A 72,089-nucleotide genomic window follows, 5' to 3' on the forward strand; every position below is an offset into this window, starting at 1 on the left:
TTGATAAATATTGTTTTTCTAGCTCACTAATTGAAATCCTTTTACTTGCTATAGAATGTTATTTAACCAAACAATCCATATTTATCTTTCCTTTCTTCGGGAACATGAGAGATTATTTCAAATACCTTGTAAGAAGAAGAAGCATATGTACTATGCTTACAACATTCTCCTCTGTGACATCCCTGGCCGTAGTTGTTAGAGTAATAGTATTGTTTCTTAGTATAGCCAGGCTGGTTTCTATTTATCCCCATTTTGTTTTCTATAAATTTACAAACCACCTATTCTGTAACATATTCCATAATTTTTACAGAGACCACTATTAAATTTAAATAGTTTATTAAATTTAATAAATCACGATTTCTAGAATTCAGCCCCTTTTCCCATTTAAAATAAAGCCAGTATTTATCACTTACTACTATTTCTTTCCTGTGCCCACCTATTTTCCAAGATTTTTCAAATGTAGTTGGAAATATTTTAATAAGACCACTTATACTTTCTTTAAGTATACCGTGATGTAATTTTTCTAGACCAGGACATTTGAAAAAATGATAACATACCTAAGGATTCTTTCATTTTCTTGATTTCTCGGGTATTATTTTACTTTTAAACATTGTTGGTCCATGCTTTCAAAGTGAAAAATAATTCTTTTTTGATTGAAGATGTAATCAAAGCAGGAACTGTTTCCTTCTGTCTTCTTATATCATTAAACATTCTGTGCCATGAAGGCAGAACTTTTTTCACACTTCCTGTTATTTTTACACATTTGAAATTTTTTACTTGTTTTATCCTTCTTTATGTGGGCTTCTTTCTCTTGTTCTAATAACCTTTTCTTTAAAAAAATCTTAGAATAATGGTTTCTACTGATACAAATGACTGACTTGTACTACTTTCATCATAATTAACAAGATTTATAATATATTATCCATTTTCAGCAATTTATTTTAATATTTAAACAAAATTTCTCGATTTTTTTTTTTTTTTTTGAAACAGAGTCTCACTCTGTGGGCCAGGCTGGAGTGCAGTGGAGTGATCTTGGCTCACTGCAACCTCTGCCTCCCAGGTTCAAGCAATTATCTGCCTCAGCCTCCTGAGTAGCTGGGATTACAGGTGCCCACCATCATGCCTGGCTAATTTTTGTGTTTTTAGTAGAGATGGGGTTTCACCATCTTGGCCATCTTGGTCTTGAACTCCTGACCTCATGATCCACCTGCCTTGGCCTTCCAAAGTGCTGGGAATACAGGCATGAGCCACTATGCCTGGCCTAAGATAAAAATTTTTATCAAAAATTTCAAGCCTTTTGGGGGAAAATTTGTTTACCAAAGTCCTTTTTATATATGCTGAATTTTTAATACTATGGAGAATTTGACACTCAATTATAGAGAAGACAATTTTATAGTACGTTTTTCTTTGATTTTACTATTGAAGATTAAATCTCAAGGAGATTCACCATTTCTATATTAACACTGTCTTTCTATGATCTTAATTGCTTTTACTAAGGGGAAAATTGGTAAATAGCTTCTCAAAAAGTTCTTTATTTTAAAGCCAACTGACCTACTTAATTGGCTCTTTCAATGTCAATATCTGAAATAATTTCTTTATGTCCTGGAGCCCATTAAGTATTATTGTGAAGTTGATGCTGCCCGGATTGCAGGCATAACACTCAGGTGACATCTTAATCCTTGGGACATTAACTATAAAGCAATTACTCAGTGACTTAAAAAGAAAAACAAACTGGTAATTTGATATCAATTATCTGAATGCGTCTTCACATCTTTATTATAGGAAAGGGAAAGGGATTCAACATGCATTTTATTAATCCTTTTCCCTTTGTGCCTCTCTTGAATCAAACTGAATTAGAAATAATAAAACCTTCACTTTAATCTGTCATTAAGATAAGAAAATGCAGCTCCAGATCAGTTTATTCAGTTTCCCCATAGGCTACGAATGAAGTATCCTCACTGAACAAATTCTACCTTCTGAATAACTGGAGGCATAAAACAGGAAGAATTTCATGTTTCACACATGCAATTGTATTTTAATTTGACTCAGAATTTCATTTCCCATGCTGTCCTCATTTCAGGGCCCTTGGTAACAATGAAATATATACCAAGCCAATTTTTTCAAAACTAACTTATAAATTAGGAAAAATAATCTAAATTAAGCCCAAATATTGGCAATGATGAATCATTCCATTTATCCACTCTCCATTATTCTATGGCAACAATTTACTGCTGTGTTTCTTGAACTTGTTCCATCATCAGTGTAAATTGGTGTGTTTACTAAAATATGCACACCCTGACTTCCTTCCACGAAGATTCTGATTCTTTAGACATTTTAGGCTTATATTTTTAACTATAACCACATGTGATTCCTATGATCAGACAAGTTTGGGAAATGATATGCTTTCAGATCCTTGGTTTATAGATAAGGAAACTGAGACACAGTCACCAAGAGTGAACAGCCCAGGATTGCCCAGCGATGTAATGACCAAGTTGAAATGAGAATCCAGGTTTTGATGGTCTGTTACTTGTTCACATTTTCGAAACCATTTATATTTTGATATATTTTTCTTTAAATTCCTAAGTGAGATAATTATTTTTTTCTCTGGAGTACTTTTTTTAATCATTATATTAGATTACTTGAACAAATTTATGCTGTATTATCTTTTCTTATTTGTTAAGATACAGGCATTATTTCCTGGGACTTGCATTAGAACTGCTTATAGTAGGTACCCTTCAATTGATGTGAAGGCACTCTGATTACCTTGTCTTATCTTGGCCCAGATAGAGAGTTGATCAAACATCTTATAACCACTGAGAGTGGTGATGAGTACAATTGAATACTCAGGGAGGCAATCTAATTCCTTTGAAATTAATTAATTAAAATTATAAATGAACTTCATGGAAGTGAAAGAGAGCTATTCATAGAACTAATAAAATGTTATTAATGCATCCATTTAAGAAGAATATTTGTGACGCTTTTGTTCCAGCAGCACATATGCCATATGTGAAATCTCAAAGGAAGTTATCCTGGCCCACAGTGCAAAGATAACCAAAACACAGTAGTGAAGCAGTATCGCTTTTGAGACAGACCAAAGTTTGAATTCTGACCCAGCCTCCTAATGACTTTGTAGACTTGGACAAATCATTTTACACCAAATTTTAGTAGTTTTTAAAAAAGAATTATTGAGATAATACTGCTTATTTTATATTATTAATATAAAGATTAAGAATAACATGGGAAATGCCAAATACAGTGGCAGAAGTCAAAGGAACTTTAAGAAATGGTAACTATTAGTGCTGTTGACAAGCATATTGTATGACTCTGGGTTAAACACAGAGGAAGTCAAGATAAATACAAAAAGCTCCTGTTCTTAAGGCAAAGGAAAGTTTTGATCTGAAATATTGGAGATAGCACAGAGCGGAGTGAAAGAAAATGGTTCTATATTTCACATCGTAACAATGGTCTACTTACATTTTATTTAGCCTAGAGCCTACTTGCTTTATCAAATATATCAAGTACTCAGCAAAGTTAAAAGGAGCATATATATATATATAATATATATATTTCTAAGCAATAGTTTACCAATTAAAATATAATTATTTAAGCTTATCTGCCTCTATGTATTTTTTAATGCAAAGCAAAATAAAATCTAGATATAGAGAAATTATTTGCATTAAGCAGTTGTCTTGAGGTACTAACTTTTATGAGAAATTTTCAGAACTTACAGATAACCGGTCAGATAACCAGGAGTCTGACTGGTTATCTGTAAGTTCTGAACATGTTTGAATTCATTTCAAAGATATTATGTATATGATAGGGTTGATTTATGATTTTACAAGTAATATTTAAAACATAAATCTGTCCTTATTTCTGAATATAATGCCTAGTTATTAGTGACATATAAAACCAGCATTCAGATATATCCCTAATTATGTTGAAGAATTTTATTTAATCAAACTTGGGTAACAGAAAATTAGCCCATAATTCAGGAAAAATGTTAGAATTCTACATTCAAAATTTGATTTCTTTCTGTGAAAATAGAAATAATAAACTCAAAATATCTATTAAATATCAAAGTACTCACACAAATGAGAAAGTAGTACTGGAATCTGTAAACCTACTTTTCATTCTTGATTATTTAATAGTAATCACCTTAATTCTCAAGAGTGACAAAATAATGGAGTCAAGACTTGTTAACTATAACAATTTTCATGTTTATTTCAATCTACATGATTAAAAGTTTGCTGAAAGAGGCATTGAATGTAAAGTTTTATTCTGAGGTGAACATTTCTAGCTAGTGTCAGACTACTTTTAACCTGAAAAACACTTACAGCATATGACTTTGGCAGTATAATTGAGTGCTTCTGTAATAAGTCTCAAGTAATTGGAAAATCAGATTTCTATCATATGCTTACAGTAAAGAGCAGATTGTAATAATCATTAAAAACTTAGATCATAAAAATTAAAATTTAAGGTTAAACTTTATAGGTGTTATTAGGTACTGAACTTTCAAAATGTGTTAAGTGGTGTTCTAGGATCATTACTATGTGTTACTAAATTGCAACTTTCTTTCTAAGCAGTTATTATGTGTAAGAGTTAATTTGTTACAACTACCAGTATTTTCATTTCCTAAAAATTGTTGATTCTGTCAATTACTTTAATGCAAAAAGAAAACAGGACTGGAAACTTTGGGAGAGAATATTATACATGTTGTGGGACAAATTCATCTTATTCTTCTGGAGTCTCCATAAATAATCACTATGTAGCAAAGACATCAGATTCTCACATCTAAGCCCAAGGAGTTCATAAAAAATTGTGAAATTCCATTAGAATTCAATAGAAATTTTAGAATCAGATCAGCTCTCCTGTTAGATAAAGAAAATTGATGTTGATAGCTGAACAGCATATAAGATCTAGAATAATATATCAAAAGAGGTTTCTTTCCAGTTTGTGTATTTTCCTCATGTCTGTTGGAATGTAGAATGGAACCAGATTCTAGGTTTAACAAACCTAAATTTTGATCAAATTCCTATATCATCTATTTGACAACTTTGACACTTTAATTTACTCTTTCTTTTTAACACAAGCATTCCATTTCTATCTTTTCTCAATGTCTACAATTAGAAATTTGTATCAGAGATGGAATTATTGGGTAAGATTAAAATAGCATTCAATACTAGAGAATGAGAAATAAATACTTAAATGAAATCTCTAGTAATGAGAATGAGGACTTACCACCTAGTTAAGGTAATCTGGTAAGTAAATTAGTTGGAATCTTGTTACTATAGTCCTATGAAGTAAATAGATAGATGATGATAGATAGATAGATAGATAGATAGATAGATAGATAGATAGATAGATAGATAGAGATGAGATTAATAGGAGTACTCTATGTCTCCTGAGGTCTTAATAAGAATGCTTTAAAAACCCAATTTCATACTTGTGGAAATTACAAACCCCTCCACACACAATTTGACATTGCACATTAGACATTCATGTTCCTAAAATTTTCTTTAATTATAGCCCTTTTTCCTTTCCATATTCTTTTCTCCAATTTCTTCTCATTTTCTCCAGGAAAAATGAGCAAAAATTTATTTTATCTTCTCTTGTAATCCTTGTACCTCTGCCATCAAATCACACTGCCAAGCAACCCACTAATGCAGTTTTCCAAAGATATTTATTTCCTCCCTGAGAAACGTTATGGTGTCGGCTATAATTAATTTAAATATTGTATAAATAAATCAATATCAACATTGGTACTGATATTGCTGATTATATTTTGCATATCATCTTGGCTAAGAGGGTTAATTCTAAAATTAGAATCCTGGGTTTAATTTGTAGTATTACCACTTACTCATTTAAGGTTTTTAACTTTTATTGAAACTTGATTTCTTCAACAGTAAGGTGGAGTGGAATAAATAGTCCTCACATTGCACAGTTGTTGTGGAAATAATCATAAGGAGTGTTAGTACTGATTACCATCCCAGCCAATCATAGTCAGTTTCCTTAAATATAAAGTGGAAATAATAATAGCACCTATTTCCTAAACTTATTATGATGTATAAGTGAAAAAAATGCAACTAAAATGCTAACACAATTCATGGTTCACATTAGTGAGTAATATATTTTATTGCTACTACAATTAGCAATAAACGGTGCTAACACCATTTTTCTATACACAGTGTCTCTTTAATATATCTAGCAATTAATTCTAACAAATAATTAATTATTTTAATAATATTTTTACAAATAATATGAAACCAGATAGTTTATTATTAACCACCCTAGAAACAAGCATTTCTACTGGGTCCACATGTTCAAACTCTAGCATTAGCATTTATTTAATAGATAAACTAAAAATATCTAGTAAGAAACACACACTCTCCATTTCATGGTTTTAGATGTCCAAACCATTATTTAGTAGTAAATTTCACATAAAAAAAGATAATTTGTATTTCTTGCTACTCATGCATCTAAATGTTTATAATAGGAGGACAGTCTTCTGGGGATAGTCTTCATAGATTACTGTTTCTTATACAATTGGACCCCTAAACAATGTGCAGGTTAGGGGCACTGACCCAAGAGCAGTGAAAAATCCATACATTACTTTTGATACCCCAAATCTTAACTACTAATATAACCTGCTGTTGACCAGAATCTTTACAGATTATATAAACACTTGATTAACATATAGACTAGTATTTACATATATTTTATGCATTAATGACATACATTTTTCTTACTGTTTTTGATATTTCTAGACTGCACGGTTCATCTGAGTTTTTTTCGAATTGTCATAAATCTCCAAAAATTCTTTCAATATATTTATTGAAAAAACATCTGCATATAAATGGGTCTGCACAGTTCAAACCCATGTTGTTCAAAGGCCAGCTGCATATTTATACTATGTGTATCTTGACAAGGCTAATACAAAGAGCAGTTAGACAAGGAAAACATATTAATTATGGTATTAAACTGAATCAAAGTAATTAACTTAGAAAACTATAGGTGGTTTTCTATGTATTATATAGAAAGATTAAGGCATATCTAGCATCTGTTAAAGAAATTGTAATCAGAAAGAGAGAATAACTTAAATGGTGCAAAAGCCATTTCCAAAACTAAATACTTTGGCTACGTTCATACTCATCTCCTTAGTTCAGCTCTTGAAGCAGTGACCTGGAAATTATTCCTAAAGGTCTTTGCTTATTAAAATGATCTCATTGTAGATAGCATCTGAAAGAATCAGTGCAATTCTCTACATCTTGCCTCCAAGTCTAGGGTTTTTCATTTTTTTTAATACATCACTCTATTCTCCTGGCTAAGTTCATATCCTCTTGGTTTAAAGCCAATTTTTAATTGAATTCGGTTAGTTTAATTGCTCCTCAGAGATGTCCATAAAATGTTCTCTCTCAGATTTTCTAGCAGAAATGCCACTGTCTCTGCTCAGCATTCCCAAGCAGACAGCAAAACTGCCATCAAGCTCCGTCTTGCTCAACGATGACTCTTTAATGTGGTCATCTCGTGTGCTTTGTATTTTGATTATAATTTAGAATGAATTAAAATCTATTTAAATGGATAGCATCATCTCTTAGTACTCGATGGAAATTCATTTCAGAACATTCTATCTCCTTAAGGTAGCACAGTAAAAAAGTGTGTCATCCTTTACATCATTAATTTTATGTCATCAATTTTATTTCCCTTATAATTTAATCCTACATTTTTATTGATTTTCATTAACCAAATAAAATACAGTGATGTGTTTGTGTCATATACTCTTCATAACTGAAGCATCAAAGTTTTACTCAAAGACAGATTTAGAAGTCCAGATTTCTGTATTCTGATATTATAGAACAGATTTTAGAAACAGGGATTTCATGAAAGCAAGTCAAGTCATTTTCTATGGTACTGAAGCATAATATTGTTTCAACATAAAAATAGCTCATGGAATGAAGTCTAAGGTTACAACATCATCTATACTAATGAACATCATGTTAGAGTTTCACAATTTATAGTTTATGAAGTAGTCCTTTCACATGTATTTGATCACTTATATCAACTCTGTGAAACACAAACAAACAAACAAACAAGAACAGTATTATTATTCCCAGTTTATAGATTAGGAATTGGCAAACTTGGGCCAAATCTGACCAGCAACATATTTGTGTAAATAACTGTATCAGACCACAGCCATTTCCAGTCACTTATATGTCATTTATGGCTGTTTTGGAGCTACAAACCAGAGTTGAGTAGTTGTGACAGAAGCTATAGGGTCCATAAAGCCTTACATGGAATATTTTGGAGGCAGAGTAGGCTGGAAACCAGCACACTGAATCCAACACTTTTGGGAATTTGAAGCCTAATTTCATCACCAAGCAAGTGTTCCACATATGCCTAAGCTACTCTGTCTTGTAGCCAAATGTCTGAGATGGACGTGATAGAGATAGTACATAGAGATTTTATTTTCTTTTCCTTCTCTCCTGACAACTTATGTTTATTTGACCCCTCAGACAGTAAATTCCATTAGGTATATTTTCATTGTAATCTGAAGAAAACTCATTATTCCTGTTCCTGCCGACAAGTCCTTTAGACTGATTTGCAAAATATACCATAATAAAGTCTTTTATAAGACAATTTGATATAGCATTTACTTTTGATGAAGGTAAACCAGGTCATTCATCTTTTTCTGTTACTACAGTTCATTCACTAGTTTTTGTCCACACTCTAATTCTTGTAAACACTGACTCTGCATTATTCTTAATTTAATATTTTCATAAATTTGTAGTTTAACACTAGAAAAAATGTGTCCTATTTATAAATCCTCTTGAAAATATAAAATGCAAAATGCATTTTTATAGTTTGCAGATCATTGGAAGACATACAAAATTTTAAATGTTTTAAATTGTTTTATTTTACTAGATAATTAAAAATTCCAAATACAATGTTTTAATAGGAAAGAATACACCTGTTTTTGGAAAAGAGCCACTTTAGCATGGGATCTATGGATAGGCTCCAAATAGATTGAAATCTAACTTAGAATTCCATTCCCTTTATCATACCCTGTACATTCACCACTGATTTGATAATATTTGTTCAGCATCCGTTATGTTCCAAGCATTATTTTAGGTCCTGTGATACAGCAATGAACAGAATATAAAAGTTCTCAGATCTCTAGGTGCATATGCCACGTGGTGCTAAGTGCTATGATTATGAATAGACCCATGTAGAGGAGTAGAGAGTGACGGAGAAGCTGGGGTCAGCTGTTTTGTACAAGTGGTCAAGGAAGGCCTCTGTGGTCTTTGAGATCCAAAGTAGTGAGTGCAGGACTGTTTCTGTGTGACCTTGCTGACCTGGCTCCTCACCCTTTTGCTTCCTTGAAGTTGGCAGAATAACTGTAGAATACGCTGTGAATGCAACATCCTGAGATAAGGGGAAGAGGCTGGAAGAGCCCAAGCTCTGTTCCTGTACCCCCAGAACAATTTAGCCCAATGCATAAGGTACTCTGGGGTGTAAAACCCAGCGAGAAATGTTTTCAGGGTCTCTCACCTGCAACACAATGTGAGACACATGCAGAAAAGACTCCATCTGCCCCGGACAGCCTTCCTGAACACCTGGCCATTAGTCTTAGGCTTCTACTGTCCCCTACTACTTCTCTGTGAGTGAGAAGTTGCTTCACTTAACTTGTTTGTATGAGTGCTTTTCCACTGAACTCACACAAATGGATTAAAACCAGTCCATGGTATTGGTGAGGTGTTTACAGTCCTCCTCTGGAACTGATACTGGGGCACAGTGAACCTGCTTCACCATGAGGAATTGAATCAGTCTTGTATCTGAAGCCAGAGGTATTTGAAATGGTAGAGATAATAAGTGCCAAGGCATGAGCTAGATATTTGCTTACTGTGTTTTTGGTACAAGAAAGTTTGAAGGAAAGGGGGAGTTGAGGATACAAAATCAATGTGCAAAAATCACAAGCATTCTTGTACACCAATCACAGACAAACAGAGAGCCAAATCATGAGTGAACTCCCATTCACAATTGCTTCAAAGAGAATAAAATACCTAGGAATCCAACTTACAAGGGACGTGAAGGACCTCTTCAAGGAGAACTACAAACCACTGCTCAACAAAATAAAAGAGGACACAAACAAATGGAAGAACATTCCATGCCCATGGGTAGGAGGAATCAATATCTTGAAAATGGCCATACTGCCCAAGGTAATTTATAGATTCAATGCCATCCCCATCAAGCTACCAATGACTTTCTTCACAGAATTAGAAAAAGCTACTTTAAAGTTCATATGGAACCAAAAAAGAGCCCACATCGCCAAGTCAATCCTAAGCCAAAAGAACAAAGCTGGAGGCATCAAGCTACCTGACTTCAAACTATACTACAAGACTACAGTAACCAAAACAGCATGGTACTGGTACCACAACAGAGACATAGATCAATGGATCAGAACAGAGCCCTCAGAAATAATGCCGCATATCTACAACTATCTGATCTTTGACAAACCTGACAAAAACAAGCAATGGGAAAAGAATTCCCTATTTAATAAGTGGTGCTGGGAAAACTGGCTAGCCATATGTAGAACGCTGAAACTGGATCCCTTCCTTACACCGGACTAATTAAATAAAACTTCTGCACACAAAAAAATACCATCAGATGAAAGGAAAACAAAAGGGAAAAATTGCAACTAAAAGAATCTACAATGAACTCAAACAAATCTACAAGAAAAAAACAAACAACCCCATCAAAAAGTGGGCGAAGGACATGAACAGACACTTCTCAAAAGAAGACATTTATGCAGCCAAAAAACACATGAAAAAATGCTCATCATCACTGGCCATCAGTGAAATGCAAATCAAAACCACAATGAGATACCATCTCACACCAGTTAGAATGGTGATCATTAAAAAGTCAGGAAACAACAGGTGCTGGAGAGGGTGTGGAGAAATAGGAACACTTTTACACTGTTGGTGGGACTGTAAACTAGTTCAACCATTGTGGAAGTCAGTGTGGCGATTCCTCAGGGATCTAGAACTAGAAATACCATTTGACCCAGCCATCCCATTACTGGGTATACACCCAAAGGACTATAAATCATGCTGCTATAAAGACACATGCACACGTATGTTTATTGCATCACTATTCACAATAGCAAAGACTTGGAACCAACCCAAATGTCCAGCAACGATAGACTGGATTAAGAAAATGTGGCACATATACACCATGGAATAGTATGCAGCCATAAAAAATGATGAGTTCATGTCCTTCGTAGGGATATGGATGAAACTGGAAACCATCATTTTCAGTAAACTATCGCAAGGACAAAAAACCAAACACCGCATGTTCTCACTCATAGGTGGGAATTGAACAATGAGAACTCATGGACACAGGAAGGGGAACATCACACTCTGGGGACTGTTGTGGGGTGGGGGGAGGGGGAGGGGCAGCATTAGGAGATATACCTAACGCTAAATGACGAGTTAATGGGTTCAGCACACCAACATGGCACATGGATACATATGTAACAAACCTGCACATTGTACACATGTACCCTAAAATTTAAAGTATAATAATAATAATAGTAAAAAAAAGAAAAGGGGAGTTGATGGAAGATACAGTCAGAGAGAAGTATGTGGCCCAACACCGAGCTTCCAAACAAACGAAAAAACTGTCCTTGTCCTCCAGGGCACCACTGTGCTCTGTGCCCTAAAAGCTGCCGTCTAGACTCCTTGAGCTGTTGCAGGCTCTTTTCAGGCCACTGTGTTACATTTTACCACACAAATGAGAGGTTTCTGGGATTTATCAGATAACTCACTATCTTATTTCAATAAACACCACGATAATTAAACTCATTTTATTTTCTTATTCCAAGTCTCTGTTCATGGGTTGACACTTTTGAAACATTTTACTATCTTATTAATAAAAGATGTTTAATGTCATTTTTTCTTAACTATACATTACATTTTAGGTTTGCCCATACCTTCCTTATATTTACTTAAACATTTTGTTTCTCTTTAAAACTATCTCTTTAGTGGACTAATGTGTCCCATTTTTAACTTATTTCCACAAATAAATTACGATGATATATGGTGATACAGGTTTCATATATGTTTAAATCACTTCAACTTATAAATTAAAGTTTATTTTGGAGACTAAAATTTAGGCATCACTTTCTTCTACAGAATAGTAATGGGTGAATAATTTCTCCATGTTGCGTATTTCTTGATTTATGAATCAGATTCTTAAGAGCTGTGAACAGAAATTACATATATATGTATATACATAATTTCACAAGGAATGTTTGTTTTTGAAAAATAAGAACAGTTTATAGATTGAAGAAGAAAATATTCACAACTAAACAAAATAAGATTTTTGTGTACAATTATTCATATTGTTGCCTATGCATAAATACATGAGACTATATGTACATAGTTATATCATCCTATATATATTTTGTAACATACTTTCTTAAATGGAAAAGAAAATTTAAATGCTTTATTAAAGTGATATATTTTGCTTTTCAACTTAAAAGCAATTGAATAGAAAAGCTGATACTAGAGTATGAAACCATTTATGTAATCCTGAAATTCAAAATTATTTTATATATACAACACAGAAAACAAACATAACAGTTTCAAGATAGGGTTTACCACTAGAAAAGGAGGACAGAGAAAAGGAGAGTGGTGTGAATGTTCTTAAACCTATCTGTTGAGTGTTATTTTTTGATATAATGATCTTTGAGACTAAATAATAAATAAATAATTGTCCTAAAACATTATTTTTAAAATCTTATTCCCCAATTTAGAAAATTTCAAACTGTAAAATTTAACATCTGTTAAATCTTACTATATATTTCTCACTTCTTTCATGAAAATTAAAACTTTCTACCAATAACATTTAAATATATATATATATTTGGTATTTCTTTAAAAACTTTTTTCTACATCTTCACTTTTAATGGCCATATAAAATTCCATCATATGAATGTGCTATAATCTGTTTAAACTTTCCCCTATGTGTGATCATTTTGAATGTTTTCAGTATTTTGGTACTAGTAACCATATTGCAGTGATAAACTTTTTACCCAGTTCTACTGATATTTAAAAATAAGTCCTTTCTGAGTGAAAATGATAAACATGTCTAAGGACTTTCATATATTTATATTGTCAACTTATCAAATGCCATAAATGAGTCTGTGTTAATTTATACTCTAAATAACAATGAGGGATAGTGATCAATTTAATAAACCATCTACCAAGCAGTAGTATTTAGTTTTCTATTGATATGAAATTAAGACAAATCATCATTTCTTAAAATACCATTTAGTGAGGATTAACTTATTTTCATGTGTTTATTAACTGTTTACACTTCTTCAGTGTAGTACAGTGGTTAAGGGCAAGGCCTTCACAATCAGAGATAAATGAGTTTGAGAACAAGTTCTGATATCATTGGATGTATTCCCCTGGATGAGTTAATTAATCTCTCTAGGTCATTATTTTCTTTTATGCACACAAATTGTATTTTATTGTTTGCTAGGGCTGCAGTAACAAACGAAAACAAACTAGATGGCTTACAGACAGAAATGTATCATCTCACAGTTCTGAAGGATACAAATTCAAATCAAGGTGTTGGCAAGGTTGGTTCCTTCTGAGGGTTGTTAGGGAAGGATCTGTATTTTCCTTTCCAAAGTTTCTAGACAATTTCCAATATTTTATTGGGTATGGATAAAAAGTGGATAAATTATTCTTAAAAACAATTTGGTTCATCAAAAGACAATGTTCAGAAAAGGAAAATGCAAACGTGGAGGGGAAGAAATTATTCACAATCTGCATGTGAATATTTACTAACAGGTTTAAATGTAACCCATGGATGATTTTAAATGTTTGTAACTAAAAGGCTAACCTCAATAATTGCCCCACTTGAATTTTTATCAACAATTCAGACAAGAAGTTGATTTTAAAAGATAGTTGTAAAAGGTTAAAAATGTATCAGCTATGCATATAAGAGCTTTGATATGGACAAAGAAAAAAGATGACCAAGGTCTCATCTTTACTAATGACCTAGTGTCCTGGAATTAGAAGACACTTAGTTTCCTCAATCGGTGATATAGACCAAAGAGAAAATGGCAAAGGAAATGACTGAAGCCAGAGACTGATAAATTAGAAGGAGAGCCAGGTGCTCTGGATTATGCAGCCGGTTCCCACTGGCTACTTTGCACCTCTCCAATCAAGACTGCTTTTTGTTGCCAGAATAAATGTCCTATAACATTATTTTTAGAATCTTATTTCGCAATTTAGAAAATTTCAACTACACAAAATGCACACTTCTCTGTTATTGTTTCAAGATGTCTCATAATCTTTTTTCACCCTCTCCTTCCAGGCACAGTTAAGCTTCTCTGGAGTTGGAACTATTTATTTTACCAACCCACAAATGCATCATGATAATTTCTCTCTCTAATTCCCTTTCCAGGTTATTCCCTAGCCATAAATTAAATTGGGTTCAATAAATATATTCACTGAACTCCTCTTTTATATGAAACACTGTGAGAGATAGTAAGATGAATCAAAACACTGCCCTCACTGCTGCACATAGTGTCTTTTATATGCCAGCTGCTGAGAAGATACACGAGGTAAAGAATGAAGAAATGAACACTGTTATTATAACTTTCTGTCTTACACTTTCCCCTTCATTTTTGAAAAAAGTAAAAATATCAAGATTCTTTTATTCTATGAAGCCTTTCTTGACTACTCCAATTCTTTATAATTTCTTTATGTTAGAGTTCTTTAAGTCTGTACTCCTTGCTATGAAACTGGTGATCCAAGGGCCCATAGTTTATTATGCTGACTCTCAGGCTCCACTGCTAACCCACCAAATCGGAATCTGCCTTTTAATAGAATCTCCAGTGAGATACACACACACACACACACACACACACTTATATCCAGTGAGATATACATAAACATATCGAGTGATATGCATATGTGTGTGTGTGTATATATATATATATATATATATATATAAAAGCACTTGTCATACCATAGAATTTGCCATTTTTTGGTACATAATTCTGAATTACTGAGATTTGTCATAAGCCCCAGAATCCCCTTGTGGCCCTATATAAATGCTTGCTTATTGATCACATGGAGAAAATGACAGAACTGTAATAATTCACAAGCACAACATAGAATACTTAGTAGTGGTGAGAAATGTAGTCCTATAACTCCACCACAATAACCAAAAGAAATTAATAATAATACAGTAACATATAGTTTATTTTGAGAAAAAATTAAATTTCCTAATAATGTTCTTCATAGCTTTTATAAAACATTCAGACTTCAGTGATATTTAAAGCATTGAATTTAGGTGTAGTCTCCTTTTATCTGGAAGAGCCACTCCCTTCCATTTATGCCTTTCATGATGTTGGTGTTGATATTTTTTGTATTAGGCTTCTCTAGAGGGACAGAACTAATAGGATATGAAGGAATTTATTAAGCATTATTAACTCAAATGATCACAAGTTCCCACAATAGGCTGTCTACAAGCTAAGGAGCAAGGAAGCCAGTTCGAGTCCCAAAGCTGAGGAACTTGGAGACTGATGTTCAAGGGCAGGAAGCATCCAGCACAGGAGAAAGATGTAGGCTGGGAGGCTAAGCCAGTCTAGCCTTTTTATGTTTTTGTTTATTTGTTTGTTTGTTTTTGCCTGCTTTATATCCTAGCCTCACTGGCAGCTGATTAGATGGTTCCCGTGCAGATTTAAGGATGGGTCAGCCTTCCCCAGCCCACTCACTAAAATGTTAATCACCTTTGACAATACCCTCACAGACACAGTCAAGATCAATACTTTGCATCCTTCAATCCAATCAAGTCGACACTCAGTATTAACCATCACAAGTCTGCCTCTTGTCAACTTGAACCCATGCACATCTCCAGAGATCATACGTCACCTTCAAATAAAGACAATAATGTCATAATTACATCTAACTTAATACAACTATCCTTTGTACAACCAGAAATGCACCAATCCCCAACTCAAATGCTATTCCATAAAGATAACAATACTTAAGTGCTGAAGTGACATCAATAAATCTTATGTCACATGATAAAGGAAGAAGAAAATAAAATGAAGTTGTTTTTAGTACAAGTGTATACATGCACAAACATGTTTTTAACAAAAAAAGGAGGAAATACTCATGACATTTATAATCCTCGTTTCTGCAACTGGTCACGTGGTCACAGCTGGTATTGATTACTACCTTCTACCACCCATTCTGTATTCCCTTTGCCTTTAGAAAGCAGGTTGTGTTTTTTTTTTTTTTTTTTTTTTTTTTTTTTTTTCCTGGTGGAGTGACTCAAATCTTCATTCCTGAAGGGTCTGGGTCATTTGTAGCCCTGCCTAGATTGGGCTGTTGTAGTTTCCCACTGACCTTAATCACAGGGCATGGTAATACTAAGAGACACCCTAAGGGATCTCCTGTATTTCATGAGCACTCTTCCTTACCTCCACTGTGGAGTAGTAGACTGATTTCATCTTGATAGCCTGGGTCAATCACTCCAGCCAACACTGTAATTCCTTTCTTAGCCTATTGACTTAAACATAGGAGGAGCCCAAAGTGTCCAGGTGGCAATCTTAACTTCCAGTTTAATGGAATTGCTGTGTCTCCTGGTAGCAGCCTTCCTCCATCTGATACTACAACCTCTAGGCCAGTAGAACAAAATTTCATGGAAACAGGAAGCAAAAATTTGCTAGTGGATCACTAGGGGTGGTCATGAATGGTGCCACTTCCACTTTCATCCCTTGATTCCTGGACCTGTGAATCCTGGCTATGGGAGATACAGTATCATATATTGGAGGTTGATTCAGAGCATACATGGCCTTCTGGAGAACTTTGCCCCAGTCCTGCAAAGTACTGTCACCTAGTTGGCATTGTAATTGTGACTTCGAAAGGCTATTCCACTGCTCTAACTATCCAGCTGCTTCAGAATGATGAGGAACATGGCAAGACCAGTGAATTCCATAAGCATGAGCCTACTGTTGTACTTCTTTAACCATAAAATGAGTGCCTTGGTCAGAGGCAATGCTGTGTGGAATACCGTGAGGGTGGATAAGGCATCCCATGAGTCCACAGATGGTAGTCTTAGCAGAAGCATTACGTGTAGGTTAGGCAAACCATATCCAGAGTAAGTGTCTATTCCAGTGAGGAAAAACCTCTGCCCTTTCCATGATGGAAGAGGTTCAATATAATCAACCTGCCACTAAGTAGCTGGCTGACCATCCCAAGGAATGGTGTCATATCGAGGGCTCAGTGTTGATCTCTGCTGCTGGCAAATTGAGCAAATTGGCAAACTCAGCAGTGGCCGTAGCCAGCTCAGCTTGGTGAGTAGAAGTCCATGTTGCTGAGCCCATGCATAACCTCCATACTTGCCACTATAGCCGCTTTGTTCATGGGCCCATTAGGCAATGACAGGGGTAGTTGGGGAAAGAGGCTGAGTGGTATCCACAGATCAGTTTTTCCTATCCACTTAATTATTAAAATCCTTCACTGCTGAGGTCACCCGTTGGTGAGCACTCACTTGGGATATGAATATCTTCATAGTTTTTGACCACTCAGAGAAGTTCATCCTCGTACCTTTTCCCCAAATTTCTTTGTTATCAATTTTCCAATCATGCTGCTTCCAAGTCCCTGACCATCCAGTCAAACCATTGGCTAAAGCCCATTAATCAGTGTATAATCACACATCTGGCCATTTCTCCTTCCATGCAAAGTGCCCTGCTCAACATTCTGCCCACTGGGAAGACTTCCCTTCACTGCTGTCCTTCAGGGATGTCCTAGAAAGAGACTGTAGTGCTGCAGCTGTCTACTTTCAGGTGGTGCCTGCATATTGTGCAGAACCATCTGTGAATCAGGCTCTAGCATTATCTTTCCCTGCCAACTGATCATAGGGAACTCCCTATGAGACCATCGGTGAAGGCTGGGGAAGAGAAGGCAGGGTAACAGGAGCAGAGACCATGGGCATTTGAGCCACTTCCTCATGTAACTTACTTGTGCCCTCAGGACCTGCTCGAGTCCAATCATGTATATACCACTTCCATTTGATGATGGAATGCTGCTGTGCATGACCCACTTTATGGCTACATTGGTCAGAAAGCACCCAGTTCATGATAGGCAGTTCAGGTGGCTTGATGACCCATAATCAAACATTCAGTTTCAACCAAAGCCCAGTAACAGGCTGGGAGCTGTCTTTCAAAAGCAGAGTAGTTATCTGCAGAAGACAGCAGGGCCATGCTTCAAAATCCTAGAGTCCGCCGCTGTGATTCACCTGTGGGGGGCTTGCCAAAGGCTCCAAACAGCATCCTTATCTGCCACTGACACCTCATGCACCATTGGATCTGCTGGTTCATATGACCCCAGTGACAGAGCAGCTTGCATAGCAGCCTGGACATGTGGGGGAGCCCTCTTCTGTTCTGGACCCCATTCAAAACTGGAAGCCTTTCAGTTCACTTGATAAACAGGCCAGAGTAACACAACCAAATGAGGAGTATGTTGCCTCCAAAAACCAAATAGGCCCACTAGGCATTGTACCATTTTCTTGGTTGTAGGAGGGACCAAATGCAGCAACTTATCCTTCACCTTAGAAGAAATCTCTTAACAGGCCCTACACCACTGGACCCCTAAAAATTTTACTGAGGTAGAGGCTCCCTGAATTTTAGTCAACTTTATTTCCTATCCTCTGGCATACAAATGTCTCACCAGTCAGTCCAGTGTGTTTGCTATTTCTTGCTCGTTGATCCAGTCAGCATAATGTCATCAATGTAATGGATCAGTGTGATATCTTGTGGAAGTGAAAAGCAATCAAGGCCTCTCTGAATAAGATTATGACACAAAGCTGGAGAGTTGATACACCCCTGAGGTAGGACAGTAAAGACACATTGCTGGTCTTGCTAGCAGAAGGCAAATTGCTTCTGGCAGGCCTTATGGTCAGGAATGGAGGAAAAGGCATTTGCTAAGTCAATGGCTGCATACCAGGTACCAGGAAATGTGTTAATTTGCTCAAGCAATGAAACCACATCTCATACAGCAGCTGCAGTTGGAGTCAAAACTTGGTTAAGCTTATGATAGTCCTCTGACATTCTCCAAGATCCATCTCTTTTCTGTACAGGCCAAATAGGAGAGTTGAATGGGGATGTGGTTGAGCTCACCACCCTTGTGTCTTTAAAGTCGTTGATGGTGGCACTAATCTCCACAATCCCTCCAGGGATGCAATCTTGTTTCTGATTTACTAGTTTTCCAGGTAGAGGCAGCGCTGATGGCTTCTATTTGGCCTTTCCCACTATAATAGCCCTCACTCTACCAGTCAAGGAGTCAATGTAGGGGTTCTGCCACCTGCTAAGTATTTCTATGCTAATTATGCATTCTGGCACTGAGGAAATGACCACAAGATGAGTCTGGGACCCACTGGACCCACTGTAAGTTGGACCTGAGCTAAAACTCCATTAATTACCTGACCTTCATAAGCCCAACTTTAACTGGAGGACCACAGTGATGTTTTGGGTCCCTTGAAATCAATGTCAGCTCATAGCCAGTGTAGTGGCAGTCCCCGAATGTCTGATCATTTCTCTTTTCCCATTGCACAGTTACCCTGGTAAAAGGCTGGAGGTGTTCTTGGGGAAGGAAGAAAGATTAACAGCATAAATTGTCGGTACTATACGGGGTCCTTCCTCAAGAGGACCCTGGCCTCCCCTTCATTCAAGAGGTTCTGGGTCTGTAAACTGGCTCAAGTCTGGAAATTGATTGAGAGGCCATTATTCTCTGTTTTATAATTCAAATTAGTCTTTTTTTCCATTCAACCTGGAAGTTTTCTGCTTATATAAATTAAGTAGAAACGCAATAGGCATCCTATCAATTTCACTTCTAGGAACACCATGATTAATTAGTCAATGCCAGAGCTCTACATGAGTGAAACCATTCTGATTGCTGCTTTGCCTGTGCTGTCCATTATGGTAGCTACACCCACCTTGCCATTGACTGTTGAGTGATGCCACTTGGCCCCTGCCACCTAGGAATCCAATTATTCCCATTGTATTTATTTATTATTATTATTATTTTTGAGACAAAGTCTCAATCCACCACCCAGGCTTGAGTGGAGTGGTGTGATCTCGGCTCACTGCAACTTGCACTCCACCTCCCAGGTTCAAGTGATTTTCCTGCCTCAGCCTCCCAAGTAGCTGGGATTATAGGCACCCGCCACCATGGCTGGCTAATTTTTGTATTTTTAGTAGAAATGAGGTTTCACCATATTGCCAGGCTGGTCTCAAACTCCTGATCTTAAATGATCCGCCCACCTCATCCTCCCAAACTGCTGAGATTACAGGCATAAGCCACCTTGACCAGCCCCATTGTATTTAAATTTTGTAGTTGAGTGACCATGGTCCCCACTGTTGGATCTGACACACAGAGAAAAGCAATTACAAGCCTCTTCAAAAATGCAGGTGCTGCCCTCACAAATCTATTTTGCAAAGCATTGTTCAAGGGTATATCATCTGGACTCTCCCAGTTGGGATGAGTAGATCTAAAGTGACTAATCCACTCCAATGTCCCAATATCCCTAAGCCTTTGGATCCCTTTCTCTACATTAAACCAAGGGAAATCAGGCATTTTCAGCTCACAGTGAGACACCTTTTAATCCATATTTCAGCTAGACAAGCAAATAAACTATTAGGACATTTTTTTAACTCCTCAAGCTGCAACATTAAATCTGGGACTTTAGTCTAGTTATAGGTCTAGAAGCAAACAGGGCTGTTGGGGGTGGGTCCTGTGGAGAATCAACATTGTCTTGCCTGGCAACTGCCTCAGGGGAGGCCAGCACTGTTGTCTCAGGCAGCACAGGGTTTATCTCCTCAGACAAAGGTGGAAAAGCTGATGGCAGCATAGGTTGGGGAGGGGTGGTTGCTACTACTAGGCATGGGAAAGCTGTTTCTTCTGGCAAAAAAAGTTTCATCAGAATTACAAGCTCAGTGTCCGCAGCTTCATCAGGGTCCTCCCACACATCCCCATTCCAAGTTGCAGGGTCCCATTCTTTTCCAATCAATGCCCTCACTTTAACAGCAGACAACTGATGAGGCTGAGCATGCACCTTTTCTTACAGGTTAGTCACTCACATGTTAAGAGGTTGTATCTGTTTTTTTTTTGCAATTTCAGCTCTTTCTCTACAGGTGATAAGACTCCCTCAGGGCACTCTTACCAGATTTGAGGCTCAGTATCTGCTTCTGAAGCCGGGAGATAGAATCCCTGAGTTCATAATTTTCTTTCCTCACTCTGTCCAGTGAACTTAGGAGAAACCAACCAACTTCATTATGTTCCTTGGTTTTCCATGTAAAGTCAAAGGTATTATGTAGAGAGTCACAAAACTCCTTGCCTCTCATGAGTGTGAATCAAGAGTGTGAAATGCATTTATTTTGCATAACTCTCTAAACAGTTCATGCCAAGGACTATCAGTGTTCTCCATGCTATTGGAAGTTGAGTCCTTAGCTGTTTTTGGGTCTAATCATATTAAGCAGCCAACTACAGAAACCCCAAAACCAATAAAAAAAAAACCTCCATCCTTAATGTTCTGTTCCTCTAGAACCACTCCTGCTACCAAAATCTGTATTAGTCAGGGTTCTCTAGAGGGAGAGAACTAATAGGATATATATATCATATTTATCCTTTATATATATTTCCTCTGTATATATGGTATATATACATATATATATATACACACACATATATAGTTTAAAGCGGAGTTTATTAAGTAGTATTAACTCACATGATTAAAAGGTGCCACAATAGGCTGTCTGCAAACTGAAGAGCAAGGAATCCAGTCTGAGTCCCAAAGCTGAAGAACTTGGAGTCTGATGCTTGAGGGCAGGAAGCATCCATCATGGGAGCAAGATGTAAGCTAGGAGGCTAAGCCAGTCTAGCCGTTTTACATAATTTTTTTCTGCCTGCTTTATATCCTGGCCTCACTAGCAGCTGATTAGATAGTGCCCACCCAAGTTAAGGATGGATCTGCCTTCCCAGCCCATTGACAGAAATGTTAATCACCTTTGAAAACACCCTCACAGACTCACTCAAGATCAATACTTAGCATCTTTCAATCCAACCAAGTTGACACTCAATATTAACCATCACAGTACCTCATTATTACATTTTATTATCATATCAAGTTAAATATTTTGGGGAATAAAATTAAACAGGCAATGTGTCTTTCTTAGTGTATCACTGGAGGCAGCACAAAATGTCAGTGTGTTCTAATATTGCAAGTTTTTAATTTCGAAGGCTTGAATGAGGCATCTGGCAGATTTCTTGATTGTTGACATATCTTTTTATATTTTTAATAAATAATATATTAATAAGAAATCATGGAGACTATGTGAATATCTTGTTTCCCAACAATTAGTTTTAGCATCAGCTGATGATTTCTTTCTACATCAATGATTACTTCTGTGATTTCCAAGAGATAATTTTTAATCCATCATTCCTTCTACATTTATTATACATGATTCTTTTTTAGAAAAATAGCTTTTCCTAAAACACACACACACAAAGTACCTGCACAAATGTGTGCATATAAGCATGTATGTACACACACATTCAGTTTGTAATATTTCATTGTTATTATTTTTGATGCTTTAGATTGCGCCATCAGAAGAAACTCCTTTAAGCTGTCTTCTGGTCCTGTGATATATCCTTTTCAGGTTTAGAGTATTTCCTTGCTACTACATGCCCAAAATGTATTGCAGGCTTACTTTAACTTGGATTTTTCACAAACCAGTCCGGGAATCTACCATTTCTCAAGTAATTTTCCTCTTGTCCCCCTGTTTAGTTATAGGTAACCAAAACATGGGCACTGAATGTTCATTGGTACGCTTCTAGGCCCTTTCAGTGATCAGACCTAAGAAAGTCTTGTATTCATGTTGATATTTCAAAGTCCAAAACCATTCACAGGTTTCTTTCTTTCCTGCATCCCTTATCTATGTCTTTCTCACGCATAGAGAACCTTGGTTCTGAACTATGCCACTATATGTATTCATTTCCTCTGGCTTCTCTCTCTTTTTTTTTTTTGAGATTCTGCCTCCAGGTTCAGCCTTCTCCTGCCTCAGCCTCCCAAGTATTGGGATACAGGAGCCTGCCATAGCCCACCTAATTTTTGATTTTTATGTTAGCCAGGATGGTCTCGATCTCCTGACCTCGTGATCCACCTACCTCTGCCTCCCAAAGTGCTGGGATTACAGGCATGAGCCACTGCGCCCGGCCCCTGGCTTCTTTTTTTAAAAAGAATTGCTTAATTTTATTTGACAAATAATAATTACATATATTTATGGGGTACAATGTGATATTTAGATAACACATACATTGTAGATTGATCAAGTTAGGTGAATTAACATATCTGTCACCTCAAATATCCATCATTTTTTGTGGTGAGAATATTTACAATCTACTCTTTTTACAAGTTTAAAATATGTAATATTTTATTATTAACTATAGTCACCAGCTATGCAATAGATCACTAGAAATTTTTTCTCCTAACTGAAACTTTGCACCTTTTCTCTCTCTGTGCCTTCCATTCACTCCCCATCACCACTTCTGTTAACTACTATTCTACTTTATACTTTCATGACTCAACATTTTAAGATTTCACAGACAAGTGAGATCATGCAGTACTTGTCTTTCTGTACACTGTATAATGTCCTTCAGGTTCATCCATGTTGTTGGAAATGATAGAATTTTACTCTTTCTAAAGGCTAATTTAATGTTCTTTACATTGCACATAAATGCCAGTTTTACGTTTATTCATCCATGATGGGAACCTTGGTTATTTCCATACCTTGGCTATTGTGAATAACGTTGCAATGAACATATAAAAGGAGACATTTCTTTGACATACTGATATCAGTTCCTTTTGGTATAGAGTTGGCCCTCTGTAACCATGGTTTCCTTATCTGTTGTTTCAACCAATTGCAGTTTGTGGTTTCCACATCTATGGTTTCAACCAATTGCAGATTGAAAATATTCAGAATTCTATTGCTTGGACAGTTTCCACTGCTCCTTCTTCTTCTTCAGTTTGGGAGGTCCAAATGGTTCTGCCACAGCCTCCATTTCCCTGTGCCCTGCAGTTCTTTGCAGAGGAAGCATGGGAGGGACTTGCCAAAATGGTTCCCAGGGATCCTAATTTCTGGAACTTCTGCATGGACATTGAGGACTCAGTGGACTTTGAAGTTGCGGCTGTGAACTTTGGTGAGGAGGACTGGTATTTGATTAATCTTTCTCAGAAGAATCTCTATAGAGATGTGATGCAGAAAACCTTCAGGAACATGATTTCCAAAAGAAATGAATGAGAAGACCAGAATGTTGAAGGTCATTTTAATAATCTTGGAAGAAATCTAAAGCAAAAAGTGGCAACACCTCCCTATTGGAATGTTGTTGCCAGTGGAACAGAAAAACACTAGCCACTACAGGGCAGTAGGTGTTTAACCACAAGGGTCCAGAGAACAAAGCCATGGGCATAGTACCAGCCCTGTAGGATTAGAATATGTAACCCAGGAGTGCTGAATCTTGAAGCCTTGGACTCCTGCACTCTTCCAGAAATGAAGGCTGTCATCTGAACCCACCTTATAACACAGTCCACCCATCAAGGTCATCAAAAAATATAAAATCAAAAACCCTATAGAAAGAACAGCAACTTCAAAGATTAAAGTAACATCAGCACCACTCCCCCACACCCCACGATAAGAAAGGAACAAGATAATAATGCTAACAACTCAAAAAGCCAGAGTGTCTTCTTACCTACAAGTGACCACACTATTTCCCCAGCAATGGTTTTTAACCAGACAGAAATGGCTGAAAAAACAAGTATAGAATTTAGAATATAAATAAGAAGGAAGATCATCGAGATTCAGGAGAATTTCAAAACTCAATCCAAGGGATTTAAGAAATCCAGTAAAACAATACAAAAGCTGGAAGATGAAATAGTAATTTTAAGAAAGAACCAGACTGAACTGATACGTTGAAAGCTCACTACAAGAATTTCGTAAGACAATCAGAAGGATTAACAACAGAATAGACCATGTTGAGGAAAGAATCTCAGAGCTCGAAGGCCAGTTCTTTTAATGAACTGAGTCAGAATAAAAAGCAAAGAATTAAAAAGAATGAACAAAGCCTCCAAGAAACGTGAGTTTATGTAAAGAGACCAAACTTAGGACTCACTGGCGTTCCTGAAATAGAGGAACAAAAAGCAAGAAACTTGTAATACATATTTGAGGATATTGTCCACAAAAATTTCCCCAACCTCAATAAAGAGGGTGGCTTTCAAATTCAGGAAATGCAGAGATACTATACAAGATGACCATCTTCAAGACACATGGTCATCTCCAAGGTCCATGTTATAGAAAAAAAGTATTAAAAGCAGTTAGAGAGAAGAGGCACATCACCTACAAAGAGAATTCTATTAGACTAACAGTGTACCTTTCACCAGAAACAGCACAAACTAGAAGAGATTGAGGGTCTATAGTCAGCATTCTTAAAAAAGAGAAATTTCAACCAAGAATTTCACATCCAGCCAAACTAATCTTCAAAAGTGTAGGAGAAATCAGATCTTTTTCAGACAAAGAAATGCTAAGGAAATTTGTTAGCACTGGACATGCCTTATAAGAGGTCTATAATGGAGTGCTAAACATGGAAATGAAAGACCACTGTTACCTACCACAAAAACACACTTAAGTACATAAGCCATTGACTCAATAAAGCAAATATACAATCAAGTCTGCATAATAACTAGCTAAAAAAAATAATGACAGGGCCAAATCCATACCAACTTTGAACATTAATGGGCTAAATGCCCCACTTAAAAGTCACAGAGTTGCAAGCTGGATAACGAACCAAGACCCAACTCTATGTTGTCTTCAAGAGACTCATGTCACATGCAATGAAGCCCATAGACTCAAACTAAAGGGATGGAGAAAAATCTACCTGGCAAATGGAAAACAAAAAAGAGCAGGTGATTCTATAATAATTTCAAACAAAACAGACTTTAAAACAACAATGATCAAAAAAGACAAAGAAGGGCATTACATAATGATAAAGGGTTCAATGTAAAAAGACTTAACATGTGAAATTTAAAGTAGTTTTTTCCAATTCTGTGAAGAAAGTCAGTGGTAGCTTGATGGGGATGAAGAGCCTACATATTCAAGACAATCTTAAGCAAAAAGAAAAAATCTGGAGACATCACACTAACTGACTTCAAACTATACTACAAGCCTACAGTAACCAAAACAGCATGGTACTAGTACCAAAACAGAGATATAGAGACCTCAGAAATACCACCACACACCTACAACCATCTGATCTTTGACAAACCTGACAAAAACAAGCACTGGGGAAAGGATTCCCTATTTAATAAATGGTGTTGGGAAAACTGGCTAGCCATAAGCAGCACCTTATACAAAATTTAACTCAAAGTGGATTAAAGACTTAAATGTAAGACCTACAACCATAAAAACCCTAGAAGAAAACCTAAGCAATACCATTCAGGACATAGGCATGGGCAAAGACTTCATGACTAAAACAGCAAAAGTAATGGCAACAAAAGCCAAAATAGACAAATGGGATCTAATTAAACTAAAGAGCTTCTGCACAGCAAAAGAAACTATCAGCAAAGTGAACAGAGAACCTACAGAATGGGAGAAAATTTTTGCAATCTATCCATCTGACAAAAGGCTAATATCCAGAATCTACAAAGAACCTTAAACAAATTCACAAGAAAAAACCAAACAACCCCATCAAAAAGTGGGCAAAGGATATGAACAGACACTTCTCAAAAGAAGACATTTATACAGCCAACAAACGTGTGAAAAAAAGCTCATCATCTCTGATCATTAGAGAAATGCAAATCAAAACCACAATGAGATACCATCTCACACCAGTTGGAATGGGCATCATTAGAAAGTCAGGAAAGGCCGGGCACAGTGGCTCATGCCTGTAATCTCAGCACTTTGGGAGGCCGAGGCAGGCAGATCACAAGGTCAGGAGATTGAGACCATGGTGAAACCCCGTCTCTACTAAAAATACAAAAAAAATTAGCTGGGCACGGTGGTGGGTGCCTGTAGTCCCAGCTACTCGGGAAGCTGAGGCAGGAGAATGGCATGAACCCAGGAGGCAGAGCTTGCAGTGAGCTGAGATTGCACCACTGCACTCCAGCCTGGGTGACAGAGCAAGACTCCATCTCAGAAAAAAAAAAAAAAAAGTCAGGAAACAACAGATGCTGGAGAAGATGTGGAGAAATAGGAACAGTTGTACACTGTTGGTGGGAGTGTAAATTAGTTCAACCATCGTGGAAGACAGTGCGGCGACTCCTCAAGGATCTAGAAATAGAAATACCATTTGACCCAGCAATCCCATTACTGGGTATATACCCAAAGGATTAAAAATCATTCTACTATAAAGACACGTGCACACGTATGTTTATTGCAGCACTGTTCACAGTAGCAAAGTCTTGGAATCAACCCAAATGCCCATCAGTGATAGACTGGATAAAGAAAATGGCACATATACACTATGAAATAATATGCATCCACAAAAAAGGATGAGTTCATGTCCTTTGTAGGGACATGGATGAAACTGGAAACCATCATTCTCAGCAAAGTAACACAAGAAGAGAAAACCAAACACCACATGTTCTCACTCATAAGTGGGAGTTGAACAATGAGAACACATGGACACAGGGAGGGGAACATCACACACCAGGGCCTGTAAGGGGGTGGAGGGCTGGGGGAGGGATAGCATCAATGACGAGTTGATGGGCACAGGAAACCAACATAGCACATGTATACCTATGTAACAAACCTGCACGTTGTGCACATGCACCCAAGAACTTAAAGTATAATAATAAGTAAAAAAAGACTTAACAATCCTAAATGTATATGCACCTGACACAGGAGCACCAGATTCATAAAGCAAGTTCTTAGAGACCTACAAAGGTACTTAGATAACCACACAATAATAGTAGAAGACTTCAACACCATACTGACAATACTAGACAGATTATCAAGGCAGAAAACTAACAAAGATATTTAGGACATGAACTTGACACTTGACCAAATGGTCCTAACAGATACCTACAGAACACTCCACCCAACAACAACAATATATATTCTTGTCATCTGCATGTGACACATAACCTAAAATCAACCACATGATCAGCCATAAAACAGTTCTCAACAAATTAAAAAAAAATAAAATTATACCAACTACAGTCTTGGACCACAGTGCAATAAAAATAAAAATCAATCCTAAGAAGATCACTCAAAACCATAGGATTACATGGAAATTAAAAAACCTGCTCCTGAATGATTTCTGTGTAAATAACAAAATTAAGTCTGAAATCAATAAATTCTTTGAAACTAACGAAAACAAAGATACAAGATATCAGAATCTCTGGGACCCAGTAAGGCAGTGTTAAGAGGGAAGTTTATAGTGTTAAATGCCCATATCGAAAAGTTAAGAAGTATCTCAAATTAAGAATCTAATATCTCACCTAGAGGAACTAGAAAAATAAGTCAAACCAAAGTGCTTCACAGCTATCAGAAAAAAATGAATAACTGAAATCAGAGCTGAGCTGAACTGAATCAAATTGAGAAAAAACATATAACGGATCAAGAAAACCAAAAGTTGTTTCTCCCAAAGAATAAATAAGTTTGATAAATTGCTAGCTAAATTGATAAAGAAAAAAAAGAAGATCCAAATAAACACAATTAGAATTGATAAAGGTGACATCATCACAAAAATACCAAAAACAAAAATAAAAACAAAAAAAATCCTCAGAGGCTATTACAAACACTTCTTTGAACAGAAACTAGAAAACCTAGAAGAAATGAATAAATTCCTGGAAACATGCAACCTCTCAAGACTGAATCAAGATTCGATCCCAAGACTAAACCTTCCAAGATTGAGAGGAAGTTAAACTATCTATCTTTGCCAAAGATATGATTTTATAGCTAGAAAACTCCATAATTTCTTCCTAAAAGCTCATAGATCTGATAAATAATTTCAGTAATCTTTCAGGATACAAAATCAATTTACAAAAATGAGAAATTAAAACCCTGTATGGACTAATAACTAGTTCTAAAATTGAATTAGTAATAAACCAGAAAATCCCTGGGACATATGGATTCAGAGCCAAACTCTACCAAGCATATAAAAAATAACTGGTACTAAGCCTGCTGAAATTATTCCAAAAATCAAGAAGGGGGAACTCCTCCCTAACTCATTCTATGTAAGCAGCATTATTCTGATACCAAAACCTGGCAAAGTCACAACCAAAAAGGAAAACTTCAGGCCAGTATTCCCGAGAAACATATATGCAAAATTTCTTAACAGAATACTAGCAAACTGAATCCAACAGCACATCAAAAAGCTAATTCAGTACAATCAAGTAGGCTTTATACCTGGAATGCATGGTTGGCTCAACATATGCAAATCAATAAATGTAATTCATCACATAAACAGAACTAAAAATAAAAACCACATAATTATCTCTACAGATCCATGAAAGAGTTTGATTAAATTCAACATCCCTTTACATTAAAAACCCTCAAGAAATTAGGCATTGAAGGAACATACCTCAAAATAATAAGAGCCATCTATGAGAAACCCACAGCCAACATTATACTGAATGGGGGAAAGCTGGAAACATTCCCCTTAAGAACTGGAATAAGACAAGGATGCTCACTTGTCTATTCTATTTAATATAGTACTGGAAGTCCTAGACAGAGCAATCAGGCAAGATAAAATATAAAAGGCATCCAAATAGGAAGAGAGGATGTCAACATATCTCTCTTTGCCAAGGACATAATTTTATGCCTATAAAATCCCAGTCTCTGCCCAAAAGCCCCTAGATTTGAAAAAAAAAAACTTCAGGAAAATTTCAGGATACAAAATCAGTGTACAAAAATCAGTAGCATTTCTATACACAAACAGCATCCAAGCTGAGAGCCATGTCAAGAACACAGTCCCACTTATGATAGCCACAAAAAAATAGAATAAAATACCTAGAGTACTAACAAGGGAGTTGAAAGACCACTACAACTAGATTTAAAAAACACTGATGAAAGAAATCAAATACACCACAAACAAATAGAAAAACATCCCATGCACATGGACAGGAAGAATCAATATTGTTACAATGGCCATACTGCCCCAAAGAATTTAAAGATTCAATGCTACTCCTATCAAACTCCCAATTTTTCACAGAATTAGAAAAAAAAACTAGTCTCGAATTCATGCTGAACCAAAAAAGAGCCTAAATGGCCAAAACACTTCTAAGCAAAAACAAAAACAAATATCAAAAGAAAAACAAAAAACAAAATCCAAAGCAAACAAACAAAAGACAAAGCTATTACATTATCTGACTTCAAACTACACTACAAGGCTACAGTAACCAAAAGAGTAGGGATTCATGCAAAATCAAACAGACTAATGAAACAGATTATAGAACACAGAAATAAAGCCACAAACCTACAGCCATTTAATCTTCAACCAAGTCAACAAAAACAAGCAATGGGGAATGGATTCTGATACAGTTTGGCCATGTTCCTACCCAAATCTCATACTGAGTAATAGTTCCCATGTGTCATGGGAAGGACTTTGTTGGAGGTAATTTAATCATGGGGGTGGTTACTCTCATGCTGTTCTCATGATAGTGAGTGAATTCTCACAAGATCTCATGGTTTTATAAGTGGCTTTCTCCCCTTTTACTCAACATTTTTCCTTGCTGTCACCATGCAAAGAAGAATGTGCTTGCTTCCCCTTCCACTATGATTGTTAAGTTTCCTGAGGCCTCCCCAGTACTGTGGAACTGTGAGTCAATTAAACCTCTTTCCTTTATAAATCACCCAGTCTCAGGTGTGTCTTCATAGTATGAGAACAAACTAATATAGTAAATTTGTACCACAGAGTGGGGCACAGCTGTAAAGATACTTGAAAATGTGGAAATAATTTGAGAACTGTGTAACAGGCAGAGGTTGGAACTATTTGGAGGGCTCAGAAGAAGACAGGCAAGTCTGGGAAAGTTTGGAACTTGGAAGGCTTAGAAGACAGGAAGATGTGGGAAAGTTTGGAAATTCCTAGAGACTTGTTGAATGGCTTTGGCCAAAATGCAGATAATGATGTGGACAAAGATGTCCAGGCTGAGGTGGTCTCAGATGAAGATGAGGAACTTTTCATGAACTGGAATAAAGGTCACTCTTGCTATGTGAAGAGACTGGCAGCATTTTGCCCCTGCCCTAGAGATCTAACTTTGAACTTCAGAGAGATGATTTGGGGTATCTGTCAGGAGAAATTTCTAAGTGGCAAATCATTTGAGAGGAGGCAGAGTATAAAGTTTGAAAAATTTGCAGTCTGACAATATGATAGAAAATAAATCCCCATTTTCTAGAAATTTAAGCTGGCTGCAGAAATTTGCATAAATAATGATGAGCTGAATGTTAATCACCAAGACAATGGGAAAAATGTCTCCAGGGAATGTCGGGGGTCTTCACAGAAGTCCCTCCCATCACAGGCCTGGAGGCCTATGGGGAAAAATGGTTTCATGGACAGGACCCAAGGCCCCATTTCTCTATGCAGCCTTGGGACATGGTGCCTTCTGTCTCAGCTGCTTCAGCTCCAGCCATGGCTAAAAGGGGCCAAGTACAGCTCAGGCTATTGTTTCAGAGGGTGCAACACCCAAGCCTTGGTGGTTTACATGTGTTGTTGGGCCTGTGTGTACACAGAAGTCAAGAATTGATGTTTGGGAACCTTCACCTAGATTTCAGAAGATGTGTGGAAATGCCCAGAGGTCCAAGCAGAAGTTTGCTGCAGGGGCAGAGCCCTCATTAAGAACCTCTGCTAGGGGACTGAAGAAGGGAAATGTGGGGTCTGAGCTCCCACACAGAGTCCCTACTGCAGCACTGCCTACTGGGGCACTGCCTACTGTAGCTGTGAGAAGAAAGCCACCATCTTCCAGACCCCAGAAGGGTAGATCCACCGACAGCTTGCACTGTGCACCTGGAAAAGCCACAGACACTCAACGCCAGGCTGTGAAAGCAGCCAGGAGGGGAGCTTTACCCTGCAAAGCCACAGGGACAGAGCTGCCCAAGGCTGTGGGATCCCACCTCATGCATCTGTGTGATCTGGATATGTGACATGGAATCAAAGGAAACAATTTTGGAACTTTAAGGTTTAGTGACTGCCCTATTGGATTTTGGAGTTGCATGGGTCCTGTATCCCCTTTGTTTTGGCCAATTTCTCACATTTGGAATGGGTGTATTTACCCAATGTCTGTACCCCCTTTGTATCTAGGAAGTAACTAACTTGCTTGTGATTTTACAGGCTCATAGGTGGAAGGGACTTGCCTTGTGTCAGATGAGACTTTGGACTTGGACATTTGAGTTAATGATTGAATGAGTTAAGACTTTGGGGGACTGTTGGAAGGGCATGATTATGTTTGAAATGTGAGTACATGAGATTTGGGAGGGGCCAAGGGTGAAATAGTTTGGTCTGGCTGTGTCTCCACCCAAATCTCATCTTGAATTGTGGTTACCACAATCTCCACGTCATAGGAGGGACTTGGTGGGAGGTAATTTAATCATGGGGGTGGTAACTCTCATGCTGTTCTTGTGATGGTGAGTCACCTCTCACAAGATATGATGGCTTTTCCCCCTTGTGTTCGGTACTTCTGCTGCTGCCATGTGAAAAATGATACGTTTGACTCCCCTCCCACCATGATTGTAAGTTTCCTGAGGCCTCTCCAGGCCTGTGGATTTGTAAGTCAATTAAACCCATTTCCTTCATAAATTACCCAGTCTCAGGTATTTCTTCACAGCAGCATGAGAATGGACTAACACAGATTCCTTATTAATTAAATGTTGGGAAAACTGGCTAAACATATGAAAATGATTGAAATCAGGCCCTTTCCTTTTACCATATACAAAAATCAACTCAAGATTGATTAAAGACTTAAATGTATAGTCTAAAACTGTAAGAATCCTAGAAGTAAACCTAGGGAATACCATTTTGGGCATAAGCCTTGGCAATAATTTCATGACAAAAACATCAAAAACAATTGTAACAAAAACAAACATTGACAAATGGGACTTTAATGACCAAAGAGCTTCTGCACAGCAAAAGAAACTATCAACAGAGTAAACAGTCAAGCTACAGAATGGAAAAATATTTTCAAACTATGCATCCAACAAAGATCTAATATCCAGAATCTATAAGAAACTTAAACAAATCAACAAGCAACAAACAATTCAATTAAAAAATGGGCAAAAGACATGGACAAATACTGCTTAAAAGAAGACATACATGTGGCCAAAAAGCATATAAAGTGATACTCAACATCACTAATCATTAAAAGGATGCAAATCAAGATCACAATGAGATACCACCTCATTCCAGTCAGAACGGCTACTATTAAAAAGTCAAAACAGAAAAAAAAAGTGCTGGTGAGGTTGTTGAGAAAAGGAAACATTTATATACTGCTGGTAGAATGTAAACTAGTTCAGCCACTGTGGAAAGCATATTGGACGGTTCTCAAAGAACTTAAAACAGAATTTCCATTTGACCCATAAATCCCATTACTGGGATTTATTTTCAATGGAATACAAATCATTCTACCATGAAGACACATGTACACAAATATTCATTGCAGTGCTATTCATTATAGCAAAGGCATGGAATCGACGTAATTGCCCATCAGTGGTGAACTGGATAAAGAAAACCTGATACATATACACCATGGATTACTACACATCCATAAAAAAAGAATGAGATGACGTCCTGTGCAGAAACATGAATGAAACTGGAGGCCATTATCCTAACCAAATTAACACAGGAACATAAAACCAAATACTACATGCTCTCACTTATTAGTGGGAGCTAAACATTGAGTACACATTCACACAAAGAAAGAAACAATAGACACTGAGGCCTAGTTGTGGGTGGAGGGTGGGATGAAGGTGAGGATCAAAAAGCTACCGATCAGGCACTATGCTTATTACCTGGGTGATGAAATTATCTGTACAACAGATCCCCATGACCTGCAACTTACCCATATAACAAACGTGCACTTCCACCCCGGAACTAAAATAAAAGTTGGAAAAAAAGAAAATATTCAGAAAAAAAGATAATTGTGTCTGCACTAAATTCACACAGACATTTCTATCTTGTCATTATTCCCTAAACAATAGAGTATAACAACTATTTACATAACATTTACATTGTGTTAGGTATTATAAGTAATCTAGAGATCATTAAAGTATGTGAAAATATGTGTTCAGGTTATATGCAAATATTATATCATGTTTATAAGGGACTTGAATATCTGTATATTTTAGTATCCATGGGGATCTCAGAATCAAATATCCACAGATACTGAGGGATGACCGTACATCTAGTAGTGGCATTGCTGGATCACATGGTAATCCTATTTTTGTTTTTTGAGAAAACCTTTATATTGCATTTCACAATGGCCATACTAATATTATTACCAACAATGCATTAAAAAAAGAACAGTGTTCTGTTTTCTCTACATTCTTACCAACACTTGTTATCTTTTGTTTTTTTGATAAAAACCATTTTCACAAATGTGAAGTGATATCTCATTATGGTTTTTGTTAGCATTTTCCTGATGATTAATGATGTTAAGCATTTTTTTCATATATCTGCTTGCTATTTGCATATATTTTTGACAAAAGTCTATTCAAGTCCTTTGCCCATTTCTTAATAGGGTTATTTCCTGGCTATTGAGCTATTTAAGTTCCTTATGTAATTTGGGTATTAGCCCTCATCAGATGTATAGTTTGTAAATTTTACTCTCATTCTGTAAGTTGTGTTTCCACTTTCTTGATCATTTTCTTTGTTATGCTAAAGCTTTTTAGATTGCTATAATCTCTTCTATATATTTTGGCTTTGAATGCCTGTGCTATTTGAGTCATATTCAAGATACCATTGCATAGACCAATTCCATGGAGATTTCCCCACATATTTTTTCTGGCAGTTTCATAGTATTGGGTCTTACATTATGTTTTTAATCTATTTTGAGTTGATTTTTGTATATGGTGTCAGATAAAGGTCTAATTTCATTCTTCTCCAGGTGGATATCCAGTTATCTCAACACCATTTATTGAAGAGACTGTTCTTTTCCAACTGGGTGCTCCAGGCACATGTGTCAAAAATCAGCTGATTTATTTCTGTTCTCTCTATTCTGTTCCATTGGTCTATATGTTTTACTCTATGCCAGTACTATGCTGTTTGGTTACTATAAATTTGTACTATATTTTGAAGTCAGGTAGTATGATGCCTCCAGACTTGCTCTTTTTGCTCAAGATTGCTTTCCCTATTCAGAGCTTTTTGTGGTTTCATACAAATTTTAGTATTGTTTTTCTATTTCTGTGAAAAATGTCATTGGTATTGTGGTAGGGTTTGTGTTAAATCTGTAGGGCAGTAAGGACATTTTTACAATATTAATTCTTTAAAACCATGAAAACAGGATATCTTTCCATTTATTTGTGTCTTCTCTTTCATCAATATTTCATAGTTTTTAGTATGCATATTTTTCACCTGATTAAATCTATTCATAATTATATTATTTTTTGAAGCCATTGTAAATGTAATTTTTAAATTTCTTTTTTAAATATAGTTCACTTTTAGGTATAGAAATGCTACTCATTTTTACATCCTGAAACTTTACTGAATTCATTTATTAGTTTTAATTGTTTTTTGGTGAATTCTGTGAACGGCAACAATTTAACTTCCTCGTGCCTTTTATTTTTTCTCCCACTTCATTGCTATAGCTAGGACCTACAATATTATGTTGATTAGACGTGGCAAGAGTGAGCAGCCTTGTCTTGATCTTAGAAGAAAATGGTTTCAACTTTTTACCACTGAGTGTGATGTTAGCTGTGGGTTTGTCATATATAACATTAAGTTGAGGTACATTCTTTCTATACACACCTTTCTGAGAGTTATTATCATAAAATATGTTGAATTTTGTTAAATGCTTAAATGTTTCATTGGTATCCATTTAAATTATCATACATTTTGTCCTTTGTTATGTTAATGTGGTATATCACATTTATATATTTGCACAGGTTGACCAATCATTGCATCCTTGGGATTAATCCCACTTTAATGTGGTGAATGATTCTTTTAATGTGTTGTTGAATTAAGTTTGTTAGTATCTTGTTAGGCTTTTGCATCTATATTCATCAGGGAATTTGGTCTGTAATTTTCTTTTTTTGTAGTATCCTTTTTCTGGCTCTGGTATCAGGGTGATGTTGGCCTCCTAAAATGAGTTTGGGAGCATTCTTTTCTCTTCACTTTTTTGGAAGGAGGTGAGAATAATTTTTATTAGATTGAGTATTCTCTAAGTTGATAAAATTCAGTAGTGAAGAAATCAGGTCTAGGCTTTTCTTTGATGGGAGATTTTTCTTACTAATTCAATCTCCTTTCTCATTATTGATCTGTTCAGGTTTTCCATTTCTTTATGATTCAGGCTTGGTACATTGTATGTGTCTGGGAATGTAGCCATTTCTTGTAGCTTATCGAATTTGTTTGCAAGTAATTTTTTATAATAGTCTCTTTGTATTTCTGTTGTCTTAGTTGTTATATTTTCTTTTTCATTTCTGATTTTATTTATTTGAGTCTTGTCTCTTTTTTTTTAGTAATCTAGATAAAAGTTTGTCAATATTGTTCATTTCATCATATATTAATTCGTTTGTTGGTTAATCCATGAAACACGAAAAAAACCTTGATAAAGGCACTGTGTGTGTGTATATATATATATAGTGAGTATATATTATACAGTGAGTATATATATATATATAGTGAGTATATATATATATAGTGAGTATATATATATATATATAGTGAGTATATATATATATTTTTGAGACAGAGTCTCACGCTGTCGCCCAGGCTGGAGTGCAGTGGCATGACCTCGGCTCACTGCCACCTCTGCCTCCTGGGTTCAAGTGATTCTCCTGCCTCAGCCTCTCAAGTAGCTGGGACTACAGGCACCCAACACCACACCCGGCTAATTTTTGTATATTTAGTAGAGACGGGGTTTCACCATATTGGCCAGGCTGGTCTCAAACTCCTGACTTTGTGATCCACCCGCCTCGGCCTCCCAGAGTGCTGGCATTACAGGCATGAGCCACTGCACCCGGCCAGCACTGTATATATATATATACACACACACACACACATACATATACATATATATATACACACACATATTTTTTACATTTTTATTGTGATGTATAAGGCCATTCTTGCATCGCTATAAATAAATACTTGAGATTGGGCTATTTATTTTAAAAAGAGATTTAATTAGCTCACAGTTCTGCAGGCTTTACAGAAAGCATGGTGCTGGTACCTGCTCAGCTTCTAAGGAGGCCTTAGGAAACTTTACAATTATGATGGAAGGTGAAGGGGCAATAGGAACAACACATGGGGAAAGCAGGAGAAAGTGAGAGAGAGTGGGAAGGAGGACCACACACTTTGAAATGACCAGATCTTGCAAAAACTCACTCACTAAGGACAGTTCCAAGGGAATAGTGCTAAACCATCTATAAGAAATCCACCCCATGCTCCAATCACCTCCCACTAGCCCACACCTCCAATACTGAGGATTACAATTTAACATGAGATTTCGGCAGGGACAAATATACAAACTATATCATATGGGTACATAATAGGTGTGTGTGTATATATATATATATGGAGTATATGTGATGTTTTGATATAGGCATACAATGTATAATAAGCGCATTAGGGTAATTGGGGTATACGTCCCCTCAAGCATTTATTATTATTTTGTGTTAGGGACAGTCCAATTCCACTCTTATAGTTGTTTTAAAATATAAAATAACTTATTGTTGACTATAGCCACCATGTTGTACTGTCAAATACTAGATTGTATTCGGTCTATCTAACTATATTCTTGTACCCATTAATCATCCCCACTTTATCCCCCCTCCCCACTTCCCTTCACTTTATATTTTGCAAATGTTATTTTATGAATAGAAACTTATGAGGTGAGTGCTATTATTATTCCTATTATATAAATAAGAACAAGTTAGCAATTGGGTTATCATTACAGAAATAGGTAGCGGCAGAACCATAACTAAAATTCAGATATTCTCACTCTCAAGCTGAGGCATCATGCTATATGCCATGTATTAATGACAGGTGCGGAAATACATACCAGAGTCAGACACAGTCTACTCCATAATCCTACAGATATGTTAGGACATATTTATAATTTAAATCAGAAAAATGATTCATTCTGCCGATCTTACATGCCATGCTAATTACTGTAATAAACAATGAGATGGGTATTTATCAACTTACAGATTCATTATAAGCTGTTTGCTTTCAGTGAATGGAAGTGTTTGAAAGAGAAACACCTTTATAAGCTTACCTTGAGAATATGCTATTAACACATGTTTCTTTCTCCATTGGGCTCTATTAGGGCAAGTTGAGAAATCCAGCAGTAAAAGGCAAATGTAAGAAAAAAAGGTGGCGTGATAGAATTTTCTTTTTAAGAAAATAATTTCACCAGCAGTGTGGAAGATAAGTTGGAATATGAGAGACAGTAGTGGTAGGCGGAAAGATACAAGGTCCTTGTAAAATTCTAGCAAAAGTTGATGAATACAGCATGAAATATTTTAATAGCATTTATCAGTTATAAACTTCATATCATTTTTCCAAAATTAAACATAAAGATACATAGCAATCATTTATAGAATTTCTTTTTGTTTTATTTTGTTTTGGTAGGAACTTGCTGTAGGCAGTAGATCTTAAGAGAGTGAGGAAATCACATGCTTACTTTTCTTTGTACTGCACATCGGTTACCCTCCAGTTAAGAGTCTAAAATAAAATTTGATTAATTAACAGGTAAATACAATAATTAAATATTGAAGACGACTAACTTTTTTTGAACAGGTATTATACATCTCCTGAAATACCAGTTTCTGCTACACAGCAGAGGCAGAATAATGGTGCCCTGAAGATATTCATGTCCTAATCCCCAGCTTTGAATATGTTAAGTGACACTGCATAGTGGAATTGAGGTTGCAAGTGAAATTACAGATGCCAATCAGCTAACCATGGGATAGGGAGATTAGTCTGGGTTATTAAGGTGGGCCCAATATATTACAGAGAGAAGATCTTAGGAGTGGAAGATGGAAAGGACACAGAAGAGGGCAGCAGAAGAGTTAGCAGAGATATGTCTATGGAAGAGTGCTTAAGCTAAACGACGTGGAAAGGGCTAGATTCCATTTTGTTAGCTTTGAAGATGCAGGAAGCGGGACTACAAGCCTAGGAATGCAGGCATCCTCTAGAAGCTGGGAAAGGCGAAGAAACAGATCTATCCAGTACTTCTACAGAGGAACAGAGCTCTGTTGCAGCACAATGATGACTTGATTTTAGCTCAGTGAGACCTGTGTCAGACTTCTGACCTCCAGAACTGTGATATAATAAGCTTGTGTTGTTTAACACACCAATGTTTGTAGTAACATGTTAAAACAGCAACAGGGAACAAAATAACAGGTTAATTGGTTAATTTTATTTTATTGGATTGCCAACACAGGCATATTTTTCATAAGTTTGCTTACAAATTCTGTCAGGGAATTATCACTGCTGTCAGTCCCTTACTGAAAAGCAAGTCTGTCTCCATCTGTGAAGGGCATTCTCTTTGATAATATGTTTAGTTTTAGAAAAAAGAAATCCATGTGAAGCTCTGTTGGCAGAAGGAGAAAATCTCTCACACATGTCACCAACCAACTAACCTTGCTACACAGTAGGAGTCACGTCCTGGACACACCGAGCTCACAGTGAGAGCTTTTACTTCCACAACAGCAGCTGTGTTTTGGGCTTGTAAAAAGGAACAGATTAGTATATAGTATACCTCTTCATTCATTTCAAAGCTAACCAGAAGTTCGATTTAAAGATTACATATAAACAAGGAGAAACACCACAGGTACATGTACATACACACACAACTATGGGATACCTGTGCTCACAGAAACCTGAAAACCAAACTTACTTAATTAGCACTTTTCTTGGTATACAAAATAAAATCCCCCCATATTAAAAATGTGTAAAATCACTAAAAATTCAAAATGTCTGGTATACAAGGATAAAGTTATGATTAAAGATAAACAACTAATAAATTAAAATATTTAGTTGGGAGCTAGAAATTTAAGGAAATGAAATGCAAGTTCAATTATTTTAAAGCAATATTTCATTCCTAAAGTAAATCTTTTATATTTCATGTGCCTCTAAAACTGTCTTAATCTTTCCTTCTACATTAAGAAACAAATATAACAGCAGAGAAAACCATATGCCCAGTTATTAGAATTTGCTCTGAAATGTTTTCACAATGTTCAAATTTAATTTAACTTTCTGTATTTAATTTACTTTTGAAATAGTTTCTGCTAAAATTATTTAAACTTTTTTGTAACTTTCAACAGTCATAGTTATTATCAATGTTCTCATTCTATATACATAAATGAAAGTAAGATAAAGGAAAAATTTGAGGGTATGTGAATATGTCAGGATATTAACACTTACAAATATTTAAAAATATTTTAATAAATTTATTTTAATATATTTAATAGGCATAGTTCTTATATTCCACATAATTCCTTTAATTAATTTTTATATATACAGCCAATCCAGCCAATAATTGTCTTATTTTTCACATAGAATTTTAAGTGCCATTATCAATTAAGTATCAATGCTGAAAGTTTGATCTGACAAAATATTTAATATTTTACTTTTCAAAAATAAAATACTCACACATTATTTCAAAGCTTAAATAATGACAGACTTGGTACTTAACATTCCTTTAAATATCTATCTTATTTTACTATTAGGAGTAAAGCTTAAAAGCAAATTGGCATGGAAAAATTGTGTAGTTCATTAATTTCTAATTTATACTAAATGTGTATGTCAGTTAAAAGGAGAGAGGAAAAGCATAGCGGAGTGGAGAAATATAAGGTTTGGGTTCATATGAAGAAATATAAATTTTGTTATAATAATAAGTCCACTTTCAATATAATATTGCCACCACAATACCTGCAGAAATCTGTTTGAATTCATATATAGTTATTTGCAAAATGCCTTTACCTTTGGGTTTCTTTTATAATATACAAGCACAAATCTGAAAATAGACTTATTGAAAAGGTGAATTTGTTAAAAATAATTATCACCAATTTGTTTTTCCTGACATAATATATTTTCTTGTCAGTGATTACAACTTACTCTTATACTTTCTTAATGCTACATTCCCACTTTTACACCTATCTGCTCTTCCGAGACTATTGTTCACAATATATGTGAAGTTATTCAGGCAAAGGAGGTATTTAGGTGGCGTAAAGATCCACATGTGCAATATAAAGCTGTAAAGCTAATAGAAGAAAAATCAGTAAAATAGCTCTGTGATCACGTTATGGGGAAATATTAAACAATTTTCAAAAGTGCATACCATAGGGCAAAAAATCTATCATTGTGATTAAGCAAAAATTGAGGACTTCCGTGCATTGAAAAAGACCACAGTCTCTTCACATAAAGAGATTTTCAAACTGCTTATAATTATATAAATGCAAATGAAAACAACCATTTGATTTCACTATACAAATCTTAGCTTGACTTAAAGTGCAAAGCACTGACAGCTGTATGGGATTTAGGAATGCTCAGGCCCCTCTGGTGGGATTGCAGCATTGTTCTGGAGAAAAGCATGCAACTTCTTAGACATCAATTATTCTACTGAATATAAGTCCTATAGTAAATTTTGTACAGATCCACAGGGGCTTATGTATGTGTATATTCCTTGTAGGGAATTATTTCTGGAGGTAAGAAGTTAGAAGCATTCTGGATGTTCATTACAGGGGAGTGAAGAAGTATACTCTCCATGTTGTATGGCAGTTAGATGCCACTGATTCAAGGTCCACATGGTGACACAGGCAAATCTTTAAAAAAACTGTGCTCAGTAAAAAAAAATCCAAGAAAGAGAATTAGCTATATAATGCACCAGTCTTTGTGAAAATTAAAAACACAAACATACAAAATAATGATATACATTTAATAAGATTACGTGCTTACAAAGGATTAAATGGTTGCCTATGCAGACAGATTGGAGGTGGGTAGAGAAGGAATAAATAAATAAAATAAGAAAGGTGAAAACAATAATGAAACCCCCCACTACAACTGTGTTGGCTCACATTGAACCCTAATGGTTGATCCAGAACCACCAAATAAGAGAGGGCTCCTCTGAAGTTTCAATAACAACATATGTCATAAATAATTTTCAAATTAAATGAGTGTGAATAGGTAACTATTTGATAGCTTTTATAAAATAGAATGAAATCAATAAAAGAGGAATTAAGAGTTATTCTTCATGGCAGAATTGTTAACCAAGACATGATCTGTCAGAAAACTTATAACCTATTTTTTTAAATAATTACCTGTCCCACATATGAAATAGAAATCTCCAAAATTTATATGCTGGAGAATGCACTGCCCAGAGGCCAACTGAGATACAATTGTAGGTTTTAAATTGGTCTCCCATGGAAAGATAAACCATGGATCTGTGATTAATATGAAAGTTTATTTCTCTAAAAGGAAGTCTGATCCAAGTGGGGAGGTACGTTCTTGCTGAGCGGCCTGTAGGCGAAATGTTTTTAAACCGTCATGTACCATATAATCAAGTGGTATTATTATTTCTTTACCAAGGGGACAACGCATGTCTATAACATTTCTACTAGTAGGTAAGAGTTTTTTTTTCCTTATTAAATGAACACCGACTTAAGGAGAATATTATAGGGGAATTATATTAATAATTTCTTGGGCAAAGATAAAATAATTGGTCTTTCATCACAGAGTCTCAAGCAGCTTATTTCTTCCTATCCAGGTGGTCCACCTCAGATGCTATCATATTCATTTAGCTTTTAATTTATAATAATTAAAAAATATTTCCTGACATCTGAAGGAGTTAATAGTTGTCACATTATTTGAAACTTTTTTACCCTCATTTATGGAAATAATCAAAACATATAATGATATTCATTTTAGAACTGAAAGCCCAGTAAAAATATTCACTAGAGATTTTCTAGGTTTGAAGTATGTCTTGGTGATGGAAACAACTACATCATCAAATAGTTTTTCTAGAATACTGGCCTTATTAAGTTTCAATTTGGACTTAAGTATAGTAAGACCAATATACACTCAACTGTGTGACTATGGTATGTTAGAAAAACAAAAATAAATAATTAATTAATTATCTATAAATAGGTTGATAGAGCCCGTTCTGAAAATAATTGGATAGAGGTGAAAATCCTCTGTTTGGCCTAATGCACTATTTTTCTATCCCACAGTTTGACATGAAACTTTAAAAAATGTACCACGACACAAGTATAAGCTCAATTTAACATAGAATTCCTGTTGTTTTGTGCTCACCGATTTTGAACTAAACCAAAGGACTTGGGTCAGGTTGTATGAGCAGTACTATTCTCCCCTAGAGCTAGAATGATCACTGGAGGTCTGAAAAACTAACAGCAGGAAAAGGAGGTTCTATGATCATCAAGACATCTTTGTGTTGTCTTTTAAGATTTAACAAACTGGTATAACTGAACTCTTTTTTTTTTTTTTTAAACAGAATCTTGCTCCGTCGCCCAGGCTAAAGTGCAGTGGCGCGATCTTGGCTCATTGCAACCTCTGCCGCCTGGGTTCAAGCGATTTTCTTGCCTCAGCCTCCAGAGTAGCTAAGATTACAGGTGTGCACCACCACACCCAGCTATTTAGAGATGGGGTTTCATCATGTTGGCCAGGCTGGTCTCAAACTCCTGACCTCAAGAGATCCACTGCCTCAGCCTCTCAAAGCACTGGGTTACAGGCATGAGCCACCACGCCAGGCTGATATAACTGAATTCTTAAAGCCTTTATTTTCTGCATAAATGTGGAAGGCAGAAAAAGGCTAATTTCTGAAGAGCTACAGTTAGTAAAACCAGTGCTTCCCATTTTAGATATATATTTGTTTATATTTAAGATTATATTAAAGCCTAAAGAAAATGCTTGATCTAGAAGAACCATTTCTTTGAAAAATACAGAAGGGCATCAACCTTTATATATATTTAAGTCATTGTAAAATTATTGTATTCTGCAGAATTAGTCAGTTTGCTGCAGTATTCGGCATTAGTCCAGTGGAATTTAAGTCACTAAAATGTGGCAAAATGATTATCTGATCTCACTGAAATCAACCAACCTTCCTTCCTTCCTCCCTCCCTCCGTCCCTCCCTTCCTTTTATTTCTCTTTTCTTCCTTCCCTCCCTTCCTTCCTTCCTTCTCCCCTCCTTCCCTTCCCTCCCCTTCCCCCCTTCCCTCCCCTCCCCTTTTCTTTCTTCTTTCTTTTTCTTTCTCTTTCTCCTTTTTCTTTCCTTTCTTTCTTTCTTCTTTCTCTCTCTCTTTCATCTTTCTTTTTTCTTTCTGAATCAAGCTATGTAAAGAACTAGCCTTTATGTAAACTAAAAATACAAGCACAAAACCAATTATACACTAAATATTTCTACACGTTAAAGAAATCACATGCTGACATAAAATTACATGGTTGCCAAAGCAACCTTTCCTCCTTTTTTCCTTCCTTTCTGTCTCTTTCTTTCAGCAGAGTTATGTGCTGTACTGCAATTTCAATCATTGATCTTAAAAATTAGATGGTAAATATTTAGGATATATTGAGTCATTTACATTATCACACAGTCACCTACTCCTGGGTACAATTCAGCCAGCTAGGAAAACGGAAGGAAAATTATGTTTTGAATGCTAATTGCTATGTGTATGCAAGAAAAATTTTTTCTTCTACTAACTATATTATATGCAGATATTTGACAGTTGTATTGGTATTTTCTTTAAGCCAAAAATCCATTTTATTTTGATAAAATAATTTGACATATGGTTGCTTTAAACTGCTTTTTAATACAATGCTCTGTTTGAATTCATATCTCATGAATGTGACAATTTGCCAAAAACATATTATTTTATTTTGAATATATTAACACACTTAAGAAACCTTAGGGTCCATATGGCTTGTGATAATAATTAGCATAGTTCAGAATGCTGGAGTAACTATTCAGTGATCTCCAGACCTTCTGATGGAAAGATTATAAGGCTGGAGATGTTGCTTCTTTTAATATAGTTCTTATAACAGCCTTTATCTCTCACTCACTGTCCAGGATGAAAAATAATTCATAGTAATTGTGCATTGTGATTATGGTAGTTTTATACATTTTTAAACCTCAGAATTTATTTTTAAAGAAAAATTCATATATATATATGTATATATCCATATTTTATGACCCAAAACTGTGGTTATAAATTCTATTTAAAATTTGAATTGAAGTGAAACAGTACAGTGTAAAGATTTCCTTAAAAAAAAGTAGATGAAAATGGCACTGCCAAACTATGTTACCTAGGCAGCAAATTATGTACCTATATGAAAAACGGAGGAAAATTCATCAGGAATGTCAACACATCCTTTGGGCCTCAACAGGCTGTCTGGCATCCATGTGGAATTGAGTCCCAGACAATAGAAGAAGAGTCAAGTTTTGCTGTCACTAGGATGGACAAGATACTATCTGGTGATAAAGCCAAGTCTATAGTCCTATTATCTTTGACTCTTAAAACCTTCTGGATAATAGAAGATTTAAAGGTGTGATGTAATGGTTATCTTGAAAAAACAAACAAACAAAAACTGCGCCTGATGCTATATTATCTGATCTTTCCCAAATGCTGTTGCTGCTGCTGCAGTTGATGATGATGATAATAATAATAATAATAATACATTAATGTATTTTATAATATGCAAATATTTTATCTCTTGTAAATATAGTCCAAATCACCTTGGTACAAAGGTATTATTTCCACTTGTCGTTTTTCAGTGGAGAAAACTAAAGTCTAGCATGAGTTGCCTATGGTCATGTAGATAATAAGTGATGAATGTAGTTCCTAAATGTTCACGCTATTCTAGGTGCTTTGCCTCTAGGTAGAATCTTTGAAATAAAGTCCTATCTAGAATGATGCAATTTTGAAATGTTAAATAAAAACATAGTTGGGGAAGTTTAAACATTATTTAAAATAGAGATTGTAGCAAAGTGAAAAGAACACTGAATTAGGTTTTCTGAAGTAGCACTTAAGAATTACGTGAATACCATTAGTCTATGGCATTTCTAGGTCTTGGTTTACTTATTTACAAAATGACAATAAATACTTGTTCCACTTACATCTCAGGATAATTAGGAGATTCAAGAAAAATATCTACATTGTTACAGATTTAATATCTGTATTTACATGAAAAGACCTGAAAAGCACTTTGCAGAGAAAAAGACCACACAGATCAGAAAGTTTGTAGGGGAAACTGTTTCTCTTTGTTTATTTAATGTGTAGCAAGCATTATTAAGTCAGATTTGTGAGAAATCATGTTTGGAAGCTGAAATAACCTCAGAGATACTGAAAAGACGTTGCTTCTGCCTCCCTCATGTCCTTCTCCCGTGCAAGCCACTCAAAAAAGATTTAATGTTTTAGAGATATAAACATTTTGATAAGGCTCTGGCAGACACTGTGGTGTCTCATATGAATTCCTGGGAATCCCTTTTATCTGCAGCTATGGACACCCTTTTTCAACCTCTCCTGGAGGACTGCCTTGGGCTGTGGAACTGCTGCGCTCATGAGGAGACCAGAAGATGACTGACTGGTGCTGGAGCACAAAAGCCCTTGCCTCCTGGGAGACAGACTGTTAACTTTGGCACCAGGAACTGGTTTTGTGGAAGACAATGTTTTTTTCAGGGGGGGCGGGGGGGGGGTGGGGAGCGCATGATCGCTCATGCGCAGTTCACAAATGGGCAGTTCACAATAGGGTTCACGCTGCTATGAGAATCGAACGTCCCGCTGATCCGACAGGAGGCGAAGCTCAGGCGGTAATGGCTGGCCTGTTGCTCACCGCCTGTTGCTCACCTCCTGCTGTGCGGCCAGGCTCGCCACAGACCTATAGGATCTGCAGCCCGGGGTTGTGGACTCCTGCTCTAGAGCACTAGGTATGATCGAGCTGAGGCTGGACCTCACCTGAAACTGCATTTTTACTTTGCCCTCCCCTTTTCTTCTGCCACTCCACTCACTCTCTTACAGGTTTCTCCAGAGAATATTCCCTTAATAAATCACAGTTGTTAAGAATCTCAGTCTCAGGCTCTTCTAGTGAACTTGACCTAAGACAGGATCTGATAGCTGTTACTTGATTCAAAGCTTTTAAGGAATTTTAGGTAACTTGTTTATTAATCATGAAACTGAACTTTGGTAAAGGAAGTAAAAATGAGAACTCAGATGAAGAGTGAAGATGAAGAATAAAAATGTGAGAAAAAGTCTTGTCTAGTTCGTAATTTTACATAATCCAGACACGGATAGAGTTCCTAGGTCATACTGCTAACTGTGATGAAAATTAATCTTTGTATTAAAAACTACAGAAATAATGGGTTACCCAGCCTTGCCTCACACACACACAAAATCGCATTAGTTTTAAAGCAGATTTTTAAGTGTTGGCTTCCTCTTTCTCCCTACAATTTATTTAAAATGAACTTTCCTGAGTCTGTTTTTCATTCTGCCCTTTCTTACCTTTTTAGTACTGAAGTAGCTGGTAACTATAGATATGGGTGACCTTGTTTTCAGGATATAAATAGTTTATTATGCACATATCTCAGTCTTTGGCTTGGAACCTGGAGTAACAAACTCAGAGATACTGGAAAGATGCTGCTTCTCCCCCCTTCCAAGCCACTCAAAAATTAATGAGTGTTTGTCCACCAACAAACTCTTTCCTAAGTCTACTCAGAAAACAAAATCTATTTTTGGGAAGATTTTTTAATTGTAGTATTGCTACATATTTTTATTACTACATAATAGAATCACATATTTTGGGGGTACTAGGATAATTTGATACATTTATATAATGTGTAAAGATGAAATCAGAGTAATTGGGACATCTATCATCTTAAATATTTATCTTTTTAAATATTAGGAACATTTGAAATATTCTTTTAGATATTTTGAAATATACACTAGATTAATGTTAACTCTAGCCACCCTACTAATCTATCAAATGCTAGGTCTTATTTCTTTATCCCCCCTCCCTACTACTATCCCCAGTCTCTGGTAACTATCAGTCTACTCTTCATCTTCATGAGATCCAAGTTTTTAGTTCCCACATGTAAGTGAGAACATGGAATATTTGTCTTTCTGTGCCCGGCTTACTTCAGCAAACACAGTGGCCTCTAGTTCTATCCATGGTGCTGCAAATGACAGGATTTCCTTCTTTTTCATGGCTGAATAATATACCATTTTGTTTATATACCACGTTTTCTTTAACCACTCAGGTTTTTTTTGGACACATAGGTTGATTCCATATCTTGGTTATTGTGACTAGTGCTGCAATAAACATGAGGGTGCAGATATCTTTAATATAATGATTTTCTTTCTTTCAGGTAAATTCCAAATAATGGAATTGTTGGATCATATGGTAGTTCTATTTTTGGTAGTTTTTGAGGAATCTCTATACTGTTCTCCATAGTGGATGGACTAATTTACATTCCCATGAACAGTGGATGAGGATTTCGCTTTTCCCATGAACAGTGGATGAGGATTTCGCTTTTCCCATGAACAGTGGATGAGGATTTCGCTTTTCCCATGAACAGTGGATGAGGATTTCGCTTTCCCTGCATCCACTCCAGCATTATTTATCACCTGTCTTTTGGATAAAAGCCATTTTACCTTGGCAAGATAGTATCTCTTTGTGATTTTGATTTGCATTTCTTTGACAGTTAGTGATGTTGAACATTTTTCATATACCTGCTGACCATTTCTATGTCTTCTTTTGAGAAATGTCTATTCAGATCTTTCGTTTAGTTTTAAATCAGATTAGTAGATACTTTGCTCATGAGTTGTTTGAGCTCCTATATTCTGGTTATCAATCCTTTATTAGATCAATAATTTGTAAATATTTTACCCTATTCTGTAGGTTGTCTCTTCGCTTTGTGGATTGTTTCCTTTTTTGGGCATAAGTTTTTTAGCTTGATGTAATCTCACTTTTCTATTTTTGCTTTGGTTCCCTGTGCTTTCAAAGTCATGCACAAAAAAATCTTCACCCAGAACAATGTGCTGCAGCATTTCACCAATGCCAATGTTTACTTATTTATTTTTTTGAACACTTTCAGGTCTTATATTTAAGTCTTTTATTCATTTTGATTAGATTTTTGTTTGTGGTAATAAATAGGGGTCTGCATTCATTTTTCTGCACATGGATATTCAGTTTTTCCCAGCAGCATTTATTGAAGAAACTGTCCTTTCCCCAGTGGAAAGAATAGGTGGGAGTGCTTCTCTGCTCTTCTCACTCATCTGACAACCTGCTTACTGCTAAACTGGTGGGGAGCCCCTCTATCTTCACAACCCAGGGCAACATTATTGCCCAGAAGAACTTCCTGGGAATAGAAAACTGGATGGCTTGCTCTTGTAGCCATACCCATACTCCCCTCAGAAGCATACTGGTTGTGCCATACTGGTTGTGTCCCTGTGGTGCCACTGCTCTGTCCAGGGATACTCTGCCCTTAAGAAAGTGCACCACCAGATCATTTGCAAAAATACCACACAACCTGTTCTGACTTTGGCAAGCATATGGAACCAGCAGGTCCCTGGGAAGTTGTGGGTCCTCTGGAGATCTAACCCTTGGTATGGATTGCCCCTAAGGGAGGGGGAAGCACAGCCTGACAAAGCTCCCCTTGGAACAATGGAAACATGGACATGGTGTCAGCTGCTGACGTAGTGAAAATGGCAAAGGGGTCATCTCCTGGCCCTTCTGCCCCATACATTATTGCTGACACAGCAGTTCCTCCAGCAAGACCTGGTGAGCATTCACTGAAATAAGGTGCATTTTGTGCTTTTCTGGCAGCTCCACCCCCACTGAAAGTCAACATGCACTGAATGAAACTGGCTTTTTATGCATTCCCAGTGTCTCTACCAAACTGACAGTGAACCTGCACCTGCTTGGGCTTTCACGAAGAGTGGGGTAAAGCACCCCTTCCTACACAGAGCAGCAGCACCCTGGCAACAGAGGACGGAACGTAGAGTTGCCTGCCGTGCACTGGGGATAGAGTGCCCCAACTCACATTCTAGCATTAGCTGTCAGAGAGACAGATCCATGTCCCACAGCTACAGTGCATCAGGGACCAAAGGATGAAGCCTTTGTCAACAGGTCATAAACCAGGTGAGTAAAGGGAAGCGGATTATGTTTCTGTTGGTGAAGGATGAGGAACTGGTATCCACAGTTAGCCCCTTTCCCCAGAGACTAAAGCTTAACACATTATAATCTCTTCCTGCAAGGCCTGTCAGGGTGGGTGTGTCCACTAGGCAGCAGTCTACCTGCAAGCTCTTACTCTTAAGTACCATCTACTGGACTTCAGCCTGAACTGCACCACCGACAAAAATTATATCACTACAACAAGCAGCATCTGAGAAAGCTACCACGTAGGATCTATCCACAACCAAAGAATCCATACAGAGCCTTTGTACCCTGAAAGCACCCAGAAACAAAGCCAAATGATCATCCACAACATAAACTACAGTAATACCCTCAAATAAGGATCTAGAAAAGCCTCGTCCCAACTTTAGCAATTTCAAAAATAAGACATGATAGCTCCCTAGGATGCGAAAGAACTAGTTTAATAACTCTGGCAGTGCAAAAAGCCGAGGTGTTTTGACACCTCACAAAAATTGCGCTAGCTCTCTAGCAATGGATCCTAACCAGAGTGAAACGTATGAAATAGCAGATTAAAAAAATTCAAAATATGGATTTTAAGAAAATTCAGTGAGATCCAAGAGAAAGTTGAAATTTATTACCAAGAAACCAAAAAAAGAATCCAGGACACAAAAGATAACGTAGTTACGTAAAGAAGGAGCCAAACAATACTCTTAGAATTGAAAAATTTACTATAGGAATGTCAAAATACCATTGGAATACTTAACAATAGACTAGGCCAAGCAAAAATAACAGATTCAGAGCTTGGGGATGAGTCTTTTGAATTAACCCAGTCAGAAAAAAATAAAGAAATAAGATTTTTAAGAAGTGAACAAACGTTTCAAGAAATATGATATTATGAAGAGTAACCAAATCTACAACTTATTGGCATTCCTGAGAGAGAAGACAAAGTAAGTAACTTGGAAAACATATTTCAGAGAATAATTCAGGAAAATTTTCCTCATCTTACTAGATAGGTTGACACCTAGATACAAAAAATTCAGAGATCTCCTGTAGAATATTATTCAAGATGATCATCACAAGACACATAGTCATTAGACTATTTAAGGTCAATGTGAAAGAAATATATTAAAGGCAGTTGGAAAAAAGGGCCAAGTCGTCCTTTCACGTTAGCTGATTTCTTAGCAAAAACCTCACAAGCCACGAGTGATTGGTAGCCTATTTTTAGTCTTCTTAAAAAAATGCCAACCAATAATTGCATATCCTGCCAAACTAAGCATCATAAGCCAAGGATAAATAAAGTCTTTTTCAGATAAACAAATTCTACGGGAATTTGACACCACCAGACAGTAACTATAAGAATTGCTTAATAGAGTTCTTAAAATGGAAACACAAGAATGACACTTGCTACCATAAAAACACACGTAAGTACAAAGCTCGCAGACCCGGTAACGCCAAAACACAATTGAGACTGCAAAGCAACTTGGTAACAACACTATGACAGGAACAAAACCTCACATATCAATATTGATATTGAAGATAAATGGCCTAAATACTCCGTAAAGGCAGAGAGGCAAGTTAGATAAAAATCAAAACAAACAAAAAACAAAAACAAAACAAACAGAATAAAAGAAGACTCAACCTTCTATTGTCTTCAAGAGACCCACGTCACATGTACTAGCACCCTCAGGCTTAAAATAAAGGGGTGGAGAAACATCTGTTACACAAATGGGAAACAATAAAGAGCAGTGGTTACTCTTCTTGTATAGGGTAACGCAGACTTTAAATCAACAATAGTAAAAAAGGACAAAGAACATTATACAAAGTTAAGGTGTTAAATTCAACAAGATTTAACTATTCTAAATCTGCACACCCAACACTGAAACACCCAGATTTATTAAAAAATATGATTAGACCTAAGAAAAAGGATAGACAGACATACTATAACGGTGAGTGACTTCAGCACCCCACTGACAGCGTTAGATGGATCACTGAGGCAGAAAACTAACATAAAAATTCTGGACTTAAGTTGGAGACTTGACCAAATAGATCTAATAAACATTTACAGAATATGCCACCCAGCAACCACAGAATATACATTCTTCTTCTCATCTATACATGGAACAGTCTCTAAGATTGGCCACACAATTGGCCATAAACCAAGTCTCAATACATAAAAAACATCAAAATCATATCAAGCAGCTCCTTGGACCACAGTGGAATAAAACTAGAAATCAATACCAAGAGAAACTCTCGAAATCACACAAACACATGGAAAGTCAACAACTTGATCCTGAATGACTTTAGGGTTAACAAGAAAATTAAGGCAGAAATAAAAAAAATTCTTTGGGAAAAAAATGAAAATAGACACACAAAATACCAAAACCTCTGGGATACAAAAAAAGCAGTGTTAAAAGGAAAGTTTATAGTGCTAAATTCCTACATCTATCTATCTATCTATCTATCTATCTATCTATCTATCTATCTATCTATCTATCTATCTATCTATCTATCTATCTATCTATCTATCTATCTATCTATCTGTCTCAAATTAACAATCTAATGTCACATCTAAACAAACTAGAAAAACAAGAACAAACTAAATCCTAGGGAAGTAGAAGAAAAGAAATAACAAAGATCAGAATAGAACTAAATTAAATTAAGACCAAAAAGCCATACAAAGGCTCAATGAAATGAAAAGTTGGTTTTCTGAAAGGATAAACAAGATCGATATACCATTAGCTTAATTTAAAATGAAAAAAAGAGAGAGGATTCAAATATGCGCAATCAGAAATAACAAAGATGACATCACAACTGATACCACAGAAATACAAAAGATCCTAGAGACTACTACGAAGACCTCTATGTGCACAAAGTAGAAAATCTGTAAGAAATGAATAAATTCTTAGAAACAACTTCCCAAAATTGAACCAGGAAGAAACGAAATCCCTGAACAGACCAATAACGAGTTCTAAAATTGAATTAGTAATGGAAAACCTATAACCAGAAAAAGCTCTGTACCAGATGGGTTCACAGCTGAATTCACCAGACTTACAAAGAAGAGCTGGTATCAATTTGACTAATATTTCAACAATCACAGAGAAGGGATTCCTCCTTAACTCATTCTACACAACCAATATCATCCTGATAGCAAAATCTGGCTAAGACATAATTAAAAAGAGAACTACAAATATCCCTGATGACACATAAATCCTCAACAAAATACTATCAAACTGAATCCAGCAGCATATCAAAAAGGTAATGCAGCATGATCAAGTAGGCTTTATTACTGGGATTCCATATGTAAAAGATGTTTTTACATATTCAAATCAATGTGGGATTCACCATGTAAACAGAATTAAAAACAAAAACCATAGAATCATCTCAATAGATGCAGAAAAAACATTCAGTAAAGTCTAACATTCCTTCATGATAAAACTCTCAACTAACTATCAAAGGAACATACCTTAAATGAATAGGAGCCATCTACAACAAACTCCCAGCCAACATCACACCTTATGGGCAAAAGCTGGAAGAATTTTTCCCAAAAACTGGAACAAGGCAAGGATGTCCAGTGTCACCACTCTTATTCAACATAATACTGGACGTCCTTACCAGAACAATCGGGCAAGATAAAGAAATAAAAGGCATTAAAACAGGAAAAGAGGAAGTCACATTATCTCCACTTGCTGATGATACGATTTTTTTTTGAGATGGAGTCTTGCTCTGTGGTCAGGCTGGAGTGCAGTGGCATGATCTCGGCTCACGGCAACCTCTGCCTCCCTGGTTCAAGCGATTCCCCTGCCTCAGCCTTCCAAGTAGCTGGGACTACAGGTGCGTGCCACCATGCCTGGCTAGTTTTTTGTATTTTAGTAGAGATGGGGTTTCACCATGTTGACAAGGATGGTCTCGATTGCCTGATCTTGTGATCCATCCACCTTGGCCTCTCAAAGTGCTAGGATTACAGGTGTGAGCCACCGCACCGGCCAATGATATAATTCTATACCTAGAACACAGTGAAGATTCCTCCAAAAGACTCCTAGACTTGACAACTTCAATAAAGTTTCAGGACAAAATCAACATAAAAAATCAGTAACTCTTCTATAAACCAATAACATTCAAACTAAGAACCAAAGCAAGAATGCAATCCCATTTACAATAAACACACACACACACATACACACACACCCTAGGAATACATCTAACCAAGAGATGAGAGACCTCTATGAGAAGAAGAGCTAAACACTGATCAAAGAAATATTAGATGAGACAAACAACTGGAAAAATATTCCATGCTCATGGATAGGAAGAATCAATATAATTAAAATGGTCATATTGCCCAAAGCAATCTACAGATTAAATACAGTTCCTATCAAATTTTCCATTATTTTTTCACAGAATTAGGAAAATTATTTCTAAAATTCATATTGATTAAAAAAGAGCCTGAATGGCCAAAGCAATCCTAAGCAAAAAAGAAGAAAGCTGGAGACACCACATTACCCAATTTTAAACTATACTACAAGGCTGTAGTAACCAAAACAGCATGGTACTGGTACATAATCATACACATTGGCCAATGGAATGAAATAGAGAACCCAGAAATAAAGCCACACACCTACAACCAACTGATAATTGGCAAAGTCAATAAAAATAAACAATGGGGAAAGAACACCTTATTCAATAAATGTTACTCAGAAAACTGGCTAACCATATGCAGAAGAATGAATCTGAACCCCTACCTCTCACAATATACAAAAATTAACTCAAGATAGATTAAAGACTTCAGTGTAAGTCCTCAGACTACAAAAATACTTAAAGAAAGCTTAGAGAACAACCCTTTTGGACATTGGCCTTGGCGAAAAATTTATGACTAGTGCTGCAGAAGCAAATGCAACAGAAATGAAAACTGACAATTGGGATTTAATTAAACTAAAGAGCTTCTGCACACACATACACACACCAAGAGTAAATAGACAACCTACAGAATGGGAGAAAATTTTTGCAACTGATGCATCTGACAAAGACCAAATATTCAGAATCTATGAGTAACTTAAATCAACAGGAAAAAAAAAAAAAACAACTAAAAATGGGCTAATAAGATGAATAGGCTCTTCTCAAAAGAAGACATACAAGTGGCTAACAAACATATTAAAAAATGCTCAACATCACAAATAATCAGATAAATGTAAATTAAAACCACTATGAGATGCAATCTCTCACTAGTCAGAATGGCTGTTATCAAAAAGTAAAAAGGATATGACAAATGTTGGCAAAGATGCAGAGAAATGGGAATGGCTATACACTGATGGTGGAAATGTAAATTAGATTAGCCCCTGCAAAAAGCAGTGTGGAGATTTCTCAGATTACTAAAAGTAGAACTACCATTCAACCCAACAATCCCACTATTGGATAGCTACCTGAAGGAAAAGAAATTGCTCCACTAAAAAGACACCTGCACTAAAATGTTTATTGCAGTACTATTCACAATAGTGAAGTCATAGAATCAACCTAGACACCTGTTAACTGGATTGGATAAAGAAAATGTAAATGTACGTCATAGAATACTATGTAGCCAAAAATAATGAAATCCTCAAATTTACAGCAACGTGGATGGAGCTGGAGGCCGTTATCCAAAGTGAATTATCACAGAAACAGAAAAACACATACTGCTTGTTCTCACTTATAAGCAGAAGCTAAACAATGGGTATACATAGACATAAAGATGGAAATAATAGACAATGAGGACTCCAAAAGGAAGGAGGGAGGGAGACAAGGGTTGAAAAATCACCTTTTGGGTACTATGCTCACTTTTTGAGTGATGGGTTCAACAGAAGTCCAAGCCTTAGCATTATACTATATATCCATGTAACAAACCTGCACATGTATCCCCTAGATCTAATAAAATAAAATAAAATAAAATAAAATGATCGATGGTTGCCAAGGGTTTGGCAGAAGGGAGGGATGAATAGGCAAAAAGAATAGGGCACTGGAAGTTATCTGCATGATACTATAATGAGGGATACATATCATACATTTGTCAAAACCCAAAGAATGTCCAACACTCTTAGTGGCCTCATATATAAACTATAGACTTTGGGTGATTACGATGTGTCAATGTAGCTTTCTCAATTGTAAGTAATGTACCACTCTGGTGGGGGATTTCAGTAATAGAGCAGGCTGTGCATGTATATGGGGAGGAAGTATATGGTAAATCTCTGTACTTTCTTCCCAATTTTGTTATGAAACTAAAACTTCTCTAAAAGTCTTTAAAAGTAAAAATACAAAGTAAAAATTTATTTCTGACTTTGTCTCCAAAGTTCTAGACTATTTCTTGCCATCTTTTCTAACTTCATTTCCACTGCTGCTCCTTAACTTTTCACTGCATTGTTCTCTCAGCTGCATCCGAATTGTTTTGCTTGGCATTGCTATTTGAATCTACCTGGTCATCCTCACTTGCTCGTACTTAGTTAGCTATAGATTTCCCTGGATTCTTAATATGAGCTGAGTATCTCTTATTCTAAATGCTTGAGACCAAAAGTGTTACAGATTTCAGATATTTTCGGATTCTAGATTTTGCATGTAAATAATGAGATATCTTGTACATGGGACCCAAATCTTAACACAATTTTTTTTTTGTTTCATGTACACCTTATGCACATAACTTGAAGCTCATTTTATACAATATTTTAGATAATTTTATGCATGAGACAAACTTTTGACTGCATTTTGACTGCAATCTATCACATGAGATCAAGTGTGAAATTTTCCACTTTTGGTGACATGTTGGCACTCAAAACATTGTGGATTTGGAGCACTTCAGATATCAAATTTTTGGGGTAGGGTTGCTTAACCTATAGTCACAAATGATTGAAGTCTGTCAGATAGACTTTTTAATTCACTCCAGCACTTTGTCCTACTCCGTTTTTATTTATTCTGTGCCGGTTCATGGATGGTGACTGCCCATGAAATCACCATGAGAGGACAGAGTGGGTCCGAGCTGATGTCCTGCCCAAGGAAAAGTTAACAAGGGAGAAAAATATTGAAAAAAAGGATGAATTGGCTGTAGAACAGAAAGTTAGATGGCAGTGCATGCCAGTTTTGCTTCATTATTCCTTTATGCTACAATCTTCTGAGCATTTTCTATTTAATCATTCAATATTTAATATTATTTATGAGGTAAATACTATATCCATTTTAAGATGAGAAAATTTGTTTCAGAAAGCTTAAGTAATATTGTTGCTAAGATTCAAATCCATATTTACCTCACTCTAAAACTGCCCTTTTAACCATATTAAGAATTTATTGTTACTGTATAATTGGCACCCAAAATATTTCTGACACAAATATTTGAATTGCTTATACTTTAGACATAGCTGGAATTAATAGCTAATAAATATTGGCTTCATATAAAAGCTGCTTATCCAACTCAACAAGCTCCCATGACTTTTTTCTTCTTTTGTATCCTCTTTAAAATAAAAAAAATTTGGACTTTGATGAAGGGTTGGAGAGGTGGTATGAATGCTTCTACTAATAATTTATCCACTTTCCAGAGCTTTGATCTTTTGTCTTCTGTAGTCTTGTTTACTGGCTTTCCCTATAACCCCACTATCATCAGTTTCTTAATTGATTCTTTCTTCTTTCCAATTCTTATCTCACTGTGCAAGATATATTTTTTAATCAAACAGCATCTTATTTTTTTTTAGATGAGGTTTTGCTATGTTGCCCAGGCTTGTCTTGAACTCCTGAACTCTAGCAATTCTCCTGCCTCAGCCTCCCTAGTAGCTGCCATTATAAGAAGATACCACCATTTTTTGTTTAAGACCAATAATCTTTTAAATAATTTATTCCAACTATTTTTAATTCCTGTACAGTTTTAACTCTGTGAAGTTTCATGTTATGAGTATAATTGCAAGTGGCTTTATGAAAATAGAGATGTACTATAATATCCCCTCTCATTTACAGTGAAGGCAAAACATTATTTGAAGTCATTATACTATTCAAAAAATAAGATTTCATCAATATAGAACATATACTGGGATTCAGTATATGTGGGATTCTGTGATTCAATCTAGAGCAAGATGCTTAGTCTTCCGATTTTATAATTAACTAAAATGGAGATACAAAAGGGGTCACATCCTTTCTGGTTTGTTTGGGAGACATTGAAACACGTGAAAACACTGCATACGGCTTAGTGAGATATCTTGTGCTAGGGAAGCTGTTGCTATTACAATCATTATTTGAAAGTTTTATGATAGGAATAAAAATTACTCTTTGGTTTGGTCATCGCCACCGAATGTTTAAATTTGAACAGCTTTGCATATAAACTATTTGTTTGGTTAGAAAGTTTTGTTTGTTTGTTTTGATTTGTTATAACTCAAATTCTTATTTTCTTTTTAGTGAAAACTAAAGAACATTCTTTGAAGGGCTGTTTTACTCTCTAATAGAAAAAGTATATGATTTGTCATCAACCAACAAGATATCACAACTGAAACAGGACACGCATTTTTTCAGCCAGTTTTGAAGCAGCTTTATACCATTACTTTCAAGGGTTATGAGTTTATTATATCTTCTTTGTGCACTTATCAAAGACAAAACAAGGAATTATTTCCACAGTTCATTCAGATAATGGATGAAAACTCACAGGAACTTCCAGATGGAGTGTCAAGATTTCATTGGGGAAAGAAAACAAGTTTTAGTTTTGGGCACTTAGAAACTTGAGAAAAAAATATTCGGGTAATCTATGATACTGCTAGGGCCTCTAGTTCCAGAAAATATTAATAAACCGTCTGTCAAGATGGTTACTGAAGTCCTACAAATTTTACAGACTTGAAGATCTAATGCAAGTCTTGCATAATTTTTTGAATATTATTTTTTGGTCTTTATTGTTAGAGATCAATAAAACCAATTTTCCTATTTTAAATAATATGTCTTTACCAATATAAATGAAGCAAGTAAATATCTGTCCATGAAACACTACATGACAGATCTAACAAAAGTGTAATCCTATATACATGTACATTCTAGAATTGAACCCACTACTTCCTAATTTATGAAATAATACTTCTACACACTTTCAATATACAGTACTTCAGATAATAACTGTCCATTTGGTCAATTATCCCCTTTTATGAATAAGAATACTAACATTGATACACTATTTTGGTTTCTGAAGTTTGCAGTGATCAAAGAGTCCTTTTTTTCCCTCAGAACTCTTGAAAATTGTGCTTATTTTCTACTTGCTGTATTTGTGTATGCTCTTTCAATAGATCATCTATTTCTCTTGTTGTAAATTAAGCTGGAAAGTATTTATGATGTTAGTATGTAGTGGAGGTTACATTGTGCCATTTTGCAACAAACTCAAATGGCCAAAATGGCCAAAAAAAAATGTTTCTGTATAAATACACGAGTCTGACAAACAATACGTGTCCTGGAGATCTTTCCACATGTGAGTTTGGTCACTATGGATTTTCATGGTTTTTATGAACAATCTTTTCTGAACTTCCTTTTGACTATGGTGAGAATCAGGATGTCATAGGTAGCAAGGAGGTGCCCTGTTAACAGCTCTGCATAAGGGATCAGGGTAGAATTATAAACCATCATCATCTGCTGAGCCTTCCTGTAAGGTCTTTGTAGAGGGGAGTGACTAGAGACGGAATACAATGATATTTAAAATGACAGTTAATTGATAAGGTGGACTTTTTTCTCATTTAGTCTACTTGTGTAGATAAAGATGTCTTTTCTCTCCTTTATATTTTCTTTTCATCTTTTATTTTTCCTTCTCTCTTTAAGAATCCCAACTCTTTCATCTACCTACATCTATCATGGACAACCTGCACCATTTACTTTTTCTTCCTTTCAATAACATTTCCAGCGTAATGCCCCTTGTTTCTTTACATTCTTAGGCAGAGCTCCAAAATCTTCTAATTGGGACTATGTTTTTGGAAAGTAGATACATATTTGCAAGTCTTGTCACACAGTTGTCTTACAGAGTTTTTTTTGATGACAGATTTGTAACTTCTAATGGGCATAGAGACTTTTTGAAGTTTAAGTTTTGAACAATTCCTTGTATTCAATGCTCTAATTGGCTGGTGGTGTGTTATAACGTACAATTATATTGCATGGATTAATATTTTTCTTCTCTTTTCCTGAAAATTATGTAACTCTTATCCAGAAAAATCAAACATTGTAGCTAATATTGAGATCTTCATTCTAAAAATTTGACTAGCTCTTTCTTTAAGAACAGTAAAAGAAAGCAAAATCAAATTATTTATTTTTGTATCTATTAAAAGTATAAAACAGAGCCAGCTTTTTATTGCTAAAAATATATGTCCTTTTAAAGTATCAATTATTGTGTTAGAGCTAAACAGGTATTTAAAAAAATAATTTTAAAGAATAATTTCAATAAGAAGGAATAAAATATTTGAACACATTTTGAAAGCACAAAAATTAAGTATTAATGCCTCCTTTTTAAAATAATAAACACGAGCAACACATGTAAGCATGTATCTTAGTATAAAGTGCTCATATCTCTATTACACAATGACACAAAAAGTCAAGAAAACATAAATAAACTGAGTAGATTTTTTATAGCAAAGTACAGGCCAGAGTCTTCACTGACTTATCAGAGAGTTTCATTAATTATATACATAGAAAAGATTCCCCTTCCTTCCAGCCCAATACAGCGCCATTATGGAACCTATACCTTCACGAGCAGAATGCAGGCAGATTTCAGCCCACAACCACCTCTTTACACAATTGTCCTTGTGCAGGACGCACCTGCATACCTGTCTAATACATCCTTAGTGAAAGTTGTAGAACACCCCTAAATGTGTCTTTGAAGTAAAAAAAGATTAGAAATATTCCCTCCCCACTTTCACTTTCCAGCTTTATACTCAGATGCACATGTTCTAGGTAAAATACGGAATAATATTCATGGTAATAAGTTTTATTCACACAGTCTAATACTATTATCACAAGCTTGAGTAATTCAACCTGTCATGTATCTTTCTTAATTATATTCTTTTGTGATCTGATAGTTCTAATACATTCTAACAAATTTAAAATTTTCACCAAGCGAGCTCTGACACTCTTTCATTCTTCATAATTTAACTTCACTTGGTTTTAATTGATTCAAGGGAGTGGCCTTAAGATACTCTCAAAACATGAACCAAAAATTAGGACTCAGCATTTCAGAAAGTAGAACAAGTTGCAAAACGCTTTTGGCTTTGACTTTATTCTTTCACTGAACCCTGCTTTTCTGGTCTGATTTTGATTGTTGGGTACTAATCGTTTCCAGTTCCTTAGTTTGTAATTGCTGCAAAATAGCTTCATGTTACTTTGTCATTTATCAAGCTCAAATTAAACAATTGACCTTAATAGGAATAATTTGCTTCTTCCTTGGCTAATATATTAATTAACATTCACTTCTGCAACTAATTCATTTCTGATACCAGAGCAAACAGTTCATAGTAAGCTATATTCCTTTTTTTTTTTTTTTGCTAGTATTCTTGATTAGGCAGATTCAGTAGATTATATCTCCTGATTTTCCTGAATTAGAGAGGAAGCTCATCATTCCATCAAAAATAGAATCTGATCAATTTGAAAAACAGGGTTATGTACAAGTTTTGTTCTATTCTGCATACTGTTACAAAATTTTGCAAATTGATTTTGCTTAACATGTCATATTTTTCAACCAAAAAGTTATATCAAATGGGTAAATTAGTATCTTTCATGCTGTTAAAGTAACAAGATGCAGGGCAAGAACTGTGTTGTATATTACCATATTCACCATTGCAAATTGCAAAATTCCAGCAGCAGAGTAAGTGCTTAATAAATTTCTGCTCAATTTAATTTCTTAGTCATTTTCTCGATTATACTTTCTTACTAATCTCCTGGGTCTGGTAGGTGACAACGATTTTGTTGAAACCCCAGAAAAAGGCATATGGTATAGACTGAAAATCATGAAATTGAAATCTTGGCTTACAACACCTTCAAATTATAATATACATATTATGTACATTAATATGTACATATATGTACATATTAATGTACATAATATGTATATTATATACATATTATATCATACCTATATAATATTACATACATATATTTTGATTAGGAAGCATATCAAAAAATCTAAGAGGCCATTTGCTGCCTTATATCTACATATATGTTATGGTGTGTGGTAATGGGAAAAATTATCCTTTTCAATCTTAAAGAATATGCAAGGGCATGATTTATAGAAACAATTTAGAGTTTAAGTGGGAAACAAGAATCAATATACTGAGCACAGACACATTTTATATCACTTTTTTACAGAAAAAACAAAAATGAAGAGTGATTTGGGGAGTGGTAGTGTGAGGAATGAATGTGCATGGGAACAGGGTAGCAGTGAAGTACTTAGAACCAATGTTAATTTACTCTGGGATGTAGCCTACTGACTAATTAGTCCAGATAGGAAAATCTTAATGCCATTCTGTTTTTCCCCTTGAAAACCATAGAAACAAAAACATTTGCCTTAATTTTAAACATCAGTTTAATTTTAGCTGTTTTCAGTTAATTTTGCTAGTTTCAAATGTTCATTTTCCTTGCATTCATTTCACTGACATTTTATTCCACTGTCTCATATAATTTAGAAGAAGGTTTGAAGACATTAAATAAGCTATCAACAGCTATCAAGCACTTTGAAAGGCAACAAAAAGCAAAGAAAAGCCTTGCGAGTTCCATTTAAACTTGGCATAAAGATGGTAGTATGGATCACTCTTTCAGGAATGACTCAATTTTTAAACAAAATGTCAAGGCATGCCTATTATTTTATACCAGGATTATAATATTTAATATTGTTATCACAACAAGGAATAAACAATTGCTTAAGGAAATGGCTGATCCTCCTTCTCTGGGCTACAGTGCTGACTCAGTCATGCAGAACTAATTTCCTGGCGGTCTCTGAATGCACATAAAGCTGCTCTGTAGCTGCTGCTGACAATGAACTAGTGACTAGAAAAAGGAATCTTAAACACAGTCACATCTCCTGCCTGTTAAAATCCTGTTCACAAGGCACGCTGATCTAATACGCTGCACGACAGGAATAACATCTTTTAGAAAATGGCCAGACAATATACAAAGTTTTTCATCTTCTATTTTTTTTCTGGAGTTGCTCAGCAACTGCAGCATTTTTACATATTTTCCTCAGAGTACCAAAATTCTATTTTGGATATTTCTTTCCCATGAATAATTAAATGTTGAAAAGTTTGCCAGAAACATGATTTTATAGTAAATATTTGTCTGTGACAATTTAAGATAAGCAATTGTTTAACTTTCCAATGTATATTTTAAAGAGAAACCTAAAACAATTTGAGTAGGCAGTTTTATAGGAAAAGTGTTAATATCTGATACTTAAAAAGGAATATAATACTTTAACCAATTTGTAACCTAATTACAATGGTTGACTTGCTAATTAGTGTTTATTGATTGAGCTGGATCAAGTGATGAGTTTTGTTTAAAGTGCAAATGTTAGAAACAAAGTGATTTCTCAGACTTTGTTACTTGGCAGAAAATAAAGCTGAAAGTTGCATCATACAGTACCCCATGTGGTTTTGCAGGGACTAATTGTACTGGCAGTCCCTGAGCATCTAACAAGACTTTACTGCCCTCTAGTAGTAACAGGGTTTGCCAAGTTCATTTGGGAAATTAATTGTATTTAGAAATTTAGAGATATCTCTGAGAAAAATAGCATAAGTATTTAAGAGTAAAGATGCATTTAAATGTTAAATTTGGAGATAACACTAGATAAAAAATTTTCCATCAATTTCATGTTAATTAATCGCTACTGTACAACCCAATTAGAATATAGTCATATTGAATGCAGCCTTTCAATTACACTTTATTGACTTCATCATTGTGTAAAAGTGGTATTTTCTAAAAACGTTAGTCTTTTTGGAAGAGCTAAATATGAAGAAGCAGGTTATTTTATGTATTAGAAGAACTGAAACTTGAGTTGGGACTTTTAAAATGCAATTAAGTTCATAAAAATAGATTTTATTAAATTCAAAGCAATCAGTTAACACTTTTTATCAATTGAATTGGTCATTAATTTTAAACACAATGCTTTGACTTAATTTTAAAATAATGGGATTCATTAACTTAATATATTCATTTTACTATTTTTCATCTCATACAATCCTAGAAACTAGGTTTTAGAAGGTGTTTTGTTGTCATTATTGTTGTTGTTTATCTTATCTAGACCAACAGTTAGTTAAGGAGGATATAAAATTTTTAAAGTATTTGGAAATTTTAATGTAAATATTTATTATTGTCTAATTCTAGCCAGTATATATTTATGTTTTGGAAATTTAGAGATTTTTAAAAATCTATGTGTTTTAGTTTAAGCCCAATTTCTGAAATTGTGTTACGGAAAATTGAACTAAAGACATTTTTATAGTAGGTTATGAATTGAAATAATATATCAACATTTTTCTTTATTATGTTATAGGGTCCTCCTTGTTTTTATATATCTACTTGATCTGCCATAAAATGATTGCTATGTTATCCGTTCTTACACTCTAATTGCCTTTCTCTCAATTTCTCATATTTTCCTAAATTTTTCTATCTATATTTCCTTGATATATTATTTTCTATCTATATTTCCTTGATATATTATTCAACTTGTAGTGGCCTGTACATGTTGCTTTCATTATACATTTAACCTTTATCAATATAAATGTTTTGTTTATTAAACTAGTGCTTCTAATTTAAAAATATTCCTGATGTTAAGATTATCATAGTTTGTTTATGCTTTAATTATGTATTTTGCTCATCTTTTTTCTTTTAAAAAATTATATCATTGTGATGATCTTGTAAACAGTTGTAGTGGACACCTGTTACTGTTTTTGTTTGCCCTTCATCTCTTCCTTTTGTAAACACTCCCTCCTTCTCTTGTGGAAGCCATTAATTGCAAACTCCACCTTTGCTGCTACAAGAGTACACCTGTTATCCCACCTGTCTGGCAGCAGTGACTGGTTCAGCAAAAGATTAGTAGCCCTAATTAGGCCAATCCGAGTTTTTTATTTTGCTTTGAAACAGAGTCTTGCTCTGTAGCCCAGGCTAGAGCACAGGGCCTGTAATATCTCACTGTAGTCTCTATCTCATGGGCCCAAGAGATCCTCCTGCCTCAGCCTCTTAGCAGCTAGGACAACAGGCATGTGCCATCACATCCAACTAATTTTCTTGAATTTCTGTAGAGATGGCATCTTACTGTGTTGTTTAGGCTGGTCTCAAACTTCTGGCCTCAAACTATCCTCACACTTAAGCATCCCAAAATGCTGGGATTACAGGCATGAGCCACTGCACCTGCCTCAGAATTCTTTCATCTCTGTGAATGTCTTTTGACTAAGACTTTTTAATCCATAGCTGTGGTTTGTATATATCTTGGTCACTATTCACAGAGACCTTTCTAGTAAATAAAGTGAACACTAGAAAACAAAGGCAAGATTTGGAGAAACATAAAAATTCCCAGGGCATCTATTGAATCACTGGATCCTATTATGTGTGAAACTAGTCATACAACTTATAACTGGCAATTATATGTGCCCATAGATTTCATATATTGAGTTACATTTCTGTTACTAGAGGTAAAAGAGTCCTGAATAAAAACATATAGTAATTTTAATATAAATATATATTAATATATGTTCAATCTTAGTCAAGTCCGTATTAAAAAACAAAAACAAACACCAGTTTTATTTTTACTTTTAATGTTATTTGCTTATTTAAATCATAATTTGTTTTACATGTCTTTTATTTTAAATATCTAGACATTTAAAATTACATTTATCTGATATGCCACAGTGGTTAAGTGCACACTTCCAGAAACCATCTAGCATAGATAAAAATTCTAGCTTTGCCATTTCCTGGCTGTATGAAGATGTGCAATTAGGTGATCTACTTCTGTACAAGGGTTCATATGACAATTAAGTTAGATTATACAGAAAGTGCTTAGAAATAGCACTTACATATTCATATAATATGTGAATATTCATATTAGGTAATGTTTTCCTTTCACTTTAATTTTCCTTATTAATAAACTACATTCTGTTTTTTAATATTTTTCTGTAAAATGGAGACCCATAACCATCTTTTAAAAAATTTACTAGAAGTGTAAGTTCTCTGAAAAATCAAATATATTTCTATAGAAACCCAAGAATGGCTTAATTTTGTTTATTTTTTATGAGCAGAAAGATTTGCAAACAGATTTTCTTCCACAGGAACACTTTATTATTATTACTATACTTATGATCATTATTTTTTTTTCGTTTATTCCCCAGCAGCGCCTATAAATCATGAACTGGGTCTCCATTCTCTGCCCTCCATAGTCTTCATCTATTTTACTTTCATTTATATTTCATTTTCCCTGGATTCTTATGAAGCTTTTTCATTTTGTCACTGATTTACTTGAGTTTTAATGGGCTACTTTTACTAGGGAACTTAAGTCTTATCTTTCATATTAGTTATTTATTATTTTTCTATCTGTATTGGAAGCTGTTTTTATTTCTGTATCCTAAGCTACTCAGTCTATTGTCATTTAGTCTTATCTTCAGTCTCATGTTTTACAGTAGGCACAACATCTTGTATTTGTCTTACAGTTGTGTAAAGTAGACACTTTCCAAATACTTAATCTGTTTCCTAGAAAAAAATGATTAACCGTGTACAATTTGTTGGTTAATCTTTAAGAAAATTCCCCTGTTCTCTTATATTGTGAAATATTCTTTCCTTTTCTCTGCTGTTGCTAATTATTCATCTGAAAGTAAGAAATTTCTATGTAGGATTGATGTTTGTCAACAGATAACATGTGAATGCTCTTTCATGCCCATTAATGTTTGGCTTGGCATGGACAGAATTTTTCTGTTTTAAACTATATATAAACTATATGTGTATACACCCTGAAGAAATTCTCATCACCTTGCAGCATTTGTATAAAGCAACTTTACTGGCTAGGGAGGGAGAGACATTTTCCTGCTCCCATTGCCTGATTATCTCTGTGAAAAACAAAGAAACAAACAAAAAAACCATTTCTTTCTACTATATAATAAAATGTAATTTGTACTTCTTCTTTGATCAAAATAACTATATAAAACATCGCAGTTGACAAAGTAAAGTGTATCCAAGACACTCTCACACTACATTTAATACCAACTTTTTATTCTGAGATAACAAGAAATAGAGCACTCTGCTTGCCTCCTACGCATACTTGATTATTCAGTACAACCCTGGAAGCTATCTCTGATAGCTCTCCACATTTCTAGTACCTGAACCCACACTAATCCTGCCACTTCTCACAGCCATTCAAGCATCATGGATGAAACTATCCCTCCATCAATGTAGAGGGGTAGTTTGCAAATGTGTTCTCCTATTCTGTGGGTTGTCTCTTCCCTTTGTTGATCCTTTTCATTGCTGTGCAGAAGTTTTTTAATTTGATGTGATCCCATTTTTCCATTTTTGCTTTTGTCGCTTGTGCTTGTGGGGTATTACTCAAGAAATCTTTGCTTAGTCCTATGTACTGGAGAGGTTTCCAAATGATTTCTTGTAGTAGTTTCATAGTTCGATATCTTAGGTTTAAGTCTTTAAACCACTTTGATTTGATTTTTGTATCTGGTAAGAGTTAAGGGTCTAATTTAATTTATCTGTGCATGGATATCCAGTTTTCCCAGCATTATTTATTGAAGAGATTGTCCTTTCCCTAGTATATGTTCTTGGCAATTTTTTTGAAAATTAGTTCACAGTAGATGTATGTGTTTGTTTCTAGGTTCTTTATTCTGCTCCATTTGTCTATGTGTGTGTTTTTATGACAGCATCATGCTGTTTTGGCTACTGTAGCTCTGTAGTATAATTTAAAGTCAGGTACTGTGATTCCTCTAGTTTTGATTTTTGCTCAGGACAGCTTTGGCTATTCTGGGTCCTTTGTGGCTCAACATAAATTTTAGTATTATATTTCTATTTCTGTGAAGAATGTCATTGGCATTTTGATAGGGGTTGCACTGAATCTGTAAATAGCTTGGGGTAGTATGTACATTTTATCAGTATTGATTAATCCAATCAATCAACATGGAATATCTTCCATTTGTGTCATCTTCAATTTGTTTTATCGATGTTTTATAGTTTTCATAGTAGCGATCTTTCACTTCTTTGATTATGGTAATTCTGAAGTATTTAATTTTTTTGTGGCTCTTGTAAATGGGATTACTTTTCTGATTTTCAGATTGTTTGCTGTTGACATACAGAAATGCTACTGATTTTTGCATATTGCCATTGTATCCTGGAACCCTACTGAATTTATCAGTTTTAGAAATTTTTTATGGAGTCTTTAGATTTTTCCAAATATAAGATTATATTATCTGCAAACAAGAATAATTCGACTATTTTTAAATCCAGTTTGGATGTCCTTTATTTCTTTCTCTTGTCTTATTGCTCTAGCTAAGACTTCAGTACTACTTTGAATAATAGTAGTAAAAGTGGGCATCCTTGTCATGTTCCAAATCTTAGAAGAAGGCTTTCAGTTTTTCCCCTTTCAGTATGAAACTAGCTGTGGGTCTATTGTATATGGCTTTTATTATGTTGATGCATGTTCTTTCCATACCTAGTTTTTTAAGGATTTTTATCATGAAGGGATGAATTTTATAAAATGCTTTTTCAGCATTAATTAAAATGATCACATGATTTTGCCCTTCACTCTGGTTGTATGATATATCACGTTGATTGATTTATGCATTTTGAACAAACCTTGCCTCCCTGGGATAAATGCCACAGTATTATGATGAATTTTCATTTTAATGTGTTGTTGAATTCGGTTTCCTAGTATTTCATTGAAGATTTTGGCATCAATGTTCATCACAGATGTTGGCCTGCAGTTTTATTTTTTTTAGTGCATCTTTGTCTGGTTTTGCTATCAGTGTAATGCTGGCCTTTTAGAGTGAGTTTGGAATTATTCCCTCCTTCTCTATCTTTCAGAATAGTTTGAGTAGGATTGGCATTACTTCTTTAAATGTGTGATAAAATTCAGCAGTGAAATAATCAGGTCCTGGTCTTTTCTTTGCTGGGAGATTTTTATTATGGCTTCGGTCTCATTACTTGTTATTGATCTATTCAGGCTTTGGCTTTTATCATTGTTCAATCTTAGTAGGATTTATCTGTTTCTTCTAGGTTTTCCAGTTTAGTGGGATCTATTTGTTCATTGGTTTTAGTGTTTTCGCTTTCATCTCTGATTTTATTTGTTTGGGTCTTCTCTATATTTTTCTTAGTTATTTTGGCTAAAAGTTTATCACTTTTATCTTTTAAGTAAAGCAACTTTTTATTTCATTTGTGGTGTTGTCTTCATTTTAATTTCATTTATTTCTGCTTTGATCTTTATTTTACTAGCTTGGGGTTTGTTTTGCTCTTGATTTTCTAATTCTTTAAGATGCATCATTAAGTTGTTTATTTGAGGTTTTCTCCTTTTTAGACCTAGGTACTTATAGTTATAAACTTTCCTCTTAGTACTGCTCTCAGTGTATCCCATAGGTTTTGATATGTTGTATTTTCATTATTGTTTGTTTCAAGAAACTTTTAAATTTGCTTTATAATTTCTTCTTTGACACACTGGTCTTTCAGGACCAGTTATTTAATTTCCTTGTGTTTATATAGTTTTCATTTTTTAAATTTATTATTTTTTTTAATTTTTAAAATATTATAGTTTAAGTTCTGGGGTACATGTGCAGAACGTGCCATTTTGTTACATAGGTATACAAGTGCTATGGTGGTTTGCTGCACCCATCAACCTGCCGCCTATATTACGTATTTCTCCCAATGCTATCCTTCTCCTAACCCCCACCCCTCGACAGGCCCCGGTGTGTGATAGTCCCCTCCCTGCGTCCATGTGCTCTCATTGTTCAACTTCCACCCATGAGTGAGAACATGTGGTGTTTGCTTTTCTGCTCCTGTGATTGTTTGCTGAGAATGATGGTTTCCAGCTTCATCCATGTCCCTGCAAAGGACATGAACTCATCATTTTTTATGGCTGCATAGTATTCCATAGTGTATATGTGCCACATTTACTTTATCCAGTCTATCACTGATGGACATTTGGGTTGGTTCCAAGTCTTTGCTTTTGTGAATAGTACCACAATAAACCTATGTGTGCATGTGTCTTTATAACAGAATGATTTATAGTCCTTTGGGTATATATACTCAGAAATGGGATTGCTGTGTCAAATGGTATTTCTATTTCTGGATCCTTGAGGGATCACCACACTGTCTTCCACAATGGTTGAACTAATTTACACTCCCTCCAACAGTGTAAAAGCATTCCTGTTTCTCCACGTCCTCTTCAGCATCTGTTGTTTCCTGACTTTTTAATGATCGCCATTCTAAATAGTGTGAGATGGTATCTCATTGTGGTTTTGATTTGCATTTCTCTAATGACCAGTGATAATGAGCATTTTTTCATATGTTTGCTGGCTGCATAAATGTCTTCTTCTGAGAAGCATCTGTCCATATCTTTGCCCATTTTGTGATGAGGTTGTTTTTTTCTTGTAAATGTGTTTAAGTTCTTTGTAGATTCTGGATATTAGCCCTTTGTCAGGTGGATAGATTGCAAAATTTTCTCCCATTCTGTTGGCTGCCTATTCCCTCTGATGATAGTTTCTTTTGCTGTGCAGAAGCTCTTTAGTTTAATTAGATCCCATTTGTCAATTTGGGCTTTTGTTGTCATTGCTTTTGGTGTTTTAGTCGTGAAGCCTTTGCCCATGCCTATGTCCTGAATGATATTGCCTAGGTTTTCTTCCAGGATTTTTATGGTTTTAGGTCTTACGTTTCAGTCTTTAATCCATTTTGAGTTAATTTTTGTATAAGGTTAAGGAGGAGGTCCAGTTTCAGTTTTCCGCTTATGGCCAGCCAGTTTTCCCAACACCATTTATTAAATAGGAAATCCTTTCCCCATTGCTTGTTTTTGTCAGGTTTGTCAAAGATCAGATGGTTTCAGATGTGTGGTGTTATTTCTGAGGCCTCTGTTCTGTTCCATTGGTCTATATATCTGTTTTGGTGCCAGTATCATGCTGTTTTGGTTATAGTTTTCAAAGTTCCTCTTGTTATTGATTTCTAGTTTTAGTCCATTTTGATCCGAGATGATACATGGTATTATTTCAACTGTTTTGAAGTTTTTAAGACTTTTTTTGGTGGCCTAACACATGGTCTATCCTTGAGAATTTTCCGAGTGCTGAGGAAAAGAAAGTGTTTTCTACAGCCAGTGTATGAAATGTTCTCTTAATATCTATTAGGCCCATTTAGTCTATAGTGCAGATTAAGTTTGATATTTCTTTGTTGACTTTTTGTCTGATCACTGTCCAATGTTGAGAGTGGAATGTTGAAGTCTCTAGCTTTCATTGTGTTGGGGTCTGTCTCACTCTTAAGTTCTAATAATATTTACTTAATATATCTGGCTGCTCCAGGGTTGGGTGCATATATATTTATAATTGTTGTATCCTGTTGCTGAATTTACTACTTTATCATTATATAGAGAACTTATTTGTCTCTTCTTATACTTTTTTTGTCTTGAAATCTACTTTTTCTGATGTAAATATAGCTACTCTGACTCTCTTTTGGTTTCTATTTGCATGGAATATCTTTTTCCATCCCTTTATTTTCCATCCATGTGTGCTTTTATGGATGAAGTGTGTTTCCTCTAGGCATGAAAA

The sequence above is a fragment of the Hylobates moloch genome, unplaced genomic scaffold (assembly GCF_009828535.3).
Source record: "Hylobates moloch isolate HMO894 unplaced genomic scaffold, HMol_V3 SCAFFOLD_2, whole genome shotgun sequence".
NCBI lineage: Eukaryota > Metazoa > Chordata > Mammalia > Primates > Hylobatidae > Hylobates > Hylobates moloch.